This window comes from Panthera pardus, unplaced genomic scaffold (assembly GCF_024362965.1).
Source record: "Panthera pardus isolate Hobbes unplaced genomic scaffold, ASM2436296v1 HiC_scaffold_24, whole genome shotgun sequence".
Classification (NCBI taxonomy): Eukaryota; Metazoa; Chordata; class Mammalia; order Carnivora; family Felidae; genus Panthera; species Panthera pardus.
The window spans coordinates 120138087-120210175 of record NW_026526810.1 but is presented as its reverse complement, the minus strand read 5'-3'; positions in this window follow the sequence as shown (position 1 = coordinate 120210175).

The window sequence follows — 72089 nt, the reverse complement described above, 5'->3', positions numbered from 1 at the left end:
GGTGAATATCATAATTCACCGGGACTCCATTTTAGCCATGAAAAGTACACGTTCTTAGTTTTTCCTCCTTCTTAACATAAAATATCACGGTCCACTTACATGTCCTCTTCTATCACTTCCGTCCCTTGTGTTTTCCAACCACAGAATAGTAAAGACTACCATGGTGTACAATTGTCTACCACCGTTAAGAGTATGGGCTTTAAGTTAAGAACGATCTGAAACTAAGTACTGTTTCCATCAGTGACTAGTTATGCAGACGTAGACAAAGAATTTACATTTGCTATGTCTGAGTTGCTGCATCTCAAAATCCACAGATGATGTCTATTGGCAAGATTTAGAGTAAGGAAGAAATATAGTTTCTACAGTGCTTAGCATGCAGAAACTGTTCAAAATGTCAGTCGCCCCTTCCCCAATATCACCTACTACCTAACTGTGCAAACTATATTATATTCTGCTAAGTTCAGTGACCACATCACGTAGAGTAACACAGAATACAATTATTTGTATTCCTTGCAGCAACTAGAACACTGCCTTGAGCATCATTGGTACTGTCTAAATATTTGTAGATGGATTTACGGACCACAAGATTTCTTTTATGGTCAAAGAAGGCTATATAAATGAAAAATATTTTATCTGCCTTTTTCCTCTTCTGAGTGTTATTTTTTCACAAAGCTTATACTCATTAAAATTCTATTAATCAACACATTCTATCTAACTGACTTGCTGAAAGATTCTTCTATTTAATCAGGCTAATCAAACAAAGGACACAATTGTTGTTGCTTTTCTACGCAATGCAAATATCTTTACAAAGTGTGCACATAAATAATACCATATGCATTTCTTAAAGAAATAGAAACAGATAGATATGTTGGCTTTATGTAACGCCACCATCATGTTTTGACTAACTGTCAAAATTGTACAAAAATACACTAGGGGCTTTATTTCTTTGAGAATTGGTGCCATTTTCAAAAATATTTAAATGTGTCTCATATCATCAAGAGATTTTACCTCTATAGTAACTGAACAAAGAGTCACAATTGCATTAATATGAGGGATGCTATCTATGTGTTATTATTTGGACGCATATTCCCCTCTATGATAGCAGCAGTCATCATCTTCAGCCAGTTGTTAATGAATAGCATTTGGTAAAGAAATAACTTCTGTAATAGAACTGGCCTGTCCCTGAAGTCATTTTCTGACTGCTCCCAACACTCATTGGCTCTGCAACCCAGTGTGGACACAGACATTGGCTGTGGTGGAATTCTGGCTCATTGGCAGCCATTATTGTGATAGCCATTTATCATAGAAGCAGAATCATGTGTGAGGCCATTTTCTTCCCAAATGAATGGGGATGTTATTAAATGAACATGAACATTAGCTCCCACTCACTCTCTGCACCCTACACAATATCCCTAACATCCAATCAAGTGAACTATTAGATTTATTTGAAGAAAAGTAAAAGTTAATAAAAACCAATAACTCAAACCATGACTGATATGAATTTTATATGAATTTTACACTTATTTTGGATTTCAACTTACTGACATTGTTGATCCTGAATCCAATTTTGGTTCTATGGCTAATTATCTCTTATAATAATTTTAAGGCAATCCACAGATTAAATGAATCTAAGATATAATGACTTTATATTATCTAAGATTTTTTTTTTTGCTCAAACATTCTTCTAGATTTATGCACATAAAAATCACACAGTGACATTATAGCTATCATTTTCCAATCAAAGTTGAATGTAGTAATTTATTAGCAAGACAGCAAATACTTGTTGAACACCAACTACATGGAAACATTATGTTGAATATTTGTGAAAAGTAATTATGAATATGTTAAGATTCTTGGCTTTACTTGATTTTATTGTATTTCTTCTTTGACTATACTATCTATATTATTTTTAAAAAAGTAATAAAAATCAGATTCATTAAACATGTTATATGTACCAAGTAAGGATTTATGAAGACAAAATGGAATGATGCAGAATTCATGGGTGATGGGACCAAGTATTTTAGTTTAAATACTAACTCTGGAATTCCATACCCATGGTGGCCTAGTCAGTTACATTTTTGGGGTTTCATCTGCAAAAAAAAAAAAAAATTGTGATGAAAAATGGCTTTCACTGTTGTAAAGACTATAGATAATGTATGCAAAACAACTGGAGTACAATATACAATATAAATGGTTGTTTTTTTCATATCATTGTATATTCTCAGTATCGTTTACCTCTCAGTGGAAAGAGAAAAAAAATCTTAAAATATGGGTATTATCCTTGTTAACAGATGAGGAAACTAAGGCAGAATTAATTTAAATAATCTACCCCATTTATCAGCAAAATAAGGAGAAATTCTCGATTTACATGATTCTCACTCTAAACCCAATTACGTCTGTTCCAACATGCTGGTCTAAAAGTAACGAGTGCTAGGAGTTGCTTGTCCGGGTAATATGGCCAATCCAAGATCACTGAGGCTTAGCAAGTACAGCAGAGAAGACCATGGCCCCAAGCAAACAGTGCTAATGACCAAGGGCATACAAGCTGGTGTTTACATCAACAAGACCTCGGGAGCTGCTGAAGGCAAAATTGAGGGCATTGGTTCACAGAATGGTGGAACCGTGGCAGAAAGGCTTTTAAAGATCTTGGCCCAGTTGTGCTCAGAATTATAATTCTGAGTTAATGCAAGACATGCTACAGCAGAATCCAGCTTACAAGGAAAGTGCCAGTTATGTATGTTTGGGCATTTAGTGCTTGAAGACAGATGTCCTGGTTGGCCACATTCTTGTAAGGGAAAAACATGAAAACCAGGAATTTGGACAGGAAGCTTTAGCAGAAGTTTAAAAACATGCAGATGACTTAGGACAGCACATTTCAATAATGATGTGAAGAAATCTTGCAGAAGATAAGGGGATAGATTATGCCCCACCCAAACCCATTCAGACTTTTAAATCAAGGGGTAAAAGCCTAAATACAGTACAAAAACATTACAAACTAAACATATATCACCATGCCAGTTTCTGCCAGCTGGCTCACAAGAAATTAACCCTGGTGCCACGGTAAAGTTCTATATAGAAAGACTTGACAAGAAACCCACAGAGCATTAGATCTCAGAGGGCACAGGCTGGAAGCAGCAGACTCCGTCCAAAACATGAAGTATTCCCAAAGTATAATAGGTTTTATTTTTAACAGCTCAGGGCCTGATGCAGAGGGTACCCTGTGTGTGTATGGGTGCATTTGTGAGGGGTTAGGGAGGGAGACCTGAAATCCCTTAATTCCTATAACCTGCAACTGAGTCAAGCAAGGGAAGCCAGGACAGACATAGAAATAAGAGCTGGAATGGTGACTCATACGGATCCTCTCGATAGTCATTTTGGAATTATTATAATGAAAAAATATGTCATATACATGTACATTTTAGATATTGTATATGTTATATATACATGCACATATGTGGATATATATGTATGCATATGCTGTACATATATGGATATATATGTATGCATATGCACATGCACATATACATTTTACCAAATGAAACGGAAATATGGGGGCAATAACACAGATTCTGGAAGCCATTCATGCAAAAAATTAGATTGGGATTTTAGAAATTATTCCACAAATTTTAGCGCACACATGCAGTCTTCTGTAAATACATGAATAATAGCAATTTAAAAATATATTATATTGGGGTGCCTGGGTGCCTCAGTCAGTTAAGTGTCCAACTTCAACTTAGGTTATGATCTCCTGGTTTGTGAGTTCAAGCCCCACATCAGGCTCTGCCCTGACAATGCTGAGCTTGTTTGGGATTCTCTCTCTCCCTCTTTCTGCCCATCCCCCATTCTCTCTCTCTTTCTTTCAAAATAGATAAATAAGCTTTAAAAAAAGTTAATAAATAAAATAAAAATATATGATCTAAAAGAAAGACATTATAAGATAAATTTATTAATTAGGTACATACGGGTGTAATAGGATGTATACAAATCATGTATATTTCCCCAATGACCAAATTTTGGAAGACTGTTCAATGCAAGCCAACAAACTTGTAGATAGTATTTTATTGGTTATAACGTAAACCAAATAGGATATTCTTGAGCATTGAGGCATAAATATTCATATTTCTGCTTTATGACTTGTATAGTCATGTATGTAATTCCAAGGACATAGAATATTACACAGATTATGTCTTTATGTAATTCTAGTGTTCATGAAAGTTCCAATATATGATTTATTTATATACTTATGTTGACTACAAGTTTTTTGAGGGTAGCAGTGAGATTCCCGGGACTGCCAGGCTCACTGGAGTTTTCCTGGGGCACAAACAGATGAATGATATTGAAGGAATTTAGCATATGCATCCCAAAATATGCCACTTTGTCTTATTGATTATGTTGACTCAGAGGCACATGAAACATTGCAGATCCTCCAAAGGAGAGAAAATTCTCATGTGAAAGGTGACTCTCTTACCAGGAAGAAGAACCAACCATTCTCAGCACCAGAGATGGCCAGTCCAGGCTGAGAATGCCATTGCAAACAAAACTTGCTAAAATAACTCTTTGTTTCTGCTAGTCTCCTCCCTATAGTTTAATTACTTTTCCATAATTTCTCCTCTTTGTTCAAGCTAGTAAATAATCACTTAGGCCTAGTCACTTTTCTGGGTCTTCAATTTTCTTTTTTTCTTTTTTTTAATGTTTATTTATTTTTTGAGAGAGAGAGAGAGACAGAGAGAGACAGAGTGAAAGTGGGGGAGGGGCAGAGAGAGAGGGAGACACAGAATCTGAAGCGGGGTCTAGGCTCTGAGCTGTGAGCACAGAGCCCAAGGCTGGGCTTGAGCTAAAGAACCATAAAAGCATGACCTGAGCCAAAGTCGGATGCTTAACCAACTGAGCCACCCGGTGCACCTGGGTCTTAATTTTTTCTTGTGAGGGCTCCCACGTACATGTAAATAAAATTTGTATGTTTTTTTCCCCGTCAATCGGCCCTCTCAGTCTCAGCCAGAGACTATTGGAGGGGGAAGGGACGTTTTACTTTCCATGCAGTACAAACCAGAAAGTCCTGAAATACAGTCAAGGATATATGACAGCTTAATATATACTAAAGATGGAATCTCAAGGTAGGAGGGTTAAGGGATTTAAAAAATAAACGGTATTGTAGCAATGTGATTGGCTTGGAAAATCATGCAACTGGATTCAAATTTCATACAATATATCAGAATAAATTCCAATTGTACTGGGCACTTAAAATTAAACCAAACCAAAACAAATAACAAAACAAATGCTGGAAGAAAACATGAGTGCCTTATTTTATAACCTAGGAGTGTGGGACTCCCTGAATATGACACAAAGCAAAGAGCCAACTGAAAATCTTGATAGATTTTATGATACAAAGATAATCAAAATGTTACCTTTGCGTGGGGGAAATTTACCCAGAGAAACTGAACAAATCAACTGCACTAAGGAAATTTCGCTATAGAAAAGGCCTTATCTGATAGCAAAAAAAATATAGAGAGGAAAATTTGAATTCACAGAGCAGCTGCAAAACTTCTTTTGTCTTTCAAATGTGACTGTCCTTTCTTAGTTGTTTCAAAGTTCAGGGAAGTTCAGGAAAAGATAGAAAAGCATCATTTAAAGAAAAATTTTCTCATCAGACAGTTCAAAAACTAGTTTTCCTGAACAAAGATTGACTTCCCATTTGGTCAATTTTTATATTTGTACTCATAAAATAATTATAATATATTCTTTTAAAAATTTTTTAATGTTTTATTTATTTTTGAGACAGAGAGAGACAGAGCATGAGCGGGGGACGGGGAGAGAGAGAGAGAGAGAGAGAGAGAGAGAGAGAGAGAGAGAGAGACAGAATCCGAAACAGGCTCCAGGTTCTGAGCTGTCAGCGCAGAGTCCGATCCTGGGCTTTAACCCACGAACCATGAGATCATGACCTGAGCTGAAGTCAGACGCTTAACTGCCTGAGCCACCCAGGTGCCCCAAATTATAATACATTCTTAAATTTACTAAATTACAAACAACAGTAAAGGCTTGAGAAGAAACCTCATGTTTCTGGAAACGGTAGTTTCCATAGTACCAATGTTATATGCTACCCATTACTTATAATGGCCTTTTAATTTTTAATGCTAATTCCAACATTTAGATACAAAATAGAACCACTGGGATAGGATGATATTGTTATAAAGTAAGTCAACATTCCTGATAGAGAGAATAAGTAATGCAATATTTGCAATTTGCCTTGCAAAATCATCAGAAAAAGAGGAGTTACACAAATATTTACAAAAATGTTTAAGGTCCAGGAAAGTTATTGGACAGAGCTAAGCATAAAGGCACAGAGAGCCTGGACACACAAATGTCTTCTTCCAAGAAAAAAACTCATAGCTGCACTTATATATGCAATGTAAATAAAATAGTAGCCTATTTGAATTTGGTTTTGAAGGACCCTGCAGATGAACTCAGTACACAGATAAGGACAGGGTCCACTTGGCCTTTAATGAAAGAGATTCAATGTGCTCGTTCTCTTGAGACTGTGCTGGAGGGATCAGCTATGTCAACCTCATACTCAAAATGGTCTGCATGTTTATCAAGACTATTTTTTTTTCTTCCTCCCAGCAGCTAGACTGGGAGCTGGAGCCATATGGTCAGTGACTCACAAGGAAGGCAAAGAAAGAGAGATCTGTGATACAAGACTAGCATTGATCAAGCTAGACAAAAACACAACTGTGCAAAATTACAAAAAAACAAACAATTCTTTCACCATATTTGCAGTACAGCTACACTAATGGACATCCCCACGTCATACTAGACACTCTGTATTTATTTTTCTGATGGATTTCTCTATAATCTGTTTCAGATTATCTTGGCTTACAAAAATACGTTTTTTTGCCCAAGAGTGGAGACCACCAAGGAACTACATATGCACACATATAAAATGTCATTCCTTTAGTCCTGAATTTAGAATATTAACTCAGTTCTTTCTATCTAAAAACAAACAAACATCCACCTCCCTTACCCGTCCTCCTCCCCAAAACTTTTCTACGTAGTTTTGGGTCAAAATGATGAAATTTCCCTGAAGTATGGTTAATCTAGCACTTCTGAAACAAGTTGACATTTTGGCAATTCCTGCTGTGATTCCTGCCTGTCTGTATTACCCACAAGGCCACAGGACCTTCTGCCCCACATATTAATATTGAAAAGGCATTGTCTGTATTACAATGACCCAGAGCAAAGAGAGAAGCTGTCTGTTTTTCATGGATGATGCTGTTTGCAAATGTTTCTCATACCTCTAGTGACTGATACACTTGACAGCTTTCAGAGAACATTTGGTAGGGTTATTTCTGCTTATTTTGGTCCTAAATTGTGAGGAAGACAGTGGAAAAATAACCATTTTGAATACACTGTTTTTGCTACAAACTGTGCTAGGCACATATACACTTCAGCTTAATGAAATCTCATGAACATCCCCAAGTCAAGTAACTCTGGCTATGCAGAGTGTACCTGGCCCATCGCTTTGGATGCAGCTCTATGCCTACAAAGTCTACATACGAACTTTCTATTTTCCGAGAACAATTATTGGGGTTGTAGTTTTTTTTTTTTTAGGTTACGGGGTTTCAGAACTTTGATAATTGGTTCTTTTCTTCAAGTAAATTAAGTGAAGGCCTTTGAGCAACAGAATGATGGCATTTGATTTGAATCAGTGGTTAAGTCATGATTCTATCTTTACAACACCCTTCTCTGTTCATCCGTATACTTGATCAGAAATAAGTGTATGTTATTTACTATGTTGGTGTAAAATAATAGTAACATGAAGTTGTCATCTAATCAAAGTGTTGATAACTAAAAAGGAAAGAGAGTGGCTGTCCAAAAACAGCCTCTCAGCACAGACAGTTCAATACCCTACACCTGAATGGAGTAGCCGTGTACCTCGTTAGTGTAATTACTCTCCAACGCATGACAAAATGGACATGCTCCAAGCAATGGTGTGAAAACATATCGGCATGGCCGTAGAAATGCAATAGCTTTAAAATTGTATGAGGTTTTCATTTTTCAAAACAACCTATTTGGCTGTTACCAATTAAAGTGAAAACTCATAGAAAACCACACTTAAAAATTCTATTACTGGATTTGACTCAATGGCATCAGTACCCAAGGGAAACTTTGCATTTGTAAAGGGTTTCATCAGTAATCAAACAACTCAGAAACAGACCGGGAACCCAGGGAGACTCCGGGGATGAAAATGAGCCACTCCAGGACCCAGTCAATGCTTTCCCTTTACCGTATTCACTCTATCAGCCTGGATAACTTGACCCCGATAGAGAAAAAGAAAAAGAAATAAGGTTTAACACGGAAGGCAGCAACATCTTTCACTTCCTTCAAAACAGATAGGTTTACGATGAAACAGATTTTTGTGAGGGTTGCCAAATTTGGAAACAATTCACTGCAATATGTGCATAATCAGAAAAAAAAATATCTGCTAATAAAAATAGTATTACTGATGCTCTCGAGCCAGCTGTGTTTTCTGTGAATTTCACTCAGTTTCCACATGGAATTGCTTTAATGGTAAGGATAATGAAGGTATTTTCCTCCCGAAAGATACCCAAAGGATACTACCCATAGGAATCATTTCATTCAACAGTGAATTCAGCAATGGGAAGTAGCAGCTGTGAAAGTGTCGTCCAGCTGCTCTATGAAACCCAGTGTGGTAGAAGAAGATGATTTATCAAGACGTGACAGATTTTCTTATTAAGAATTTGGCCCACAGTGTTAAGCAAAGCAGCTAGACATAATCACCCTCTGAAGTTGCGAATGTGGTGAGTGTGAAAAAAAAAAAGTGCATTTAACAGACTCCAGAAAATGGGAAGGAACGTTGTGGATGTTGAGATGTAGATTGATAAGGACTGCGGTTTTCTAAATGATGTGTGTTTCTATCATTACGGTGACAGGGAAGCAGCTGATTGGAGGATCTCAGTCCCAAAGTTGCAGATTTGACCTTGTCCCCATAAACTATGGGCTCTCGGACACTGTCTAGTTTCACATTCTAACATTAATACATGCCTCAAATAAGTCTATTGGAGAAACAGTACAGCCCATGATTTGCAAATCCATAATGACATACTTCATGAGGATTTGGAAACACTTGACTTTCAGCCCCTACACTGTGAAATGAAACACAAGAGATAGTCTGGCCATAGACAGCTTAATCATGTACTCCAACTATAAGATGGCTTGGTAATTTAGAATCATGACTTTCAAATTAACCTAAGATGAAAATTGTATGGGTCATCAGAAATGTGGGATGAGCAGCTGAAAAAAAAAATGACAAGGGGGCCCATCATGGGTGATAACAGGGAAAGAGCCTCTGTGGTCAGTCCTAGAAGACAGAGCTTCCAATCAGCACAGTCTTTTGAACAACTTAAACACCTTGTCGAACGCCACCTAAACTCCTATCATTGAGAAAGACAAAAACGCTTCTCAGTTAGAAACATAACTGGACAACACGCAGAGTGACAGATAACAATTTTGTGAGTTAAGGTTTTCTTTTGGCCTCCATATCTCCCGACTTGGTCTGAAAGAGCCAACATCCCAAAGCATGGCAGGTGTGGACAGAAAATTCTCCAGCATGTCATTTCTTTTGTGGCAATGTCTACTCTTTCTAGCCATAAGACTAGGAAAGGGGCAGCCTAGCAAGGCAGGAGGTTTTAGACAAAAACTTCTCTACTCCAGTCAAAAACCACAGGAAAAAAAAAGTTGCAGCCCCAACCCCCACCCCAGCCTCCACCCCAGCCCCCACCACTAAGATCCAGTGGGGAACCTAGACTTTCACCCCTCCAGGCTCTGTAATTCATTCCCTGCTTCGACTGGGTCTCTGCTGAATTCTTATTTTCCTCTTACCGCTATCCTTTCACTTTGTTCATTTTTTTTTTCCCTTCAGAACTTATCACGCTTTACCATTAAATGAGAAGATGAATTTATTCTTTAAGTCTATTTTCTTCTCCCCTATGAGTACTTTAGTTATATGAGGGCAGGGCACCGTGTCTGTCTTCGTCATCGCTGTGTCCCCAGCACAAGAATAGTGCCAGGCATATAATGAGCACTCGATCAATATCAAAGGAATTAACGTGTAGAAGGAAAACATCTTTTATTCAACAATAATGACAATAATATTACTAGTGAAAAAGCAACAATGGTTTGTTAGGTTACATGATGTTCTACTATGAATCAACAAATACTCTTTTCCAGAGCCTGGGTGGCTCATTTGGTTAAGCTTCTGAATCTTAACATGGAGCCTGCTTCAGATTCTCTAGCCCCCTCTCTCTGCCCTTCCCCTGCTTTCTCTCAAAACAAATCAATAAACGTAAAAAATACTTTTCCCCTCAGTATGGACGGTACATATGTCATGAACTAAACAAGACAATATATAAAAGCTTTGAGCATAAACGATGTTATTTCTAGATGAGGATGCCAACGTACGAAATTTAACTGTCATGAGATCACACCTCTTGAGTGCCGAGTGGAACTTCAGCTTGTGTGACTGACGGCTGGCATTGTGTGTCTACTGCGTGTCTGCCAAGTGGGAATTCACAGATCAGTGCTTATCCATTGCTTCAAATGATATGAAGATCCTTTTTTAATTTTTTTTAAGTTTATTAATTTATTTTCAGAGAGGAGGAGTGCAAGGAGGGGAATGGTAGGGGGGGGAGGAGAATCCCAAGTAGGCTCCATGCTGTCAGCACAGAGCCCTACACGGGGCTCATTTCCATGAACCAGGAGATCATGACTGAAATCAAGAATCAGATGCTCAACTGACTGAGCCACCCAGGTGCTGCATATGGAGATCTTTTTAATGATGCAGCTCCCTGGACTCTTCACGTAAATAATTAAAATTTGGGGGTAAATTTCAAGGTGATATTTTAGCTTTTTCGGTGATTCTGATATAAAGTTAAGTCAGTGTATGAGTCAGCATTTGGCAAAGAAACAAAACACATCTGTGCGTGCGTGTGTGTGTGTGTGTGTGTGTGTGTGTGTGTATTAAGAGATTTATAATAGATAATTGTCTCACATGATTATAGAGGCTAAGAAGGCCCAAGATTTGCAGTTGGCATGTTGGGGAACCAGGAGAGCTGATGTGTAGTTCAAAGGCCTGGGAGCCAATGGTATATTTCCAGTCCAAGTCTGAAGGCCTGAGAACCAGGAGAGCCAATGATGTAAAGTCCAGTCTGAAAGCCAGCAAGCTGGAGACTGAAAAAGAGCTGACTTTTTAGTAGAGTTAAAAGGCAGAAAAAGACCAATGTGTAGCTCAACAGTCAGGCCTGAGGTATTCCTTCTTACTCAAGACTTTTTGTTTTATTCAGGTTTTCAATTGATTGGGTGAGGCCTACCCACATTAAGGAGGTCAGTCTACTTTACTCAACAGACTGATTGAAATGTTAATCTCATCCAGATACATGCTTGGAGCATTTGGGTGCCTCAGTCGGTTAAGCATCCACCAAGGCTTTGGTTATGATCTTGCAGTTCGTGGGTTCGAGCCCCTCATCAGGCTCTGTGCTGACAGCTTGCTCAGTGCCTGCAGCCTGCTTCTTTTCAGATTCTGTGTTTCCCTCTCTCTCTGCCCCTCCCCACTCTCACTCTGTCTCTCTGTCTCTGTCTGTCTCTCAAAAATAAACATTAGCAAAATTAAATCTTTATCCAGAAATACCCTTGTAGACACACCCAGTATAGCGTTTGGCCAAATGTGTGGGCACCCTGTGGCCAGTCAAGTTGACACATAAAATTAACCATCACAGTCAGGAAAATATAAAAACTATGTTTTACCATTATTATACAATTAGTATTTTCCAGACATTTTGATAAATATTTTATATAGATCTTCTTCCAGAATAATTCTGCAAGCTAAATATTATTCCTCTCCAGATTGTACAGGTGAGAAACTGAAGTCATAGAAGAAAACAATTAACTTAATTTTAATGGCCAGTGAAAGACACAACAAATTTTGAGGGTACACAATTAATCTTTATGCTATATCACTTTATGACACCATCAGGCTGCTTCCAAAATTCATACGCATTTCTGGGGTAGACATGTAGCTGATTATCATTTTCCTTTGGGTTATGAGTAAATATATAATCATAATTCTAGTCGAACACAACTCATACGCTAAAACTAAGCAAGAGGATAGGTTAATGTCTGTTATAAGGGAAACAGTCAGAGACAGTATGATACCACAGCTAGTAACAGAATGTTTCTATTTCCAGGGTCAGAGGAGTTAAGCAGTTGAGGGCTATTGGAAATGAAGAAAGCTGTGTGGAGGAGTTGGTCTGACTATAACTTTATCCTCTGGCAAAGGAAAGAACCAGGAATAGTGACCTGCAGGGAGCAGGTGAGGGAAGGACATAGCAAGCTCTTACCTCATTCCCTTCCTCTGATCTTCCCTTGGTGCTCTTCTGTGTGACCTGAATTCAAGAGGAAAGCAGAGGGCAGGGGAATCCATTGGTGAAGTCCACACAGACCAGCCTCCTAGGATACAGAGCAGGTTGGAAAAGGGCAGACAAGGGATCCAGAAGAGGAACAAGGGATCTTAGAAAAGAAAGGTAACACTTCCATCAAAAACTAGCCTGGCATAAGTGAGGTGGAGAAGAAATCAGATGGAATCAGAGATGCTCTGGGAGTACAACTATAAATACCTAGGGGTTAGGTGACCGGACGCTTACCCAGGGGAAAGGAAGGCTTAGGCTGCACACAGATTCAGTTAGCTGAATCCTCATGGCAGTCAAGCTGAAGGTCAATGCTAAGTGTTTTGTGCATGGCTTCTATAAAATGGGGCGCAAATGTCCTGCTTCCTAATCCTGATCCATTCCTCTGGGAGCAACAAGTAAAACGACATGGCCATGGTGAATTCTTACCTGGACTGACCATTTATTACTTGGCAGCTTTGTTTCTCAGCAGACTCTTTGGAGTAAATATAGAACCTCATTTAAACAAAATCCAATCTTTCTTGAAATAGTATCTAATTTTATATAAACAAATACAGTATGTAAACGTATAGATATGCCCCATAAATTTTCCTATGATTATTCTACTTGGAGAGTCTTCTAATAATAGGCAAATTTAAAAACATAGTTAAATATATTTTTTCAGCTGGAGGTTATGCTAGTTATGAAGCTTTTAAATGAGAGGATACTTAAAATGACAATAACTCACATTAGGGTAGCATCTTAAGTTTGATAGTTTGAGTTAACAACAGTGTTATTTTATCATTTATCCAATGTCAGCTGAATATCTGTAGGCACTGAGCACTATTGTGGGAACTGGGAAAATAGCAGTTTACATCCCAGAGACAAACAGAAAAGACTGACGTGAAGAAATGCATTCAGGAGATAGCAGGGTGGCCAGAGTGACCACTACGTAGTTAATAAGGGTCAGAATCTTAAGGATGCGGTTGAGGTAGGCAAAAGCCAGGTCCTAGCAGGATCCCAGGACTCTCATTAGGACTTTGGTCCTAGAGGGATAAGAAGACACATGAGGCGTCTGAGCAGGTAAGTGGTGTGGCCAGGGTTACATTTTAAAGCATCACTCCAGCTACTGTGTAGACAATAGCTCCTCCAACGACAAGAGAAGGAGCAGGAAAGCCGAAGAAGGATCTGGAAAACCAATTAATCAGGAAGTTTCCTGATTAATTAGAAGCCAGGATCAGAACCCAGCTATACTTACTTAGAAAGATGTCCCCCTATCATTATTCTCAATGCCTTCCCACACTACAGGGTGTGAGCCATTCTTTGGTTTCCTGAACAAACCAAATATTTGCCTGCCATCAGACCAAGTGTAAACACAAACCTCTTCATTAGAAGCATCTGTTCTGTAAACACTTTTGAGGAAAAAAAAAATGATGATTTTCTTTCCTTCTTAAAAGGACAAATGTAGCTGTCCACACCTCCACAGGGTTACAGAAACAGAGACAGCTGTTTGGGATCTCTAAGTGTCTACACAGAGGCTAAGATTACAGAGGTAGTTTTGTCTATAAATCACCATGTGGCTGTAGACACGCCATGAAATTATTTATAACTGTGCTCACGGCCTTTAGGGACAGGAGTTAACTGCGTGTGTGGACCTGAGTACACGTATCTAGTATAGAACACAAAATCGGGGAAGAAACATGTGAAGTGGATGGTTCCTAAATAAACTAGATGTGCATTCTATCCTTAGCTGTTGTCATGGACTGAATGCTTGTATTCAAAATTTGACTCCAAAATTTGTGTGTCAAAGCCATAACTCCCAGTGTGGCTATAGTTACAGATAAGGCTTCTCAAGTAGTAATTAAAGTTAAATGAGATCATAATTGTGTGTGTGTGGTGGTGGTGGTGGGGCTCTAATACAAGAGGATTAGTGTCCTTATAAGGAGACACATCGAAGACCTTGCCCCTCAGTGTTCTTTAAAGAGGTCATGTGAATACACAGCAAGAAGGCAGCCATCCACAGACCAAGGAGAGAAACTTCGCCAGCCCCCAACTGTGCTAGCCTCTTGATCTTGGACTTCCCGTCTCCATAGCTGTGAGAAAATAAATTTCTGTTGTGTAAGCCACCTAGTTGATGATATTTTGTTATGACAGCTGAAGCAGACTAATACAGCTGTTGAAAAACAGAGGTTTCTTGTTTTTTGTTTGTTTGTTTGTTATTTTGTCCTGGGTACGGAGACCAAAGCCAAAAGGCAATGTCACTTCATTACGGGAAACGAAATCTAACTCTTGCATCAGAAAGTACATAATTTCATGCATCCGACTTTTTAGAAAATCTTATTTTAACCCAAGACCAGAATTTCATAGCCTATCACAATATTACATTTGGGAGGACATAGAAGCCCTTACGTTTTGGAAAATCAGAAAACGAGTTACTTTTAACAAATGAGTACTTAGCGTCTACTTTCCATTTTTGGCACTGAAGTGATTATATTCTCATTTTAATCTCATTTTACACCCAAATGGGTTGAAATGTCGTGATGACTCATTTCAAACCTCGAATTATCATTTGTGATTAATCCCACCTACACTGGAAAGTTTTTGCTTGATCTCTCTACTGAGGGGTGGGTTCCATGTTTCAGTATCCTATTGCTGTATAATGTGAACTGTCAACCATTCTATTTGGGGGTGGAAGTAGGCAATATAGGGATGGAAAATTAGCTGTCAAGTTTCCTTTTCCTGAAAGATGAAGCATTGGGAAAACTCCAGTGAAAAGAAAAAAAAATCTCACCAAGGAAATAATCATCCACAAGCCATGTTTTACTGCCTCAAAACAAAGGGAAACAGTTTATCTCAAGGTACATGTTGATGTTGAAAATGATTCAGCTTCGTCATATCGCAGGGAGAACCGTCTGAAGCATATACCCGGGAGAACCAAAGTCTCTTGGGAGAACGTTCAAGGTCAGAGTTTTCAAACATTAGACATTGCAGATCCAGCCAAATCTAATCCCCCCATGAACTTTTCTTTATACATAGTAAACCATTAAAAAGAGACAGAGCAGGGATTTCTAAATATTTCTCCCATTAAATATCATTATATTTTATAATACACTTCCCCATCTTTAAAACGGACTAAGATCTGATTTATCAAATTAGTTTGAAGTTGAAAATTTTAACAATGGAGTAGATCAATCTTCCCCAGAAGAGACTTCTAAACATTGTTCCCAGAGCTCTTGTTGTTTTAAACATGTCAGAGTTGGCGGAAATGTTGAGGCGAGAGCACTAACAGAGGAGTTATTTATTATATCATGATTTAGACTACACAAAAGATAATTAACCTCTTTAAGCCTCAGGTTCTCCAATCGGAAAATGTACAGGATAACATAAATGTCACGGAGGGGTGCCGAGGCTTGAACGGAGCATTGGATGCAGAGTACCTGGCATATTGTAGGTGCCAAATAAATAGTGGCTCCCGAAGAGCATCTTCCTAATGGTTACCAAAATCTTCATCTTCGACATTGTGAGTTGTCACTCAAATAGGGCTCTCTAGAGAGTAGGAAAGAGACCATTGTGGCTATGGACTGGCTCAAACAGAATGTAAGGATTATAGAGTTATTGCAAAATACTTTTTGAATTTAAGAAAGTTCTTTGGACTGAATTATGTCCCTGCCCCTGTCGAATTCATATGTCGGAGCCCTAACCCCCAAGGTGATTATCATTGCAGACAAGGCCTGTGAGCAGGTGACAGATTGAATGAGTTCATATGGTTGAGACCCTATTCTGATAGGGGTGGTGCCCCTAAAAAAAGGAAGAGATACCAGGGCTCATTCTTTTTGCCATGCGAAGATATAACGAGAAGGTAGCCAGGAAGAGAGACCTCACTAGGAATCAAATTAGCTGACATCTTGAGCTTGGACTTTAGAACTCAGAAAATATTTCTGTTTAAATAACCTAGTCTACTGCATTTTGTCTGACAGAGCGGACTAAGGCAGGAAACATTAAGGGGTAATTGCTTTATTTGTTTGTTTGTTTGTTTGTTTGTTTTAGCTTAAGCAACTATAGAAAGAAACAAATATAGACATAAATCACATTACCCAAAAAATAGTATGAAGATTCATTATACCTTTAGATTCTTGAAACAGAGATGTCCAGCACTGGCCTATGTGATCAGCTGTGTTTCAATAGGTGAGCATTTCCAGCTTAGAAATCATAAAATTGTTCAATTTTAATGTGTGTCATACTTCCATGATTAAAACATATGTCATAGAAGTTTGTTCTGATCAAGATTATTTTTATATGCATAAAAATTCATTAGAAATGCATGGAGTGGGGCACCTGGGTGGCTCAGTAGGTTGGGCGTCTGACTTCGACTCAGGTCATGATCTCACAGTTTGTGGGTTCAAGCCCTGCATTGGGCTCTGTGCTGACAGCTCGGAGCCTGGAGCCTGCTTTGGATTCTCTGTCTCCCTCCCTCTCTCTCTCTCTCTGCCCCTCCCCTGCTCCTGCTCTGTCTCTCTCTCCCAAGAAAATAAAATAAACATTAAAAATTTTCAAAAAATGCACGGGCTGATAGCAATTTGTATGTTATTTGTACAAAGTGATATAGTGAGAACAAATGACTATGTCTGAAAGCAGTTGGCTGTCAGATCCATATTAAAGAAAACACAAAAAAATTAATTTATTCAATATTTTTATGCTTCATTAGGCTTTTGATTTAGTCTTTAATGTTGCCAGGAGGCAGGACAGTTCCATTGAATTTTTTTCTGAAATTATATGTAAAAGATTATTATACCCAAAAGAGCATTTTGCTCTTAATATCTATTACTGCTTGGAAATATGGTCCCTACACACAGTTCATATGCATATGCACATATGCACATTTGTATGCATGTGTGCATGTTTATTTGTATTTTGGCAAAACAAATATGAGTACGATAGAAAATACTCCTTTTTTGGTATAGAGTCAACATTATTGATTCATTTTTATGGAATAAATTTGTAATATGAAAAAGAATGGCACACATTTGTCTGAATACACGCATCAGAAAAAATGTTCAAGGCAAAAAACAAAGCGAGTTTTTTCTTTTCTTTTTTTTTTTTTTGCAAGTTCAGCTTATTTTACAAGGAAGATATGGGTTAAGAATGAATTTAAAAGCTCATAATGCCATTTCTCTTCATCTAATTTAACTTGAATTGAGTGCAGGAGCAGTTTTCAATCTCAATACTAGGCTTACTATGCCAATAGGTTGAGGGAAAAATTCCACTGTCTCACTACCTCGGGGGCCACAAATAGAAATTCCAACCCAGACTGGCCATGCAAAATCCTATTATTTTTCCCTCCAGTAACACCCTTGAGTTGTTTTTGTTGTTGCCGCACATTTGAAATTAAGCCATCTATTTTTTGAATGCCAATTATGCATCTGAAATATGCTCTTCATATGTCGAAAACATTTGAACACGTGTCAACTATAGAACTCTACCAGATTTGGGAATTAGGTCCCTGCCTTCCCAAAAGACCATGGGACCCTCTAGTGTTTGTGGTCTGATCATGTTTGAATTCCCAGAGTGCAGCAGAATACACAAAAGAGGGATTTGACAAAATATATTGCATTGAATTAAAAGAATCAGTCACACAGAAAAAAAGAAAAAAATTCTATCCCTTTTTTGAGAGCCTACGTTGACAAAACATCTATAAAGCAATAGATGTCTAGCTATCTCTGGGACTGCAGTTAAACTCTGAGAATGATTGTCTAAAACATCCGTGAATGAAATTTGCTGAGAATGTTGCTCGATAGGGTGTCCGTGTATTTTTCTAATGTTTTAAAGTTCTACTGATATTTTTAATTGTGTAAAGATATAGAAATTAGCTAAGATGTTAATGTGAGTCAATGGGAAACCCTCTTGGGCATGGCTTCAAGACTTAGCCTCTTATCTCGTTCCAGCTATTGTTGTCGCGGACAGTCTGACACTGACTGTCGTGGACAGTCTCTGCTTCGAGCAGCTTGCCACAAGTGTTGTTTGACAGAGGCATCGCAAGGCACAGTAGGTCTTCTGACTTTCTGCCCAGAGATCCTCTGACACTGAGTACGTGCGCCCCGTGGATGGTTTGGCAATCATACATGCAAAGTGCTTATGTGTTGGAAGGTGGACCAACACATAAATAACTTCCCTTTTTACCCCTGTGCTGGTTGGTTTGAAACACGCCAGAAGCCTTCTTAGAGCTCCTTTGGACCAAGTAAATAATATTCTCTTGAGGTAGCCACTTCAATAACATATTTTTTGGATGAGTTTTTACTCTTTATTCTATCTGGCTCCCTAAAATGACATTTCTGAATAAACCATTCATAGATTAACCTTTGTCTCAGAGTTGGCTTGGGGAAAGCCCAGGCTAAGACACTGAATCTCCTTGTTATTTAAAATATTCTTGGTTGCCAAATCGTTCTGTCAAGTCACAGGGCGTTAAAAATGATAATAACAAAGTAATTTAAAAAGCAGACTTGTTAAACTACTGATACGATCCCGGAAAGTCATTGAAAATATGACTTCATAGCATATTTGAATTAATCCCCAAGAATCTGAATAGGAAAAAGTGATGGGAAGATTGCATTATCCCCAGTGCTGTGTAGTAAATACGAAACAAATTCAAGAGTCCGTCTAACTACCGCCGTTAGTACCGTACTCATATGGACCGCAATTTAAATTCTGCAGAATAGGATCCTCCCTTGAATTAATGTCGTTAATTTGAAATGCATTGGCCTTGTAGGTCAGCTTGTAGTTAGTGTTTATACGTGTCTTTGCTTTTTGGTTATATGGGAACTATAAGCATGAGGAATTTAAAACTACATCCACGTCTGCATTTGTTTATAGAACAGTATATTAAAATATTTTGAGTCAACACTAGAGGTTTATGAGTGGATTCTCCCCAGATGAATCCATATATTACTCAGCTTTTGGAAATCGTTCAAAGGTGAGGACCCGAACTGACTACCCTTGGGATTATTTATCACTATTAACAGAAATTCAGGAACCAGGTTCACCAGAGAATGTAATCAAGGACTGTCATTTTATATTATTACATTATAGCATTTATTTTTATGAAAAATACAATAAATTATTCCCCACAGCTTTCTCCAAGTTCGTTTAATTTCAAAGAGTCAGATGACAATGCCCATGAAATCTACAGTCCATCCACCTGAAAGCCTGTCTGTGTTCACTCAAGATCGGCGTAACCCAACAGATGTTTCTGCTTTAAAGGTCATAGAGAATTTATAAACAGTTTCTTCTTTCCTGTTTTCCTGAAGTTTAAATAGTTCTAAAGTCAAAAAAATGTAATATAAGTCTCACGATCAAATCCAAAGATAATAAATATCTAGAGAATGTAGTCTTTTACAGAAGGCCTTTCCACAAACACCCGCAACCACTGAACTGTGGTCGGTTTTGTAGTCACACAGACCTGGGTTCAAATCCTCTTTTTGCCACTTCCTGTTTCTATGACAATTACGGGCTTAGAAAAACGATATGCCATTTTTGAGTCTAAGTTTATTGATCTGGAGAGTAAGGTGAAATAATATCAATGTAAGTGATGTGTGCCAATATGCTTTTTATGCAGTGTCCTCAATGTATAGAACATCAAAAGCACTGAAATAGACAAATACACACATGGATGCATATTTATGTATCATCAATATGATTTGCACCTTATGTGCCTTTAACTCATTCTTTAGTTAACACGACACAGTTTTCCTGTTCTCTTTCCCTAAAAAAAATGAACACATATAAAGTAAGAAAAAGGTTTTAAAGCCAAGCTATACAGCCTTAAAGGTTTTGTGAAAACCAAAGGAAACAATGTATGGAAATGGCTGATCACAATGCCTGGCAGAGTAAATACATATTTACTTTGAAGTTTTGTTTCTGAAATACAAGAAGAAATGAAGATATTCTCACCTAAAAATAATACTAAAAATAAAACAAGAAATGAGTTTAAAACGAAGTAAGTGACTAAATAAAAGGAAACATCAAGTGATGTATTGGAAAAATAAATGATTAAGAGTAAGTGTTTTCAAGCAATAGAAATTGCCCTATGACCTGTTGAATGTGTGGGTGAACTGGGGAAATTAAAGTAAACTGGGTTCAGAATGGATAGAAACCGGGGCCAGCATGGTCTGACCCCTATTTAGTGGATACTGGTGAGGGACATCAAGTCACTATAGGATCCAGGCTCTTCCAGGATGACTAGCATCTCCTGTTTCTTTTGAAATGTTTATTTATTTATTTTGAGAGAGAGAGAGCAGGGGAGGGGCAGACAGGGAGAGAGAGAATCCCAAGCATCCTCCACTTTGTCAACATTGAGTCTGACATGGGGCTGGACCCCATAAACCATGAGATCATGACCTGCGTGGAAACCAAGAGTCAGGCATTCAAGCAACTGAGCCACCCAGGCACCCCTAGCACCTCCTGTTTTTACTTTTATTCCTGGATTTTCCTCATCTCAGTTCCAGTCTCCATTTTCCCATGTTATTCCAGCAGAATTTCATCTGTCTTGTTTGAGTCACAAACTTGAGGAGGGGAGGGGGATAGTTGGATTTTTTCTTTTTAGTTGCCAAATCTATTGGGTCTGCACACAAAGGACATATAGGAAAGTCTCCCAAAGGAAAGCTGGGTTCTTCTTACCAGATGAAGGGAGAATACCTGGCAAGACTAAAATTATAAATGTTTACTATGACTCTAGTTATTGTCACAACTGTCATGAATTCAAAACTAAAAAGTAAGTCAGAGATCAGGCTGAGGAAATACGATGGGTAAATGAGTGATGTCCTATAGTCATGGCGGCTACTCTTGGGATATTAAGAATTAGATGTGTGACTTCTGTGTCTATCCACTACAGTATTTTCCTGATGGAGCACAGCATCGGGGTCCCCTTTAACCCCCAATAAAGCATACGGACATTCTTCATTCATTGGGCAGCCTCATTAACCTAGTAACTGATCCTGGGAAGAGCAGATGCCTCTGGGTTCATTTTCACCATTGATAAACTTCAATATTTTCTCAGATTTAATTTCTACTATTGAAATCTCTTTGGTAAGTATATTTGAAAGTGTGACTTTTCTTTCGTCCTTTTTCTTCTTTTTCTATAGGCAGAAGTCGAAGAGAGCCATGAAATTCAATTATTCTGATTCTGCGTGGGCCAGCTATAGGAAACAGGCCATACAGTTGAAACACAGAAACATCATTACATTCTCAGTTGTGTGGCATCAAACAATACTTTGTGGAATCAGTATCAGGGGGATCACACAACTGTCTCACTTGCTCTTGTCACGTGTGCCAGGACAAAAATGCACAGGTGGAAAACTCACTTCCCCTGTGTGTCTGAAATTTTCTAGCACCATTATCTGAAATCACTAAGGTCAGGCACACAGGCCATCCGAGTCAACTCTTCTACTGGATTCTGTTAGCTCAAGCCATATGGTTAAGTGGCCAATTCAAGATGGATGTTGAAAATTTTGGATTGCTGATAACAGATATTTAAGCACTAAGAGAATGATGGCTTTAAAACTCAGTTTCCTTGGATGAAGACCTCAGTATCGTATAATAGTTTTGACAAGAGTAAAATACTTTAGACAATTAGATGAACTTTCAACCAGAGTTTATCACTGTACATGAAGTCTTCCAGAATTTTATTTTTAAAATATGCCCTATTTTTTTTATTCCTTTTCTCAGGGTGGGAACCTTTTAAGTTTGAATTCTCCCAAAGAGGAAATTCTAGAGTTTATTCGAGAGATAATTCAAAGGAATCACCAGTAGAGGGTTGGGGAAATGGGTCACAGGATGGTATGAAACCAATTAAGGAAGTGTTAGCGGGTACATTACCGCTATAGACAACTGGAACTTAATCCCAGTGGGGACTCAGAGTCAACTGTGCTCCAGGTATTCCTCCTGAGAGATAGGGAGCCAGACTATTTTCCACAAACTCCTTCTGTGTCACTGGGTAATGACTTATCCTGGGAGTTCTAATTCCCAGCCTTTTCCAGTCAACACTGCCCTGAGCAGAGCTGGCTCTGGTGGCCAAAGGAAACCTTAGGCAGAAAATAGCATAGATTTGGGAAGTTGGCAGTCAGATCACTATGCCAGGGGAACATAGGCAGGACACTGTGAGTGTCTCCTGCAGAGGTATGTCAACATTTCTTTTTTATATATATAGAAATCATGGTAAAAATTGTATGCAGTTTTTTATTTCAAGAATACAAAGAAGTCTACTGCGCTAATTGGCATGCATATTAAAATAAAAACAATGAATTAAACTAATCTATTTTGGTGTGCGTCCCTAATCCCTAAGACAACAAGATGTCTACTCCATTCCATTTCCAAGAATGATAAGTCATGCATTGGACCACTTCCATTGGAAGTGATACATAAGGAGCATTTCATAATTTCAAATTAGTGTTTGGTAGCAGAGAGAATCATACCTACCTCATGTTTCTGGTGGTAACTTTTCTAACTTTACAGATGAGTTCACCTCAACTCAGACCAAACATATAATTTAACTCCAGGTGAAGTGTATATATTCATGTACATTGATTCTGCTAGTACTTATTGAGTGCTAACGATCTAAAATGTGAATGTGGCCTTTTCTTTATCAATTTAGGGAAATTAAATTGAGAAGGAAAAGTTGATCTCTATAATAAAACTAGTAACCTACATAGAAATTTATTAGTAAAACAAAGTTTTATCAATCATTGTTGATCGATCCAGTTTTTAGAGTGGTTTTTCACAATGCACTATCACTTTTTCTTTATGTCTGTGGTATAATCCCATGTTTATTCACTTTTCCAGACACTTGCATAAAACCTTTCAAATACACAGTTAAATTGGAAGTATACGGTACAGACCCTACACCCATGATCTGTGTTGTATATTTAACACTTGCCTATATTTTCTTTATTGCACGTACCTACTAGTTTCCTACTAGTGCTGTAATAAATTACCACAAATTCAGTGGCTTAAGACAATTCAAATTTATTATCTTATAAACCTGGAGGTCAGAAAGCTAAAACATGTTTCATAAAGCTAAGAATGAAGGTGTTGGCAGGCTGTGTTCTCACCAGATGACTTTCTGGAGGCTCCAGGGAAAACCCATTCTCTTCTTGTCTTTGGCAGCTACTAGTGGCCACCTGCATTCTTTGGCTCATGGCTCCCTTTCTCTACCTTCAAGTTCAGAAGCAAGGGATCCTCAAGCCTTCTTCTGAATCCCATCCCTGTTTCTCTTGTTACATCTCCCTCTCTGACTCTTCTGCTTAATTGTTCCACCTTTTAAGGAAACTTCTAATAATATTGGACCCAGGAAAACCCAAGGTCATCTTCCTATTTTAAGATCCTTAAATTAATGACATCTGCAAAAACCCTTTCCCATGTAATGTAACATTCACACCTTCACATTATTCTCCCAATTACATCATCTATCCACCCCTGTTCTATTCTCCCCTATTCTCCCCTCCCCTTTTTTATCCACCAATCTGTCTTTGTGCGTGTGTGTGTGCGTGTGTGTGTGTGTGTGTGTGTATTTCAAGGTAAATCACAGGATGCTTATTCTTAAGGGCCACTCTCTATTGAGTTCTCAATAAAGGCAAGTTATTCTGTGTCTTTAAATTTTATTTAAAGCAACACATATTTTATGAATTCCCCATATTTTTCCAGGAGTTTGTCTATGTGAACGTTTACACAGTTTTGCTATTCTATGCATGTATTTTTACTAATTTCCTTAGTATGTTAACACAGGGTGCAGATTTCTGGATATTTTTAATGTTTGTTTTGACACTTATTTTCTCTTTGCTGCCTTATATAAATATTTTGCTCTCAAGAAGTTCATATTGAACCCTTCTCACAATACTGGTTGATGAATAGAGAAAGAAATTTCATGTTCTAGTAGGGTGTTTTATCTCTGTGGGCTGAGTTTAGCAGCAGTGAAGATCATGGAATCTATCTATATCCAAAATCATATATGTCATCCTTTAATTAAGCAAAGATTTTCTCTTTGGTGAACATGTTGCTATAGAAATATGAAATGCTGAATTATTCAGTTATTATTTAGATTTGTCTCTATAATATGGTATTAACTTTGAATTTATAAATTCATATTATAGCATCTATTGAACTATAATTCACCATCCTCTCACCTAAAAAAAGTAATAAAGTCATAACAGTAATAATATTGACATATATTGAATGTTGAATTTGTGCCAGACACTGAATTATTTAATATTATCACCCTTATTTTATAGGTAAAAAAGGAAAAGTAGAGACAGATGGAGTGACATGTTCATATAGCTAATGCATATGTAAATGATATAGAAGTAATCCTTCTGAGCAGCGGGCTTGGGACTCAGAGAGAGGTAAAAACCAAGGAAGACATCTTATTCAGCCTAGCGGGAATAAAGAGAAGTTTTCCAAGGGAGGTAACTTTTCCCCTTGTTTTTTTTTTTTTTTAATTTATTACACAACACATTGTCATCAACTGCAGTCACCATGTTTTACATTAGATCTTCAAGCCTATTGATGTTCTAGCTAAAAGTTTGTACCCTTTTACTAAACCTTCTCTATTCCTCCCCCCAATAACCCCTGCTCCCGGAAACCACTTTTCTAGTCTCTGCTTCTATGAGATTGACCTCTTTGTTTTTTCCTTCTTTCCTTCTTCCCTTCCTTCCTCCTATTCTTCCTTCCTTCCTTCTTTCCTTCCTTCCTCCCTTCCTTCCTTCCTTCCTTCCTTCCTTCCTTCCTTCCTTCCATCCTTCATTCCTTTCTTCCTTCATTTTCTTTCTCATATAAGTGATACTATGCAAACTTTGTCTGGCTTATTTCACTTAGTGTAACACCCTGAAGTTCTATCCATGTTGTCACAAATGACAGGATTTGTCTCTTTCTCATAGCTGAATAATATTCCTTTGTGAATATATACCATATTTTCTTTATCCATTCATCTGTTGATGGGTACTTAAATTACTTTGGCTATTGTGAATAATCGGAAATCTTTTAATTTTCCTTGGATATATACCCCAAAGTAGGGATTTCTGGATTTTATGGTATTTCCATTTTAAATTTTCTGAGGGCACTCCATACGATTTTCCATAGTAACTACACCCAGTGGAGGCAACTTCTAATGAACACGTTGGAGTCAGTCAATTGTAGAAATCAGATTAGGGTTTTCCAGGCCAAGAAAATAGAATGAATAGAACGGTGTTTGTTAAGGGCGGGGTGGGGGGTGATTTTGCTCCTCAAAGGGTATTTGGTAACATCTGGAGACACTGCCACACTATGTGGGGTTGTTGATGACATCTGGTGGGTCGAAGCCAGGAATGCTGTTTTCCATCCTCCAATGCACAGCAAATCCACAACAAAAATTATCTGGCCCAAAACGCCAGTAGTGCCGAGGTTGACAAAGTATAATTTAGAGCATACACGGATGCCTGTAAGATGGCATGTGCAAGAAATAAGTAGTTGCAATGGCTAGAACAGAGGAATAAGGTGTGCAGCAAGAAACAAGAGAGTGGTAAGGCAGCCATGAATGGTTTTGTAAGGTAGGCGAAGGACTCTGGACTTTTTCCTTCCAGGTATAGGGGACAAAGGAAGAATTTTCAAGAGTGGGATCATTTGACAAATCTGTATATCTTGGGAGGAGGATTGGTTTATGAGAACAAAATAAGATTATGCATATTAAAGCAGTTTATAAAATTCTGTATCAGTTTTAAGCATTATTATTTCATACGAGTCAGGTCTCATCATTAAAATAGGTTGTATCAAGTCAGATTTATTACAGCAATAAAAAAAAACCACGCCATCACTTGACAAGATCATCTACCAAACTCGCATGACCTAATGCATTGTTACCGTCCCCCTAAATAAGCTCAGTCATATGCTTTTTGATTTCTCTGAAAGTGCCACTTTTTGTTCTCTTCACAGCTATTTGTATTTCTGACTCTTATTATGCATTCACATTACAAATCTGTCAGTCTACTAAGACAGCTCTGTTCCAGCACCCTCTCTCAGGAGTTTATATTGCTTTGTCATCCACAGTAGTACCCATCCATTGCTGAGTCAGATAGACACAATTGCATGACAAAAAGTGAAGTGCGTAGAAATCAATGTGTTTTTTTTTTCCAAATTCTCTTTTCTCTCCCTACACTTTCTCTTCATCTTCTTTTTCTTCCTTGTTCTTCTCCCTATCTTTTCTCCAGAATCTGGTTAATGGTGATAGGAAAAGCTAACAAGAAAGAAACCCTTACCAGAGTCTAGCAGTGACATCTGATTGTGTTACTTGTGAAGGGTAATCATAAATGACTTTAAAAATGATCCCTGGCAGGTATCCTCTAAGATAGCTCCCAATGATCTTGCCTCTTGATATTTACAGCTTTGTGTAATAATCTCCCGCTGAATAATTTGTGACTAATCAATACAATATGGCAATACTGAGGGAATGTCACTTCTGTAATTAGGTTACAAGGGATGGTGACTTCTGTCTTGCTGACAGACTCTGTGTGTCTCTCTCTCCCAGCTGCAGGTTTGATAGAGCAAGCTGCCACATGGGAGAGTCTATGTGCCAAGGACTGGGGGGCAGACTCCAGACGTCAGCCAGAAAAGATCTAAAGCCCTGCTTCTGACAACCCTGGAGAAACTGAGGAAATGCCAATAGCCACATGAGTTACCTTGGAAGTGGGTCCTTGTATAATTGAGCCTTTGGAAGAGACCCCAGTCTCAGCAGACACTTTGATTGTTGGTTTCTGAGAGGCTGTGATAGAAGACCAGCTAAGCCATGCGTAACTTCTGGACTCGCAGAAACTATGAGATAGTAAGCCTGTGTTGTTTCAAGCTACTGCTGTCGCAACTAATCTGTTACACAACAATTGGCAAGTCATAGGACTCTTAGTCTAGATTCTTTCTGAAAATAAATTATCTTCCTCATCACCTGAGAGGGGCTGAGGATACAGACATGAAAAATGTGTGGACTTCAAATTATAAAATCCCATACAGCTTTGTTTCATTGTGACATAAATGAACTTAATGAGGGTGAGACACTTTATACAGAATACACAGTTATTTCTGACATTCTGAAATTTAAGTGAAAAGAAAATTATTTTTTTCTTCCCTACTATGGACATTAACCTTTGGATCTTTAACTGTAGCGCGGAATGACAAACTAATAGCATTTTTGGACCTACGTGTTGACACAATCTGTATTAGTTGGCGTAATAGTAACTACTGTAATAAATCAAACCAAAAAAGTAGCATATCTAGTAGTCATTTATCTCATTCACATTAGGGTCAAAATGCATGTTTCTGATCTAAGAAATCCCGGGTTTTTCAGTCTTAGGTTCTGCCATTTTTAATTCATTTCCAATCTTTCCACGGAAGGGGTAAATGGATAGAATATTGTTCATAAAAAACAATTATGAGCATTGTCGGGAATTGGCTGACATAATTTCTACCAACATGTCTTTGGCCATAAAGTAATGTCATCATGCCTAATGCAAGGGAGACTGGAGAATACGGCCCAGCTGTTCCCCGTAGAAATTATAAATGGATATGGTGACCAGCAAAGCAGCCTCTACCACACATTCTGACTCTTCCACTTTACAAATGAGAAAATGGAGATTTAAGGAGCGATTCAATGCACTTGATGATGTCGACACCATGAAACCGATTTCAGACATAGGACTAGAACAAGTTCTTGTAACCTTTGTTTGCTACATTTTCTGTGAGTTAATCTATTTGTTAAAAAGGAAAATAAATAAGTATTTTTATAGAGCTTTCAAAGACTAAAGTTATTAAAAATTTTGGTAAACTATTATTAAAAGCCATTTGCAAAGATTCAAATATATGATTAATCAACATGTAATTACTTAGGATGCCAGTTTAAAAGAAGTAAACCATGGGTCTCTGTGTCGAAAGGGCAAATAAAATATAGCATTTCTCTAACCTCATATTAATGAAAATTAATTAATGGAAGTGTAGTTCAATTGCAAGAAAACATTTGGGGCATATGTAGGTTTACTAGGTGCATTGCTTTAATTAGAAATATGTAATTCCATTACCATTTATTTTAACTAAATTTAAATTTCATGCCATTAGATCAGCAGTGTCTGAAAGAAAAATAAATGATATTGCATCTCAAATGAGTTGTATAGATCTTAACATTCATCAACCTTTTATTTAAATGAGCTATTTCAGAGAGGTCTAGGTGACCATGGGATTGGGAAATTTAGTTAGCCTGAACTTTCCAAATGGAATTGTGCTGCTTCTGACTCCTAGACACCCAATTCTGCTTTCAGGGTAGACTGGTCAGTTCTCAAAGCCTTAGTTAAGTTAGTTCATGAAACAGATATATTTTTTCCCTTTATACTCACCTAAACACACACACACACACACACACACACACACATTTTTCTTTAAGTTTATTTATTTATTTAGAGACAGCATGTGAGTGGGCAAGGGGCAGAGAGAGAGAGAATACCAAGCAGGCTCCATTCTCAGCCTGGAGCCCAACGTGGGGTTGGATCTCATAACCATGAGGTCTTTACCTGAGCTGAAACCAAGAGTGGGATGCTTAATTGGCTAAGCCACCCAGGTGCCCTCAACACTGATATATTTTTAATCAGATTTTTTTCTTAACTATGACATTAAACATAATTATCTTGCTTACTAGTTTTCTAACTGGAATGAGGTTTTTATCTCTTTTTAAAAAAAAGGCTCATCAAAGCATAAGAGACTCTTAAAAACTGAGAACAAACTGAGGGTTGATGGGGGGGGTGGGAGGGAGGGAAGGGTAGGTGATGGTCATTGAAGAGGGCATCTTTTGGGATGAGCACTGGGTGTTGCATGGAAACCAATTTGACAATAAATTTCATATATTAAAAAAAAGGCTGATAATAATTTTGAAATCGAAATCACTTTTATTTGTGATTTAAAAAAAACTTTTATTTGTGATTTTAAACAACTGCTTTTAACCACAGAAAATAAAATACAATGTACTTACCATTCAGCATTCCACAGGACACAAATGTGGCCGTGTATTGTTGATAAGTTAAAGATGCTACATTTAGACGTCCAGATACCTTGCCTCTACTCTGCTAGCACTCCATAGCTATGTAAAATTGAGCCTTGGTAGTTTGGGTAGTGTAGTTATGCATCTCGAGTTAATAAAGCTGATAATGTATGATAGGCCGAGATTTTAAGGGGTCCCATCTAGTATGGCAAAGTCCTGCAGGCATTTGCCGGTAAAGCCACTACATTGAGGAATTGGGTGGAAAGTTTAGTGAAGGACAAGGATTGGTCTAAGAGAGAGGTATGAAAGAATAATGGAATTCATTCTGCTTTAGGAAATGGACAGGATAAATGAGAGATATGTTGTGAATTGGTCTTATTTTAAACTGATGGTGTACAGGAGAAATCATATATTCATTTTAAAGTCGATAACCTAAAGATCAGAACTGGAGACCAAAAATTTCTTATATAAATAATTCACATACACATACACACATCAAAAAGTATTGGCTGAGCGATGTTGTTTTTAACTTCCGTAGGGCACTTCATTTTTAATGGCTATTTGTAAGGCCCTGTGATGAATTGACTCATACATATAAAATGTTTTGACCTCCTTGGTACGAGCCACTGCTTCAAATCACATGATTATTGTCAGTGGGGGTGAGCACTGAATGAGTAGAAGACAATTTGTATCAGTTTATGAGGGAATAACTGCCGAAAACTTTTTACAAAATGGAATTCATCTTTTTTTCCCCTCATGTTTCAATGTTAACAGCAGAGAAAAATTCAAGGAATCTGAAACATCAAATATCTGGCCCTGCAAATTTGAGTTAAATCATTAGTCTTGTGTGATTATTGTTTAGGAAAATTACAAATAACCTTATTCTCGCCCCATGGTTATTCTTTCTCAGAGCACCCTGGACCTATTTTCAGGAACATACATTCTAAGTTCGAATTTGGCTATTGTGTGTATGTGGACATACCAGAGGCATTTGTCTCTGTTTGCATATCTGGTACAAGTTCAACCGTCTTTGAAGACCAGCATTTCATCACCACATTCCTAAACAGTTCTTTGATCCCTGGGATTAAGTGCCACATCTCCTAGCTTGATACACTTGCCTTTGTTACAGTAGGTTTCCTTTCTTTATTCTTTGGAAGTTTAATTCGGTCAACTTGCCAGCTCTTTTGGCCTTTTAACTTGGCCTCACCATTGTAGAAGCCTTACATCACATGACTGGTGACATAAGAGACAAAGTTATCAACTCACATTTGATTAGTTAAAGGAAAAAATCCAAAATTCCAGAAATTTAGTGAAATTGAACCAATTTCTGGACATTTAAAGTTCTTGGGTGTGTTCTTTTTATCTCCTTCATGTTTTGTCTAATTACAGTAAGCTTCATGTTGTCATCAGAGTTTATTCCTCTTTTTAATTTTTTTTAATTTTAATTTTTTTAATTTTATTTAAGTAATCTCTAAGCCTAACATGGGGCTCAAACTCACAACCCTGAGATCAAGAGTAGCATGCTCTGCTGATTGAGCCAGCCAGACACCCCATGGTTATTTCCTTTTAAAATCAGTATATGGGGCGCCTGGCTGACTCAGTCGATTAAGTGTCTGACTCAATTTTCGGTTCAGGTCATGATTTTGCGGTGGTGGGATCAAACCCTGTGTCCAGCTCAGCACAGTGTGAGGAGTCTGCTTGGGATTAACCCTTTCTCCCTCTTTCTCTGCGCCTTCCCCGCTCCTGCTCTCTCTCTCAAAATACGTAAATAAACTAAAAATAAAATAAAACAAAGTAAAATAAAATAAAATCAGTATATGCTATAATCGTGTATCATTGTAAACCTGAAAGGTTATATAAAATTAGGGAGCCCTTTGTATTTCATTATAATTATAAACAGAATACAGGGGGCAGGCATAGTGAATTATAAGGGTTTTAAGGAAATGTTAATAAATTAAATGCATATTAAAGACACAATATTTAAAGGGTTAAAATGACAAAATAAAAAAGAAGACACATTAAAAAGGTAACAGTTAAGGGAAATAATAACAACAGTAAACCAGGGGAGAATTCTAAAGCCTCTATTATTTTACAAACAGACAAGCCCTACAGAACAAATGTGAGATCAGTTGACGGTAATATGGGAGCTTTCTGGAGCCCACATTTCTAAACTCCCCTTGTGTGTATGGCTTAGCAGTTTGTTTTTTTTTTTTTTTTTTTTTTTTTTGATATTTAACACATTATTTTTATTTTTATTTTTTTTTTTTTATTATTTTATGGCTTAGCAGTTTGAATGAATCTTTCTCAGTGTTCAAAAGAAGAAAATATACTGGAAATAGGTGATAGAAAAAGGTTTGAAATGCTGGAAAATCTCCCTGGGTTGAGTAACCCAGTAAGTTTGTCTGGGAATATGAAAAAAACCATCATGTTTACCTCATGTTCACCCTCAAATTTGGTGCGTTTCTTCTAAATGCCATGATTTGGGTGATTTCCCAACTAGCTCAACTATCTGAGTGTGAAACTATATTAATGTTAAAATGATAGACGTGAGAAAATGAAAAGGGAGACTAGCCTGTTGCCCTGAAGGGGGAGGAACACAAGGCTCAGAGTGAACCATCAACTAATATTTGTAGAATTGCATAGACTTAAATTAACATATTTTGAATCATGTTAGGTTTTTTAAAAAATTTTTTAATGTATTGATCATTGGTCACTGCATGGTTTAGGGTGTGCCACAGTAACAAAGTCAAAATTTCAGAAGCTTAAAGTAAAAATGTTGAAAACTATCAAGAAAAAAAAGGTTAAAAATTCTCTATCTTAACAAGCGTTCATCTCAAGTTGACAAGGGACTCTGATTCATGTCTTATCCAAAGATTTACTAGTAAAGCCTGTACCGTGTCACTGGTTGAACTGCCGTTGGTTGCTGTGGTAGGGGTAAAAGGGTAAAGGCACGTGAAGGATCATACTTGCTCAATAGTTTCTGTTCTTAAATAATACACATTTTTACTGACCAAAACAAAGCACATGGACATTTGAAGAGAACAGAAAAGCCTAATTGTGCCCAGTGTCCAGAAGGAGGAAAAACAGGAACATCAGGGATGGCCTGGAATAACCACCCATTGGATCTGATGGTTTGCACTGATAAACATGTGACAGATGTTATTGAAAGAAGTGTTATCAATATTTAAAAAATACATATTTGTATGTAATATATACTCATGTCTATATATGTATGTATATATATGTCAATTATAATTACCACTTATGCTAATGATAATCAATAATATATTTTATAAAATCAAAAAAGAACAAAGTAGGGGAAACACAGAAAAATGCAAATTTTAGTTTCTTGGTCTACAAGGTCCTTGTAATTTATTGAAGGAGGATGTTTTTAAAAAAGTAAAGTAATTAATTTATAATACATAAAGCATTTTAGTATCCCTTACTCCTGATCCACAATCAGAATATTCCTCTTTTTAAAAAATTTTTAAGGTTTATTTACTTTTGACACAGAGAGATACACAGTGCAAGAGGGGGAGGGGCAGAGAGAGAGGGAGACACAGAATCCGAAGCAGGCTCCAGGCTCTGGGCCATCAGCACAGAGCCAGATGAAGGGCTCGAACCCACGAACCCTGAGATCATGACCCAAGCCAAAGTCGGACACTCAACCGACTAGGCCACCCACGTGCCCCTAGGATATTTCTTAAGTAAGATTAAAGTAATTTTTTTAAATACAATTGAACAAAACTTAGAAAAGAAAACCAAAATAGATGTATATTGTTTATAAACGGTGTCACTTCACCATTAAAAGGGAATTCTCAGGCCCTCTTTGAGTTGAGTAAAATGATGCTAAATTGTTATACATTGGTTTTCTTTGAGAAGAACATATGGACCCAAGGATAAAAGCACAGAGCTATCTTACATGATTTATGATGTTCTCTGCTTACCCAAGGCTCATTCTTGTTCTCTCATTCCCCTTTAGTAATATAACTTGGTCATTTCCCAAGTATTTTAAGATGATATTCACTTTATTCCTATCCCAGTAAATTTACAAAAATTCTTCATGTTCTTTCAAAGAATCTGTTCAAATCACAGATTTATTGCTCCCTACCTGGCCGAATTCCAAGCAGAACTCTGTCAGTAATGATAATGGCAGCATGTATGGAGTGGAATAAGAAAAGTAAAACAGGAAATAAAATAATTCCTCTTTTCTGCCTTTGAGGTTTTCCTAAGGCACCTTTATAGGCACAAGTAAGGTAAACAAACTCACAAACAGTGAAATGCTGGTAGTAAATTTTTAAAAGTTGAAAAATGACTACCTTTCGATGACTTTAGCTTATGAATCAAATGGGGAAATCAGATTTCTCAATTTAGTATAGGAAACAATCATCAGCCAAGGTCAGGGAACGTGAGTTGCGGGGCCAACTGCTTCAAAGCGGAATAACACTTTATTCAGAAACTTTAAAGTTTATGTTAATACAACTGTATTGTGAGTTGGTTAAACCAAAAACCAATGCTTTTAAAGTGCAATTTCCTATAATTTTTAAATGTATATTGTACATAGTATTTATTCTAAGTTTGTTTTATTTTCTTGTGCTGAAAAAGCCAATTAGCCCTTGGAAAAACTGTTATGAATATACCTTATATTTGTTGAGATAAATGTTTCAATATCTTCAAGTGTCTTTGTTTCTGCTGAATGACGTTGTGTAAATAACCATTTACAGGGATGGAAACTAATTATCACTTTGACTTCCCTTTCTATTGAGAATATATAACTTTGTATAAAACAATAAATGTTTTCTGTACAATTGTGAAATCTAGGCTTTTTAATTCTTCTGATACCAAATGCAAAACCACACACACACACACACACACACACACACACACACACAGACACATACACCTGCTACCTTTATGACTATTACACCATCTGGAGACAAAACTCCAGAGGTGGCTATACCAGGAGAAGCTCCACCATTGCTACATAAACTAATACCGGAGGGTATGATCATCAGTGTAAGAATGGGAGAATGAATCTTTTATTGTTGAAATGGTGTTCACGTTATGCTGACTAGTGAAAAATATTTTACATGCTTCTCTGACCTTGCCTGAAAGTATTTAAGAAGCTGGTGAGCAGAGCGATACAGTGGAGCTCTAGTCTTAGAATCTCGTTGATTTCAGAGCCTGCCTCTACATACAGGTTTGTGTTGCTTGATCTACTGAGAAGTTTAGCTTCATTACGCCCCTCGGAGCCTACTCAATTCACCGCCATGAAACATAAACAAACAAACAAACAAACAACCTGTTGAGTACTTAGGACAGAATGTTGGGGTATTGCCCAGTCCACGAGAATAGACAGTACAGGGGTAAACTTAGCATTTGCTCATTTTGTTGGACTTCCATTGAATGATTAGCTGGACCATTCTGTATGTCCTAACCATTTGAAGTCTTTCTGGGATCCTCAGGTTGGTCTTAGACAAAGTACCTTGTCTTTTTTTTTTCATAGTCCCTGTTAGAGATTCTAGCAGAGATCAAACTTTCCTCCTTCTTAAATCAGAGTTTCTGTTAATTTTCCACATTACGCTAACTCCCCACTATTAGACTCATTTGTTGCATAAATAAGTGAATATATTGAATGCTAGCCTATCCTTATATGGCCTAGAATTTTGTTTAGAGATAACGAGAAGGAACTCTCCTCACACAACATCATCTACTATACGAAGACAAGGAAAACAACAAAATCATGGCACCTGGAAACTTCTGTTTTTCTCTCCTGTGCTCTTGCTCATGCCTAATGCTGTCTTTCTGGTTCTGTCTACTGGAAACTGTTCTTCAAATTCACCAGTATAAAAGAATACTAGTAGCTTACTAGTACTAGAATACTAGTAGTGTATTCTTTCTTAAGGTACTCCTCTTAAGATGATACAAAAATATGTTAGAGAAAATCAAAGCCTTTAATAAGCACATTAATTTGTCAAAGTTAGATCTTCAGAATCTACCTTTGGGTCATCATTTTGAAAAAGACCTGACCGTTCTCGTCTTCCTGAAATCCTTCCCTCCCAGTGAATGCCTACTTTCCCCAACACATCAGGACAGAGTCCCAGAAAGTATGATTCTAGCACAGACTTGGCTAAAATATACAACCACCATTTGCATTGCTAACAATGTCTTTTTCAAACTGCAGAAATTATTCCAAGTCTTCAGTCAGAAGCATGAGCCATGGTGCTGGGGTTTTCTGTTTTCCGTTATGTCTTGTTTTCCTCTCTGTGAATGTTAGACCAACATGGCCCCATGATTCCTCTTCCTGGTGTCCTGTGTAACATCTCCTTGTTGCTGGGTGGAGCTGGTGACTTACTTCCAACTAACAGAACATGTCAAAGGTGATGGGGTATCATTCCATTGATGATCTAGACTCTGTCTTGCTAGCAGATTGCTCTAGTCTTTTTCTCTTTCTTTCCCCCATAGGCTTTGAGGAAGAAGCATTATGAATCCTGCCACTACACCACTAAGAGAAAATAAGTTCTGCAAACAACCTGAAAGAGATTAGAAGCAGAACCTTATTGAGCTGAACCTTACTGAAAACCCAGCCCTGACTGTCACCTTCACTGCTGCCTGTGACATCCTAAGCAGGCGACACATTTAACCTGTGCCTGGGCTCCTGACTCACGGAAACAGTGAGATGAAAAGCACGTATTGTCATAAACTTCTAAGTTGATGGTAATTTGCTCTGCAACAGAGACAACCAATAAACTCACTCCCTGATTCCAGATTATTCTCAAGATCTAAAACTTCCTACAATTTTCTTGCAACTAGAGAATATTAAGTAGTTAATATTGCTTTTATGTCATAGAATCAGACTAGCTGATTCATGAAATATTGGGAACTACTAAGGGAAAACATTGTACACACAAACACATACATACGATGTTACAAAAACGTTCCTTTTGTTGCTTATGTCTGCTGTATCTGTATCCACCTAATAGTAAATGGACTCATAGTAAATGGACCTACCTTGTAATATTGTTTCAGGGACAAAATTGAAAGTGTAATATAAGTATTATGCACAAATTCCCTTATGTGGGGCTCTACTACTCCCATTTATGTGTTTGTCATGGTTTAATTGAATACATTAGTAGAAATACTTTCCAAAGAAGACCGTATAACTAGGAAGCACAAGGAAAGTTTGCATAAAATGCTTAAGGGGCACATATTGACATGCACAATTTTCCTCCTTGCTGAATTTTATTTAAACTTTACATTTTTTTTCTAGCACATTTTCTCCCTCTCTCATTGCACTTTTACAGATAAGTAGCTGCACAGCACTTCAAGGCAGTTGTGATATGGTGTCCTCGCCATGAAATTTTTGTTTTCCAAGTCTCTGTGCAGTTCTATGCCCTCAGTGACTTAACTAGAGTTCCTTCTTAGAATTCTTTTCCTCCATGCTGTGTTCCCTCCCCCAACGGATTATTTATATTCCCCTAAAGGGTTTACCAAGTTCTGGAAAGTACAGGCAGTACTATATTTAGAGTCACTAATATTTTATTTTCTCACAAGAAGTTCAGTTTCATTGGGCATATGTTTCACACCTTGACATCTTACCCAAGTGTAATCAAATAATGTTGTTAGCACCTCTTAGTTTTCATTGACTACAGCTCAGTATTGAAAAGAAAACTTGTTAATATAGTTACCTGATAGGCTGAATAATTCCCCCTTCCCACCTCTGCCTCCTTGCCAAAGATGACCATACCCTAATCTTGGTAACCTTTGAATATGTTACTTTACATGGTAAAGGGGATTTTGCAGATGTGATTAAGTTAAAGGTCTTGAGAGGTGGAGATGATCCTGGATTATGTAGGAGGACCCAATGTAATCCCAAGAAGGAACAGATGGTCAGAGTCTTAGAGAAGGGCAGAGGTCAGAGAAAAGAAAAGTTGCTGGGCTTTGAAGGTGGAGAAGGGGTGCCAGGAACCAAGGAAAAGAGTCATCCTCTGCAAGGTAGAAAATGTGAGGGAAGGGATTCTCCCCTGGCTCCTCTAAAAGGGATGCAGCCCTGGTGGGCCATTTTAGACCTCTGACCTCCAGCACTGTAAGAGAATAGATGTGTGCTATTGTAATCCACTAAGTTTGGGATAATTTGTTACAGCAGCAATAGGAAACTAATGCAGTTTATAAAAGCATCCTAAACAGTGTAGAAAGTTTAGAAACCAAAGAATCTAAAGACTTCCACAGTCTGAGAAACCCAAGGTGGCCAGATATTTTTCTCACGAAGAGGGTTTGTACTTTTGTCTTTATATAGAGTTAATGACCCACTTTCTTTCTTGGAGGAAGAAGCATCTTATTTGTGAGTCAGTACAGCCTACACTTGGAATGAGCTCATCACCAGGATGTTAAGGTGTGCAGACCTCTGCCCAGGACAAATTTCTTTATGTTTGTGTAGTTGTGGAATTGAAAGATGATTGGGATCTGAAGAGGTAGACATTGAAAATTTTGCCAGAAGCCTAGACCAAAACCCCATGGAGACTGTCATTTTGGTTTTGTGTGGAGACCTCCCAATTACAAATGATGTTCTGTAGAGACGAACTTGTAAAACCAAAGTCTCGTCCAGTCAAAGCTCTCTTACCTTCCTCAGCAAACCAGGGACATTACTCCCCATTGATTAACAGCAACAGCAAGAACCACCACAGAATTCAAGTTTGAGTTCTAACCTAAGGAGGCCAATTCATAGAAACTTTGCAGATACTTCCTTCATAGACACACTTCTTACCTAAGTACGTGCACAGAGGCAATGTGCTTTGTTTAAGGGTAGCAGACAAGAGTGTCTTGATCCCATCTGTTTCTCCTGAGAAGGGAAAATAAATTGCAGTAAGAAGTTAAAAGGGTCTTAGGATTTAACTTTAATTACTTGATTTCTCTTAACAACAATTCCAGCAAATATGTGATTTTTCCGGCCCCTGAATGAGCATCTCTATGTATGACGATATGTCCATAGACAACCTTGCCTTTGATGGAATGCCAGAAAGTTCCCAATTAGAGCTGAGGTCTTCCTCCCCATAACCCATATTAAAGAGGCCGCCTTTGTCAACATGCCCACAAAAATTCACAAATGCAAAAGTCCCTATGTGTACGTGTATCAGGGCACAGCTCACCCTAAAGCCTTCTCATCTCAGTTTTGCACTGATTTTTCCATCAGAATCAAAGTTGAGTTCAGTGCTAAAACCTCAGTTATATGTTGCCTTTCCAATGTTTACCAGGGAGAGGTAATCTAAGAATAGAATAAATGTATTAGGTGGCAGAATCCTATTTCAAGAATCAATAAATTTTATTAAGACATGACCCCATGTGCATGATCATCCAAAATTGTTGTTTCTCCAACTCGCTGTGAAAAATTGCTTAGCAGGGAGTAATTTTTATTACCTATTAAAGTATGTTTTGAAGGATTTTCATATACGCTTTGACTAAAAAGCATGTTCACTCTTGTAATAGAAAGCAAAAAAAAAAATCATGCAAATATTAAGGAAGAACAGGTTTATTGTCTAGATACGTAACGTAGAGAAAATATCAAGGTTGGTGTCTCAAGGCCATAATCCCTGGAATATTTTAGCTGTTGATTCATAAATGGAAAAGGTAAGTGCCACCGTTTTCTGATCCTGGCCCTGTCAGAATTCTAATTAACTACTGTAATGTATGTAACCCTCTCTTTCTATCTTTTAATAAAAGGGAACACAAAGAGGTTGCCTCTGAAAGGACCGCAATATTAAGGATCTCTTATTCTACTGAAAAAGAAAAACCTTCCCATCTCATTCGTGACATGCTTGTATCATTATTGGGTTGTTTCTGCATCTGAAACATACACAGATTCACTTGGCATTTCTGGTCTGTGTAGTTTTATATTTAGTAACTGTTTCTACCTCTTTCTACCCCCCCCCTCTCCCACCAAATAAAATGAAATCTGGAATGGAGTAAAGTCAGGCGTCACATGCCACACTTCTAGATTCATCTTGAGTGTTTTATCATATTTCATTATTTGAAAAGAATAAATATACAAGAACACTTTGGGTGCCATTCAGCAAATAAACTCAATTCTGAATCATCCCAAAAGTGTTACCAATGGACAACTGTCCGCGGTTGTGGACAGTAATGAAAACAACCCATTTAATTTGAGCTGAGTTTTGTTCACCCAAGACTGGTGTATATATATATATTTAATGAATTGCATGGTTACCCTTTAGGCAGAAATCTTGCCTTATAAGTTCCAGTAAACTAACTTACCTGACCCAGTGTAAGTTTAGTTTGGTGTAAAACCAATATGTCAGTACAATTTTAGTAGCTTTTAACTGATTATTAGTATTATTAAAAGAAAACCATGAGCCCACACCTGTATGTTCAATTTTTTTAAGTTTATTTCTGTTATTGAGAGAGAGGGAAAGAGAGTGTGTGTGAGAGGAGAGAGAGAATCTCAAGCAGGCTCACAGAGCCTAATTCAGGCTCAAACTTTACGAACCATGATATCAGGACCTGAACCAAAATCAAGAGTTGGACACTTTAACCAACTGAGACAATTAGTTTTTGACAAATGAGCAAAAGCAACCAGGTGGAGGGATTATGGTCTTTCCACCAGTTGGTGCCGGATCAAATGAATATCTTTAGGGAGGAAAAATAAATTAACTTCCAGACTTTCGGTTTCCAATTCTACATGTAAGGAAAGTTACAACTCCCACCAAACGAACTGACTAACTAAATAAATAAAAACACGATATGATAGACATATCTGTATATACTACCTAGTCAGCTTACCAGGTAGCATGTTTCCAGAAATAATCTAACATACAATAAACAAACTAAAGAGCAGACAAATGTTAGAAAAGCAATTTGAGGCTTGAAGGATCTAACATCTCACTAACGTTTATTTTGTCTCCCAGCTAACAAAGTGCTTTTGATGTCAGTGTGTTCTGTGTTTGGATGTTAAGTGGAGAGTGAATAAATATGTGAATTTATTGTGAAAGTGGGAGTATATTAATAAAATACAATTGAAATTAGAATGAGTCATGATCCTTGCTCGTAACATACTCTCATAACAGGCCTGGAGTGGCTTTCTCTCTCTCTCATAAACACCTGTGAGTCCACACTGATCCATGAGAACTTCAACATTTGCAAATTGCTTAGATCGACCTCTGTGTTTCCATCCTATCGCCCTACCTTTCCCCATGGATACATTTTTTTTATTATGTTCATAATTCTTCTTTTGTTTAATATAGTTTTTACATGAATATATTACTCAGATAGACTCATGAATGGTTCAGTTTTGCTTACTGTTTTGATTAATGCATTATAAATAATCTTTGGGTGCATAATTGCACCATTCCACATTACATTGTCATGATTCATCCATATCATGGTATGTAGGTATAGTTCATTGTTGTTTGCTTATTGTCTTGTCTGTAGATTTCATCGCTTTAACACAAGGTTTCTCAACGTTGGCAGAACAGTTGATATTTTGGACTGGATACTTCTTTGTCATGGGGGGAGGCTGTTCTGTGGGATGGTAGGATGTTTATAAGTATCCCAAGCCTTTGCTCACTAGATGCTAGTAGCATTCCCCCCCTCCCCCCGTTATGACAACCAAAAAATGTCTCCATATGTTACCAAATGTCCCTTGGAGTACAAAATCGCTAGAGGTTGAAAACCATCACTTTGATATATCACAGTTTGTATATTCATTATATTACCAATGGCTTGTGTGCTATGTTCATATTTTGTACTATTTTTTTAACTTTCTTGAATGAGTATCTTGATAAGCACCTTGCATAAGTTTCTCTCAGTTTGATGCTAGTTTGTAAAGCATGTGATTATACAACTTTACATGTCAAATACTTTTCCAAAACCAGGTGGACTGATTTATGCTTCTCCTTGCTGTCTGAAGAGAGTCTGTTGATATCCATTTTCTCCAAACCTCATATTGTCAGATTTAATATTTGCTAATGTCAGTTGAGTGATTATAAAATAATAGCTTACTGTGATCTTGATTTTCATTTTTCTGATTACTCGCAAGATCGAACAAATCATCATACTTCTATTGGCCACTTGTGTTTTCTCCTCTGTGAAATGTATGTTCATACTTTTGCCCATTTTTTTTTCTCTGTTGTGTTAACTTTTCTGCAATAGTTTGCTGGATATTTCTTCTCGATATTGATCTTTTGTTAGTTGTATATGCTATATAAATATTTTCTATCAGTTTATAGCATATATTTTTAGTTATTTTAAGTGCTTTTTGATGGACATGAGGTTTATGCTTTAATATAGTCAAGTTTGTCTCTTCTCTTGTGTATTAGTGCTTTTGTGTTAAGATCGTTTTCCTTACCCCAAAGCTAGAAAGATATTTATCTTTATTTTCCTAAATGTTAAAACATTTTGCTTTTGACATTTCACTGGTAATATATTTGCAGTTGATGTGTGTATATGTGTTAAGATAGGAATCATTTTTGTTTGGATTTTCATACAGATGTCTTGTTAGCTCCAATTGGAGACTAGATTTCCTTTTTTCCCCCACTGATCTGACATTGTCTCTTCCCACATAAATCAATGTTCCATAAATGTGCCAGTTTGTTTCTGGGCTCTTAATCCTATTATTATAGTCACTGCTTTGTCTATCCCTGTGTCTGTAATTGCTTATAATAAATAGACTAAAGATAGGATGGATACTTCTTTTTATTCTTTTTTATAATCCCCTCCAGATGTAACTGGGCTATACTTAGCCCTTGAGACTTTCATGTAAATTTTACATTAATTTTGAAAAATTCTATGAATTTGAGATTACTATTAAAATTACATTGAAATTTGAGATAATTGTGAAGGCATTTGATGTTTCTAGTCAGTGTGCTCTTTACTAAATTGATTCTATTAATTCTTCCCATACATGAGCACTGTATGTCTTTTTAGCTTTTGAACCTTATTATCACTCTGCTGTGAAACATCTGGATGGGCTTTCTGTCTGTGGGGAGATTTTTAATTATGGCTTCAATTTTTTTATATATAGTTACTGTTGACCCATCCTATTTTTCAGTCACTTTTGGTCAATTATATCGTTCTATATTTTTTATTCTTTCATATAAGTTTTCAAAATTGTTGAGATAACCTTCTATATAGAATACCTATTATATTTTAATCTTTGCTATCTTTAATTATGTCTCTTTTTAAATCTTTGCCTCATCTATAATTAGATGCATAAGGCTTTTATTATAACATCACATTTATATAAAATTTTGGCTGAATATAAACATCTAGGGTCAATTTGTCATCATTTCCAATTTTTTGTCTATGATCATATTTATTGCATTTCTGTGATCAACCTTTTTGGAAGTTTATAGATTTTGTTACTCTTTTCAAATAACGTGCAGTTTTTATTTCCTCTTTAATTTTGTTTACTATATCTTTGTTTTCTGTTTTATAGATTAACATATCCCGTTGTTACCTATTATTTATTTTTAGAATGAGATTTTTTTATTTGTAGAGCTATAAATACTAAGAAAAGTTATTGACATAAAATAATAGATCAAAATTGAATGTGTTTTGTTACAGCAATGCCAATCAACTTTTTGAATTTTTCCAAGTTATAAGCTAAAATGAGTGTGATTTATCATCAGAACTCTTTATTTTGATCTATCAAGAGACAATTGATGAGATTCTTCTTTAATAGTTTTGAAAGAAAATTTAAAACTGTGTTATTTGCAAAATCATCTGTTACCAAGCTAGTAATGCCATTTCTTTTCCAAGATTCTGCGAATCCTAATAAAAATGCTAAACAAGATCTTGTCAAATGACTACTTAGCTACATCTGTGCCTTTTTTTTTTTTTTAACTCTGGGGCACCTCATTTACGCATATAGTGAGAAAGGGTTTAAAACCCTAAGCAGTTATTTTAATATACTTTTATCCTCATGATAGGTTTTGACAAAATACTTTTATCTTATCACAGGTTTCAAATACATTTCTGTCAATACTTTGAAGTTCCAGGTTTAAGTTATTTCATGTATGAGAATAATTGTTGCATTAACGCTATGTCTAAGGAAACCTTTATTGTTAAGCTGATCAGATGAATCAGATTCACATTCTATTAGAGAGCAACTTATTTCAGATTTATTTGAAATGAACATATTAAGAAACATTTTTAAATACACAGAATATACTGTATAAAATAGATTATTTAAAGAATCAAATTCAAGTTATAAAAGAATTAAAATTAACTTTGTATTGTCTAAAAAACTACTAAATGTATGCTTATTTTTGATTATCTGATTTGTAATAAATCACTGCAAATATGACTTTAAGTATAAGTTGTTTATAAAATGAAGACTGTGGGGCAAAGCTTAATATGACTTCAGTGAATGTATAGCTTATGTATGTTGGGCATTTGGGGATTAATTGTACACATGATTGCACAAATATGTGCACATATGTATGTATATGCAAATATACATATACATGTGCATGTATGTATATTCACACAATGCATATATGTGCACACATATGTATGCATATGCAAGTGTGAATATAGGTATATATGCGCATTTGCAAACACATGTATATATATGTACATGTCTACATGTGTGCTGATAGGTATGGGTACGTGAGTACATTATATGTGTATATGTACATAGGTATTTTATTAACATCATTAGATCTCATAATCAAATTTTTCTACATGTTTAATAAAAGATAGAAGCATGTAGTGATCTGGCATCTAACATATTTAGCATAATGTTAATTCTTGTAAGGGAAGGTTGAAAGTTGAAAGTATTTTATAAGATGAAAAGTGAAGGCTGAATATTGTTGCAATAAATATATCATGTTATGTTTAGAAAAAATAAGATTTAACAGCCTTATTTATCCTCCCTTCCACCCCCCACCCTGACGGGTACAAGAGATCATATAACCTTTTTTTTGTCTATGAATTTTATCCCATAAATCTTGAAGTACTTGGAAGTCCAAAAAATATTCAAGATATATTTAAAGGATAAAGCTTGATTATATCCTTCTTTTTTGAAGCACTTCCTCGTGATGATTCCTAATGATAAGTATTATGGAAAACAGTTTAAAAACCACTTAAAACATTTGAGACAAAAAGTTATTTTTAGCATTCAAAGGTTAATTTGGAACTGAGTATATTTAAGGTTTATATCTCATTATAAACTAGGGCAATGTGTTTTTTTTTTAAACCTACTCTGCTTAACAAAATTGTAGTTAACGTTTACGCATTTTGATAGGACTGGACATGCTTGGATTAGGTCTGGGGACTTCTGCTGTCATATTTCCTTTTTAGTTGTTTCAGTATAGGCAGAACTAGATTGCTGAGAATAGCACTAAGCCCAGTGATTGGCTTGTATGCAGGAAATTCATTTTTCTTGAAGATCCTCATACAAATAAAATGACTTTGCATCATCCTTGGGGAGAGGGTGAAATCGATATACCTACTGTATGTTTCTTTTATTTTCAGCTCATATTAGTAATGATAACTTTCATGAAGGACCTTTCATGTAAATTAATGACTGGCTGGTGTTAATGGACCACAGAGTAACCCCTCCCAGGCAGTCATTAATCTCCAGAAATGCCTTATGCTGCAATTGCAATTGCTTAAATAAAAGCTTGCAAGAGAATTCAAAGAGAAATGCTAGACTTGTACCTGTCACCACAGAACAAATGGCAGTTTCGATCCCCGATAAATCTCCAGAGGAACAAATAACTTGTGTTTCAACTGTTCTGTTTCCTAAAATGCTGTGCAGCGTTTACAACTTTTCAAGGTGCCAATGCAGATTGTATTTCTTCAGGATTCAGTGCTGGATGGAATTGTCCTACAGAGTAATTTCACTATACGTAGAAGAAAATAGACAGCACTTGAAGGAACTAATTTGCAATATTAGTTTTTTGAACCTATAAATAACTTCAGAAGGCCCTTGGACCCAATGAGTTGTAACGTAAGAAACATCTGCATTAATGAAGTGTACCTAAAATGCCTTTATTGATGAAACAATGGATTCTGCATTACTTATCGTGTTTAGATCTCAGTCATAGTAAACAAGTTTGGCATTTGCTCTTCAAAACACTAACATCAATTGCTTTCATGTTGTTTAGATGTCTTCCTCTCTCTGCCAATTCCAACCCTCTTTCCCGACTTTCATTTTGTTCCTTTCACTTTATCTTAATATCGATGGCACTTTGGGAACGTGTTCAACCTTTTTCTCTTTTCACTCTTCAGTCCCAACTTTCACTTACCTTCTATGGAGTCATGTCTGGCCCCATTGTGCATGAACGGATACCTCTTTTAAAGATTTCAATCTTAGAAGATGAGCATCATCAACTTCCATTCCAGGTAGGTCATTTGCAAAGTTCTTTTTACTTTACTAAGCTCCCTCATTTCTACTTTCAGAACAACATCTCACGTCCGCACACTATTTTTCAGTTATGTGGCCACGCCCTAATCTGATGTGATTCTGCCTTTTACAAAGATTGATGGGCAGCATAACTGGTTTTTCTACCAGTCTTGTCCCCTCCAACTGCTTTCTTCAGATAGTAATCAGCAATCCTCCAAAAAGGCAGAGCCATGTTGACACCTTGGTATTCAGAACCTTCAATGGAATGTCATTGTCTTTTTAACATAGTTCATGATCTTTCCTGTGATTTACAAGGTTATCAATAATCTGGGCTTCCCTCATCAATAAAAAAGAAATATGGTGAGTATTCTTTAACTCTTTAGATATCCTACCTTTTCGCTGTGGTGGAGGGACTTTGGCTTCCTGGTATTCTTGTATAATCCCTTCCCCTTGAGTGTGGGCAAGATCTGTGACTTGCTTCTTACCATTAGAATATGGTAAAAGTGACTGGATGTATGAGGTTAGGTATACATGATTATGTTACATAATACTAACATCTGTCTTGCTAAAAGATGCTCTCCATTTCCGCCTTTCAAGAAGCAACCTGTCACATTATGAGCTACCTTATAGATAGGACCAGGTGGCAAGGGGCTGAGGGTGGCTTCTGGCCCACAGCCAGAAAGAAATTTAGGCCCTCAATCCAGCAGCCTATAAAAAATTGAGTTCTGCCAACAATCACATGAATTTGGAAGCAGATTATTCCCACATGATCTAGGAAAGCCTTAGATGAGAATCCAGTCTTGGCAGACACCTTGATTGCAGCCTTGCAAGGAACCCAGCCAAACTATGCCTGGATTTCTGACTCACAGAGATGGTAAGACAATATATATGTGTTGTTTTATGCTACTAGATTTTTGGTAATTTATCATGCATCGATAGAAAACTAATACACTCACCATACTTCATAATGAATCTACCAGTGTTTTAACAGTTCAGAAGAAAGAGTTTGAGTAAATTTGTGTAATTGGGTGTCAAAAATATAAAGCAGAAGGACATTTCTTATAGTCGAACACACATATACACGAACATGCTTATAGAGAGCAAGGATTTGATGTTTAATTTTAAAATGCTTTAGATAATAACAGAGAAAAGCATTAGCTAAAAAAATCAAAAATAAATTTGGTGATAGAATAGTGCTTCAAGGAGAAAAAAAAGGAGTATTAGGATGAAAAGAAAATTTCTCAAGCAGAGGGTAGCTGGGGACCCCAAGGATATTTGAAAAAAAAAAGGAGCTCTCACCCCAAGTGAGGGTAAAATAACACAGAGTGATAATTCAAATTTTATGGCTATTACTTCAGATGTCAAAATGTTCACAGTTGAGGGTGTGGAAAATCTGTTCTTTTGCAGCCTGGGAATTAGAGCTGAAATTTAACCGTAAATAGTGTTACTCGCTTTTTTACAAGTGAGGAAACTGAGGCCAAAGCTAAGTTGATTTTTCCAAAATTACAACAAGGCTTACAGTTGGCAGGGCTAGCAATCAAAATCAGATTGGACTTACATCATATACTACAGGTCTACTGCCTGATTTGTTTTGAATTTTAGAATAGTGGCTTCCAGGATTTGATAGACCTATCAAAGCAACTCCTCATTCTAGGCAAAATACTTCTGTATAAATAGACCAGTTTCTGTTTTAAAAATCAAAATTCACATATTTGCATTTGGAGTTACCTTTTTTTCAGCATTTTGAATCCTTCTGACCTTTCAAAAGAACTTCTTAAAGATGGACAAAGTGTTAAACCTCGAACTGATAAGAACATTAATTTTCAGGCCCCTCTATGTCCTACAGCAAGGCTTAGGTCAAAAAGTTGGCAGCTTTTTACCTCAGACATGAGGTTAACACGCAATTATCTCCTCATTGTGAAGAAAGAGAAGGTTATCATGACAATCAATGGAAGAAGCCAACTCAAAGAATACATCCTGTGAAATGCAACAGTTAGAGGAGACACTCAACATTTTCTAGGGGCTGAGACAGCCTAAAGGCTAATTTAGATAATCATCTAAACTATTAAAGTCCGTAAGTGTCAGCTGAGAGTTAAGTAGCTCACGTCAGTGGCACTGGAAGACCCAACTCTAAACAGCAGCGAAGGAGAAAGGAAAGTGAAAATGGGAAAATAAAAATAATGCGTTGGGTTTCTACAGCATCTGTCGATTATGAACAAACTCCTGAGGTATGTTTCATCACTGGCATCATGATCCAGCTATGGATGCTGAGACTACCCAGAGAACACCACACAAGCTAATTTATTTGTTTAAGGTCAAATATAGAGTTGATCATTAGAGACCTGCTTTTGTTTTCAGCCACATTATCTTGTGGTAAAGGGAAAAGAAAGAGGCATATTGAATAAAAAGATAGATAAATAAGAAAATAAGTAAGTGTGTATTATGGTGGCTGATTGCTAGATGCACACTCCAGCATGCCCTGAGATCTCCACCGAATTATTTAAGCTTCATCAAAACATAGCTGGGAGTTAATAGAAATCAGAGGTGTTGATTACTACTTCTGACAAAGGCACTCAATAATTGCATGACCCCTCAATAATTGTTAACTTTGCATCACATTGTGATGCAAATTGTGAAATTGTACTTCCTCACATTGTGAAATTGTACTTCCAGGAAAATAAGCAGAATCAAGTGACATAATGAGTATAACAATGCCTGGTATGCAAATGTTACATAACAAATAATCTTAATAAATGTTAAATAACCTGATTCTGTTGCAAATTCATGAAAGTAAACCCTTTATTGTGTCATATTTCATATAAATACCTTGGGATGATTAAAGAAAACTCATAATGTTTGGCCATGACTGACATTTCCTTTAGAGTCCATTAATAAAGACTCATACTTCCTGAATGAACAAATATTACTGAAGAACAAAAATAATATTACATGTGCTTCAGTGCCTTCTAGGAGCTTATGGTCTAACTGGGAAAAACACAATGGTATTGTTAGCAGTACTGTTCTAAGTGTAAATCTTCAGACAAATGGAAGATTAAAGTCCACCAAGATAGCTTCCATGGTGCTTCCAGAATTTGGCTGAAAGACACTAGCTAAGCAGAAAAGAGAAGGCAAGGCACTCTAAGGGCCATGAAGTCGTTACAGCGAAAGCATCAAGGTAGAAAATGTAGATGTCAGAGAGAACATTAGCATTCACTGAGGGCCTGATGCGTATCAAACAGACCACATACAGAAAATACGGGAACTACTTTCCACGTAACCCCTTTCAAACCATAAACAGTATATATGCTTTTATTACTCAAAAAGCTTTTGTGATAGATACTGCTCACAACATGTTATGTCTAATCCAAATGTAAACTGGCACCTCTCTGATCCTTTGGATAGCAATAGGATTACCTCACGGATCTGATTCCATAGTGCTCTTGGTAAGCCTTCTGTCTTCTTCAGATTTCTGTATTTCCTTTAAAGTTCCCCTTGTTCCTCTATCTCTGAGCTCTCACATGCTGATCCTTCCCTACATTACCACAACTGTGAGCTCTTCATTCACCAGTTTTTACTACAAATCCAATCACACAGGCATTGTCATTTTATTTGTTCTGTTGAAACTCAGATTGCAGAAGAGTTGGTGAGGGTGCACACTGAGCATTGTGACATTCTCCATTCACGTTCTACCTCATGCACTCTGTTTCAGAAGATAGATACGGCCCTTCCCCTATCTCCTGCAAAGTGGCCTCACTGCCTTCTCTAGAGCCTTGATAGCCTCTGACATCCCACGTCCCACAGAAAGTCAACTAATAGTTTACCAAAACAATTTTCTGGGTCACCTGGGTGGCTCATTCAGTTGGGTGTTGGACTCTTGATTTCAGCTCACGTCATGATCTCATGGTTTGTGAGTTCGAGCCACTTTGGGTTCTGCGCTGACAGAGCAGAGTCTGGGATTCTCTCTCTCCCTCTCTCTCTGTCTCTGTCTCTGTCTCTCTGTCTCTCTCTCTCTCAAAGTAAATAAATAAACTTAAAAAAAAAAAAACTTTTCCAAGATGTGTTATTCAAGTATCAGGACATACTGTAAAAAATTTTGAAATGGGCAAAACCATCAAGGAATGTTCTATCTGGTCAAGCTTTCCATATAGTATATTTTATCTTTCGTTGTCCTTGAGCTATTTGCAACTCTGCAAGTTGTAGAAACCTAATAATAATGCAAATAATTCTAGTCCCTAGAAATGCAAGATTTCCTCCTGATGGAATGTAGTTGATTATTGTTCTATAGATATTGACTAATTGTGGATATAGTCATAAATTCATTGTCACAAATTCTGACTGCCTAGCTAATTGTGTTCTTTGGGTTCCCCTCTGAAGCAGCGAGGCTATCCTAGTGTTTCTCTCATTAATTAATCACTTAATAAAATCTCTGGCCCAGGTTTTTAAAATATTTTTTATGAAAGTCATGATGTCAGCTTTCTAAAAGTCTGCTCAGTAAAAACTTAGCTTCCCATAAAATACTTTACACTCAACTATAAGGAAGGCATCTTCAAATGTCTTTAAGTTCTAGAAAATATCTGTAAAGACCTAAAGCCAAGTTTAGGGACTTTTAAAGAATTTATTTCTTAAACCACATTCAAGAAAATCTTAACTTCCTTCATTAGTTCATAGAATATAAGTATAATAGATTCTTAAACATACTGTAAATGCTGCCCATTAGAAATGACACAAGATAAGTGACATATTGGGGCGCCTGGGTGGCTCAGTCGGTTAAGGGTCCGACTTCGGCTCAGGTCATGATCTCGCGGTCTGTGAGTTTGAGCCCCGCATCGGGCTCTGTGCTGACAGCTCAGAGCCTGGAGCCTGTTTCAGATTCTGTGTCTCCCTCTCTCTCTGGCCCTCCCCCATTCATGCTCTGTCTCTCTCTGTCTCAATAAAAAAAAAAAAAACACGTTAAAAAAAAGATAAGTGACATATCACTTAAATTTGGGTAGCATAATCTGATACATATTCTCAGATACAATCATTTTATGTTCACTATTAACTTGGAATTCTAATTGCACATATCACTTTGGATTTTATGTCCTAAATTTATTATGTTTGAAAAGATATTTATGCAATGAATCAAAATCATAGAAGTTTTTATGTCTTTTTTTTTCGAGAAGCTGGACAGGACACGACATTAAACTTGTAACAGTTTTTCTGTACAGGGTTGCAAAACAGGCATGCGTGCATACACACACACACACACACACACACACACATGCACAGAACCACTCCAGTATCAATGATTAAGATGCACATTAATCAATTCATTTTACTAATTACCTGCCAAAAGTTTCAGGTAAGCTTTTATGGGCTTTATAAATGTTAATTATATGTGGCTAAACACATGTATACTTAGCAGAAAAATAAAGGAACAGTGTTGGAGTTCTTCTCCAACGGTTGTATTTCATAGAACATATTATTTCAGTTGACTTTTCCCATCAAATGTCATGATAACCTTTCCACTTTTCACAATAAGAAGATAATTATGTGTTAACCTGATGTCAAAGGTAAAAAACTGCTCACCTCTAGAGGAAACCTTGAAATAGGATTCATAGGGGAAGTGGATATAGATGGTCTTATCTTTTTGAGGTTTTACTTTGGAAATCGCTAAATTTACTGTTAAAGACCTGAATTTAGGGAAAAAAACACATTCATTTGTTCATTCATTCATTCATCCATTCATTCAGTCGCTCAAGATTAATTAATTATTACGTGCGATGGATTGTACTTGGAGTTGAGAATAAACAGATAAATAGAACAGTTTATTTAGTTCTGACAGAGCTCTAAGTGGATGAGTAAATACAAACAGCTAGCTAGTAAGCAGTTTAAATCCTGTGTTTGCATATTACAAACTTCCGGGTCTTGAGCTCTTTACATAATTTAACACTCAGTCCTTAATCTGTAAAATGAGGCCCTTTATCTCAACTTCTTAGGACTTTTCTGAAGATTAAATGTTGAGCAAGTGCCTGACATGCAGAAGTTGCCTAACATGCCTTGTGGTTTCCCAGTGTGATACAGCAGCCCAGCAAACAGTGCTGTCAGGAACTGGGTGGAAAGAGACTTAGTATCAAGTAGAATCATAGATGTCTTTGTCAAGGTCATGACACTTAGTACAGTTTTTCACAAACAAGTAGCATTTAAAAAAGAGGTTTATTTATTTATTTGAGAGAGAGAGAGAGAGAGAGGGAGAGAGAGAATAGGAGAAAGAGAGAACAAGTAGGCTCCATACTTAGCATAGAGCCTGACTTGGGGCTCAATTCTAAGATTGTGAGACCACGACCTTAGCTGAAATTGAGAGTTGGACACTCGACTGACTGAGCCCCCCCAGGTGCCCCCAAAAGTAGGCATTTTTTAAGCAGTGCGATTGTATACCTCAAGACATAGGGGTGAGATTTCAACATTTCAAGTTTTAGCCTTTAAAAACAAAGCAAAAAAGGAAAATAAACACAGTACTCTAAATCCAGGGTAATTACAAAATTAAAATTCTGGGAAGTTAAAATCCGGTATTGAATTTGTTAAACTTAGAATAAATTATGAATATAATTTCCCGACCTAACACGTATTTCTTAATATGTACTTTTTCCCCCGATGTCAATATGGTGAAATATACTTTGATTTTTTTTATGGTTGTATCTACTCCCATTTTTAAACCAAAGAACAGTAGCAAACATACGCTTTCTGAAATTAGAAGAGAGCTTTTGAGTTTCTTTTATAAGAAAGGAACCGGAGTAAGCCAATCATTATTAGGAAGTTGACTTGAGACAATGTTCTTTAAATTTTTAATAGGCTCCCATCGAATAGACGGAACTACTCCATAATTTCTGGATGGCACTCACTTTTGCTATTCCCACAGAATTCATGGTTCTAAATTATTTTGAAGGAAGCAGTAGGGGTGGAAGGACCATGAGGATATCAGGGAGCAATGGGAAGAGGGCTTTCAAGGAAAGTCAAGAATTCTACCTGTGACAATGATCTCTAAGTGTGTGAGTCTTGAAAACACCAAAAATACTTTTGGGCAGCTTTACTTTGAAAGCTTACCTTAACATAAGCATAGACAGAGGTAATATTCTTCATAATGTACATAGAAAAAAGCCCAGCAATTTAGGCTTCTTTGGTTGTGGTCTCAGCTGACCAATGTCGATGTCTCCTTAAATCTGAAGAATCAACTTTCAGTTGCCTTTCTGAGAGAAAAAGAAACAGCTTAGATAATATTCCAACCCTTGAAGAACTCCTAAAAATGAAAGGTGAGTAAAATTGTATAGTTTAAAAAGCATTTTTACATACTGAGTCATTTAGCTAATCCCATTCTGTCCCTATTAAGACCCCTTATATGAATGGTTCTTTCGAGTGGTAATTATCCAAGCCCTAGTCTTCGTGCAAAGATTGGTGCAAATTGATAAAGAGAGGAATCACAGTGATGAGAGCACAACATCAGCTAAGGCTAGACTGGGGAACATTGCTTAACCAAGGCAATTTTCAACTTGGTGCTTTCTAATTATCATAGCCCCTACTTACCCATGGTTTCACTTTCTTCAACAGCCATCTGGAAGCAGATGATCCTCCTTCTGACGATACGTCAAAAGGACAAGAGTAGGCTAACACTGTGTCACAATGTGTACCATCATGCACCTCACTTCATCTCATCACGCAGGCATTTTCACTCACATCTTCGCAAGAAGGGTAAGTAGAGTACCCTAAGGTATTTTGAGAGAGAAAAATTACATTCACATAACTTTTATTACAGTATAAGGCTGTAATTACTCTATTTTATTATTAATTACTGTTGTTAATCTCTTACTCCATCCATTTATAAATTAAACTTTATCATAGGTATGTATGTGTGGGAACAGGACATATGGGGTTTGGCACTATCTGTGCTTTTAGGCATCCACTGGGGTTCTTGGATGTGTCATCCATGGATAAGGGGCGACTAGTGTAGACCTCTCAAGTCATGCAGACTATTGAATGAAACCCATATTTAGGAATCACAGGTAAACCAATATGTGATGGTTAATATTATGCACAAACTTGGCGAGGCTATCATACCCAGGTTTTTGGTCAAACAATGGTCTAGATGCTGCTGTGAAAGTAATTGTAGATGTGATTAGATTTACAATCAGGGAACTTACAGTAAGGCAGAATACCCTCTATAATGTGGGTGGATCTCATCCAGTCAGTTGAAGATCTTAGGGGCAAAAATTAAGGTTTCCAGATGAAGAAGCAATTCTGTTTCAAGACTGCAAAAGGCGCACCCTGCCTGAGTTTCCACGCTGCTGGCTTGCTCTATAGATTTCAGAGTCAAGGCTGCAATATCAACTCTCATCTCAGCTTCCAACCTTCAGGTCTGCCCTACGAATTTCAGACTTGCCAGCCCCTACAATCATGTCAGCCAGTTTCTTAAAACAAACCTCTCCATATAGACATCAATGTCTACATATCCATATCTATATATCCTATTGGTCCTGTTCCTTTGCAAAATAGAACCATAATACACAATGCAATATACAAAACAAGTAGATCAATTTCAATTTCCAGACCTTGAAATCAGGCTAGTCTTGACAGGTATCTTCTAGAGTAACTGAATTCCTTAAGAAGGTGTATTGAGTAAGAAAAAGTATACCATGCAGAGAGTCACAATTCAGCACTCTTATATCATATGTTGCCAACTGGCCATGTGACTTTCTCTCATCTCCACCTAAATGTATTCATCTGTAAAATGACAAAATTAGATTAGCTCATCTCCACAGACTCTTCCTGCTCTAACCTTATGTAATCTCTGTGATCTATCATTTGCACTGAGTATCTTCAGAAGGACCAATATCTACAGAGACCTCCTTCCAATAACATATGGGTGACATAGGCGGGAAATAATTGCTAAAGATATTATCTAAAGGTAAAGTAAGGAATGGATTGGCCAGGAAATTGATGTCTGTATGTGTGAGGAGTGCATAGGTATCTGAAACAGATTTGATTGGTTGATTAAGGTGAAAAAAGCCATAGAAACCCTGGTATCCATCTGCCCAGATGAAGGTTTGTGTCGTTGTTTCATTTGGGTGGTTCATGGGTCAGTTCTAACTTGCTCCATGATTCTGTTGCTGTCAGGACTATAACGATTTATGACTCCACATTCCTGCTCTAAATTCCCATTAAGCCTTGCCCTTTGGGATTATTTGTACCTCTAGTTCCACAAAGACTTTGTTCAGGAAATTGGGATTTCTTTCTAAATGTGGTTTTAAGAACTGCAATAAAAGCTTGTTGTACCCAACATTGGGGTTTTCAATAGTATCTTTGGATTTGGGTTTGAGGATGAGTCTTACTTGATCCAGTGACCCTGAGATTTAGGCATTTAGGTACAGGTGCTGGAACACCAACACTAAGTTACCTTCTAGAACCTAATAAAAAAATGTTGCCTTGTTTGTTCCTCATGATGGTAGAGATATAATACCAGTAATAATAGTCAATGAAAAGCGGGAGGATAAAGTATATAGATCCCATCAATGTCAGTGACATTTAGACAGAAAGATGGAAACTGGGTTCTAGCAAAGAATACATTCTCTGGTGTTAAACTGGTTTCTGGGGAAATTACAAAATCTGATGTGCTAATGAAGGAACCATAAATACACTTTGTTTTTCATCTGGATTCATGTTTGTAGAGTGAATCAATTGAGACTTTACATTCTGACTAAACTGGCCCGGTCTTTCTGTATTATACTCCTCAATATTACTGTTTTACTAGTGCTAATAGATCTATGGTCCACACTATGGTCCCCGGCCCAGCAATATCAGCATCACCTGGGAACCTGTTAGAAACATAAATTCTTGGGTACTCCGCGGTAATCCTTGTTTTCACAGGCCCTTCAGGAGATTCTGACCATGCCAAAATTCAAAAATCAGTGCTATAGGCTGGCACTCTGATTCACGCCTAAATCCACGTGTCCAACAAAAACTCTTCTATTTTTTTAAAAAAATGTTTGTTTATTTATTTATTTTTGAGAAGGAGAGAGAGAAAGAAAGAGAGGCAGAGAGAGAGAGGGAGAGAGAAAGAATCCCAAGCAGGCTCCTTGCTGTCAGTGCAGAGCCTGACATGGGGCTTGAACTCACAAACTGTGAGATCATAATCTGAGCTAAAATCAGTAGTCGGATGCTCATCCAACTGAGCCACCCAGGCATTCCCCAAAACTCTCCTATTAAACATCAACAGAGAAACGTACTTTCCTCTTCTCCATAAGCATCTCAAAATAGGACCTAACAAAACAGAACAAAGCCAACAATCCAACAGATAAACACAAATAAGTACATAGAGAGATTCCAAAATGTGAATTTAGAAAGCAATCGTTCTTTTACTTCTGTTAGCTGCAAATTGTGTTTACAGAAAGAGACATGCGGCCAAATTGAGGCTCCTTTGCCTATATCTTAGACCATGATTTAAGTTTATATTTATTCATCTTCTATTTCCACCAGCAGCTACAGCAAAATCAAAGCATTGCAAACATCTTTAGACACTGCAGACCTAATATATGTAATTCCAGTGTTCCTCTCTCCTCTTTATCTTTATATATCTTCATTACCCACCCACTAGTTCAAACGCTTAGCTGTAGGGGTTGAGAAGAAGGCATTTATTAAATCCAAATTCAAACAAATGTTAGGTAGTTAGAATCAGTGCTGGGGAATAAAAATAGACATAAAAGACCACTTGGTATCTTGATGAAAATTAACCAGAAATAATGGAACGTCTAGAGGAAGAAATAGTATAAACACATAATACTAATCCCCTATATCCAAATGACGTAACAATTTGACTCCACTTGTCATTGATTTGCTATTTTAGGCATGGGAGACAATTTTGGTATGATCAGAACGATTACACATACCAAAGATAATGGTTTAAGCCCTTGATTCAAAATCTTTAATGTTTTCAAACAATACATAATTAAAAGTCCACCTACCTTCAATTCTAGAAATCATTTCAGAATGCAAACTTAATTGGCTGTTATTAGCAGAACCAGATTAAGTAGCTTGTTATGACCATGATGAGTTTATCTATTATGCTCATAATTAGGACTCCCACAGCCAACAAACCCAGAGGGGCTCAAAGTTCACAGCCAATCCCTGTTGCCAACAGCCACTTACACATTCTTAAGTCATCAAGTTGCTATCCTGCCAGCAACCCCTACTTTTCTTTTTATATTTCTAATCTACCATGTGGACTAATTTACTTTCTGGGAACCTCAAGGGCTAAAGGCTTTATGCATGGGTATGTTTACTTTTCTCAGACGAATGCCAATTGCTAGGAGAATTTGGAGCTGGGAACGGGGGACTGGGGCAAGTATGACTGCAGTATCATCCTCAGACACTGGGAAACAAGGGAAGCTTCTGAAGCGTTGGTCTTTGGGGATATGACTTCTCAATTTATTATTGTTATTGTTATTATTACTGTACTTTTAAGCAACTTTTTTTTTGTATCTCCATGTATGTTATAACTTCCCTCTTTCTTTTTGACCCTCTTCTGAGAATAGATAAAACCTACCTTTCCAGGTCTGTATTCCAGTGAGAAGCTGGGATAGATGTCTGTTCAAAGTAATGTATTTTTAGGAGTAGTTCATATATACTAGCTAGAAAAGCAGTAGGTTCAATGTGAATGTTGTTCAGACACCAGCAAAGACCACTCTAAATGGCTGGTTTAAGGTTTAGCCAACCTAAATGCTGCACATAGTGACAGTGGATTTTTTTTTGTCTTTGTTTTCCCAGCAATTAGGGAGGTTTACAATATCCTGACACCCAGGCCATAGCCCGGGTAGACTCAATCAGGGAATCTGGCAGGGAATCCAGGCATCAGTACTTTTTAAAGCTTCCCAGGAGTTCCCAAAGACAGCCAAGATTGAGAATCATTACAGAGGGAGTCCACATTAGTTCTTTAAGACAAATAGCACAGAAGATCTGATTGGATGTTTTTAGCTTCTACAACCTATTTTATTTCCATAGAGAGATTTCTTGGATCGTGATTTAAAAATTTATATATATTTTTACGTACTTATTGGGATTGGGGCTAATCAATCAAATGGAGAGATATATGTCATCTTAATTCAGGGTCCTTCTGTAGATTTTTGTCACTCTCGTCCCATTTTATACAGGGTCAGAATGTTTTCTTCACCTGGGACAATATCTTGTAGAAGTTCTGTCACTTATTTTCTATATGATTTCTGCATTATCTTGTAGCTACACTGCCACTTATTATCTATATGATTAGGTAAGTATCTTAATCAATAAAATGAGGGTAATATTACTGCATGTTTCACAGTGTTAGTGGGTTAAAGGAGATAACTCTTATAAAGCAATTAGCACAGAAAAGCTGGCATAAAAAGTGAACTTGGTAAATACTAGCAATGGTTATCAGCATGATAAAAAGCTAGAGATTTTGAATGTTGAAACAAATACAAATGTGTTTTAAGTGTTGCATCTAGCTACTGAATTACTATTATTTTCAATTTAACTTGTCAGAAAAATACATTAGAACATTTTATTGTTAGGTATACAGGGTATAAAGTAAGTTTAACGATGGCTCTGGAAACATACTCAGTTACTTTTTGTTCCAGATATTGATATTTCAATTACATCTTTTTGGGTTGATTCCCTCCATACCCTTAAATAATCTTGCCAAGAATAGATCTGGTGTTTTCTAAACAGAATTTGCTGTGAGGGACAAGATGGAGACTTGTGACTTGCCTTTGGTTTATTTCATCTTAATAGGATTTGAGTAAGAAAGGCTAATGTTTGTACATATACCTTTTAAAAAGTAAAGTAAAACAGTACAACAGTGCTTCGTCAAGGCAATTCTAAAAATTACTCATCCTAGATTTAATTATTCATCAGAGTACTTCCCTTTTGTAAACATGAAATAAAAATGTTCCAGTGTCACCACATTAAATATGATAATCCACAAGAAAAAAAGGGTAAAATTATTAAAAAAACATGAAAAAGGGCTCATCAGGAAACATTTGAGCAGCCAATTAAGCTGCAATATGAAACAGGTGAATCCACTGTAAAAATGTATACACATTGTATTTTTATTTTCATCAGAGATCAATTTATCACTTGAGAAGACTCACATCTGACATATCTATATTCAAACATTTTACAAATTATTTCATTCAAAAAATTTCAAACTATGGCTGCCAAATAAAATATAGGATGTTGGGTCTAATTTAGATTTTAGATAGGCAACAGAGAATTTTTTTTAGTGTAGGTCCCACAAATATTGCAGAACACATACTTAAACTAAACAAAATTTGTTGTTTATCTGAAATTTAAATTTGACCACACATCCCATATTTTTATTTCTTAATCTGTCAACTCTAACTTAAACCATATTTTATGTTTTTGATAAAAATTTGCAAGGGCTTCTAACACTTGATGGATAATGCTTTTCATTTGGCCTTAATATTTAAGAGTGAATTCTTCTGGAACTGGAAAGTATACCCATTTTGAGATAAAGTAGACACATTTTCAGTGCTAAAAAATTCTTGTAATGAGTCAAGGGCAAAAGTTCATAGTAAGGTATTCTGAATGATGCTTTGTTTTCTTTTATTTGTTTGCCAGAATTAGAGATGATAGATTTACATTCTGAGCTGTTTTGTTTGCTTTGTTTCATTTATGGAGCCCAATCTGGATTTTTGTTTTTTAATCCACTGTAAATAATCCAGCTTATGTTTAGGAGAAAAATATGTAGTTGATATTCAACATAGATGTTCTACAATTATTTTTTAATATGAATAAGTGTCCATGTTGCAAAAGTCATTAAGTAAAACTTTTGAAAAAATTAGGAAAGTAGCTTATACACTGAACCAAACTGTGGTGTGCCTTGAAGCAACGTATGCCAAGTGTGGGTTTTAGAGAGTCAGCTCTTGCCCTTCCAGCATTAATCTGTATTTGCCTCAGTTTCCTTATCAGTAATAAGGGATAATAAAAATCCATAAACATAGGGTATTTGCTAGAATTGAATTCCCAGGAAGCATAAAGTTTGGCACAAAGCCCACTTCAGAAAGTATTAGGTGTTGTCTCAACTACTAACAATTTCTGGAGTATACCCTGAGACAGTAGTTAGGATGTAGTTCCCAGCATCAGGAAGCCCAATTCCTGATATTATGACCATTTCTATGCCACAGGACCGGAAGTCTACAAAGAAAAGGGCATAGGTAATTGTGGTCAACAGCTGAAAGTCTCCATGAAGAGCACAATATGTAATAAGTACGTGATAAGCCTAAACGAGTATTATCTGAGGATCGTTTCAAGTATATTCTACCTTCGGTAGCCAGCTGGCTCTTGTCTCTAATAGTCAGGAAGAACTATACCATCAGATGTACACCTCTGAAATTGGTCGGAAGGGTTTTGTTCTGTTTTAGTTTTTGACACAGAATGGCTCACATAACTAAAAAATGGTAAAAAAAAAAAATTAATTAAACAAACAATCAAATAAATAAATAAATAAATAAATAAATAAATAAAGGAATCCACATCAAGGAATGACTACCACAGAGTTCTTTTGTGATTGTTACATACTATCATAACCACAGTTTTACATAAAACCCAAGCACGTCAAACTATTCTGACAATAATTCCAAATTTATTTCTTATGAAATAATACATATATTTTTTAAACTTGCTGGTTTGACTCTCTTGTTTTCCTCTGTTCAATCTCTGATATCCTTTTCTGGCTCCTACTCTTTGTCTCCCACTCTGCTGTTCTTGAATGTCACATCTTTGTATCAGAGCCCTGATTACTTTTTTTTAGAAAAGAGAAAAAAAAAAGAAAAAAAGCCCTTGCTTACATATTAATTAAAATTTCCTTCTATGTACCATATTTTTGTCATTAATATAGTTAAGGAGGAATTGCTTCTCTCTTACATACTCTGGAAACTGATGGCACTATTTACTTTTTAAGCTAGAATTTTTATTTTCCACCCACCTTCCTTCCTTCCTTCCTTCCTTCCTCTCTCTTTCCCACCCTCCCTTCTTTCCTCCTTTCCCTGTTATGACTGCTCAGTCCAAAAGCCATAAATTTCATATGATCTGCAGTTCACTGTAGGAATCATCTTGCTATCCCTTTGTGATATGCATTTTCTCTTTAATCTGAACACTTTATATTCTCTGATCATGACTTTCATCTTCTTAGCTTTTTCTTACCTAAGATATAATAATTTCTATTTGTGTGTGTGTGCATACGTCTTTGTGTGTGTGTGTGTGTGTGTGTGTGTGTGTGTGTGTGTGTAGAGGAAAAAAAATTGTAGCCACGGGAGAAAACTTCATTTCTGTTGAAAGTCATGGTTTTCGGCATTGCTGGAATTTTAACTCCTTAAATATTTGGTGCTCATTGTCATGTGGGCAACAGTGTCTGGCCAAGCTGTCTCCTTCCCTTCAACATCCCCCCCACCCCTTTTTTTCTGGTCAACCAGTGAAACATTAGGTAACAGAGAAACAAGCAGTATTTGTCATCTCTCAGACAAGTGCATTCATTCTAAAATTACTTAGCAACATGTAGCGTTTAATAATGACCATGGGAATAATAATGGGTAAATAATTAATACACAAAGTATTATATCAAATTATGTTTATCTATCAGCTTATTTGATCTACAAATCATGTCCATGGGATGAGGACATTTTCCACCCTTTATAGACTTATTGAAGTTAAAACATCTGTCTAACAAATGGGAAAGTCAAGATTTGTTTTTTTTTTTTAATTTTTTTTTAACGTTTATTTATTTTTGAGACAGAGAGAGAGACAGAGCATGAACGGGGGAGGGTCAGAGAGAGGGAGACACAGAATCTGAAACAAGCTCCAGGCTCTGAGCTGTCAGCACAGAGCCCGATGCGGGGCTCGAACTCACTGACCGTGAGATCATGACCCGAGCCGAAGTCGGCCGCTCAACCGACTGAGCCACCCAGGCGCCCCGGGAAAGTCAAGATTTGAACTCAAGCAGTGTGACCCCAAAGCCTGAGCTCTTTATAACAATGATATGCCATCTTCTCATTTGGACATTTAATCTCTTTGTACATGTCTTCTCAGAGTTCCCCTTCTTTTTCCATACAATCAACGGGGAAAATAATAGGAGTTGTTGTACTTGAATAACTGGAATAAAATCCCATTTTCTGTATTACCTTTTGTATTTGAAAAAGCTTACTTACACAAGTTGTCATTTGTTCATTCGTTCATCTATTCATTTATTGCTATATTCAATAAAGATTTATTGTGGACTTCCTGTGGCAGTAATGGTTGGTTTCTCTAGCTACCTTAAATATTTCAGATGTCATTACTTTTTTTTTCCCTGCTAGGATTAAACTCTTGAACTTCTGATTGGGTAAACCATTTCCATAAGAACATGCTAAATAGTGTAGAGTAACATGACGATTGTGGTCCTTTAACTTGGGTCCAGCTGTTCTGCATGTATTTGCTGGTCATCAGATCCCCTGTCCTGGATAGTGCCATTCCTTTGCATTATGGGGGATATCAGCTTTTTATTTTGCTCCTGGTATGTTTTCCCGGTTGATTCTTTTTTCTCTCTATTGTTTTTTTTTTTTTTTTTTTCCAAAAATATGGCCACAGGTACAGTAAAGCTAATATAAGTGCCCAGGGAAAGTCTTGCTTGAATCATGAGTTTTCTATGCGTGATAGGAAGGTAATTACTGTTATAACTACAGGGTCTTTTCTTTGCAGGGGCCAGTGTCAGGGCTGGAAGATTGGCAGTGTTATAGTCTGTAGTGTGATCTTGGGTGTCATAAAGAAAAATGGACTTTTGTGCATTTGGAGACCAGAAAACTGCAGCAAGTTCATGGCAGAAGGACCAGCCTCCAGAGTGCCACATAAGGCAAAGCGCACTGTGAGCATGTAAGCGTGTACTCTTTGCCAAGTTTTTTTTTTTTTTTTTATTAGCAGGACTTTCCACCTTAGTTGGTCCTGGAATCAGAGTGAGACTGCACTCTAGTGACACCACTGTTGTGACAAGACAAAGAAAAAGAATTCCTCATAACGGACAACCATCACCATTCACTTCTGTTTAGATTTGGCCAAGACGTGTTTTACCACAACAAGAAACGTATTCTCAGCTTTGTCCGCTGGTTGCTTCTCTACCCAGAGAGAAACCCCATCTTCTCTCAGAACTTCCTGTTGTTCCCTGTAGCCTATGTGTTTGCGTGTTCTGCTTATTTCCAACTGTCATCGGATGTCTCAGAGCGGCGCTTTTCAACTTCACTTTTCATAAGAATTACCAGGAGAACTCGTTAAAACCCACCCCTCCACCCCACCCAGAGATTCTGATTCAGTAAGTGTGAAATGGGTTGGAAGAATTTGCAACTTATGTTGGTGCTGCTCGTTCTGGAACCACCTATCAACTAGCATTGTCTTAGAGTCTTTGAAGATTTTGAATTGGAAGGGATCTTACAGATTATAGACCAAAGATAAGAAGTGACTTGTCAAAGGTCACACGGTTACTCTGTTTAAACGTTGTAATGTTTTCTACGATGTGACTCAGACTTTTTAAGTAGGTTTAGTTTTATTACTCCAGAATCAGCAGAGTGCATTTCTCTAAATGGCTTCCTTGGCACATATAAACCATTACCACTGTAGACAGGGTCAGAATGAAATAGACCTTTATCCAATTCACACTGCTCTCTCTTATTCTGGCCTTCTTAAATTTAAAACTATCTTTACCATCAGCAAAAATAAGCAGATTGGGGAGTGCGTGCATTCTCCTTTCTCCTAACATTAGCCCTTCAATGTGTGTGTCACTTCTCGCATCCTTGCTAAGCTTTAATAAATCCCATTTCTTTTGACTCTCCTGTGTCTTTCCTTTGTCTTACATAAAGTGATTAACACTGATTCCAGCTACCTGGTTATGTTTCTCTTTAATGGAACAGGACAAGTTTCCATGAGAAGGGTTTTGTGAACCCTCTACCGGTTGAAAAGTAGCTACACTCCCAAGTCTACACAGGAGAAGAAAGTAACCACAGGAGAAAAACAAACAAACAAACAAAAAAACCCATGTATCGTTTTTGTCTAGTACGTGGTTCTGCACTAAAACAGGCAGAATGAGGACTCCTTGGCTGGAACAAGTCCGCGCGTCATATCTTATCATGTCTTCTCTGGCAAAGTCTCCAAGTTACAGCAAATACATAAGTCTCTGCCTCTTTCTCTTGGAACTTATAGTTTTTGTGCCTGAATGATATGTTAAGTCTTCATGACAATTTATACATTTTGTTTTGCTTTCTGATGTTGATAAATGCAAGCTTTTGACTATTTTTTTTTTAGGAAGACCACGGAAGGGAAGCCTTCCTACTAATAAAATCAGTATAATGAGAAATGCAAGGATGTCCATGCTTTCTACAAATCTATATATAGCTACTCTGATGATGCATAAAATAATCCAAGAACTTCTAGTCAGCTTCAAGGAAGCTAATAGGAAAGGATGGGAAGAAAATGAGGGGGTTAATTTCAACGTCTCTCTGAGAATGAAGCTAAAATATTGCTCAAACTTAAGAAAAATCTAATTAAAGGACCAATATGGACCTGGTGACAGATGAAAAGGATTTAAAAGCAGGAGACACTCGAAATTCTGAAAGACAAATTACTGTCAAGGAAGGATAATTCTGTCTGACAGGTACTACTAAAACACTGTGATATGATATTATCTTAGGAAAAGCCTGTCAACACAAACGTGGTAAGTCACAAAACTCTTGAGCAAGAGATAACCTCCCTGCAACCAGGCATATACCAGTTTGTCTGGCAATTAGTATCCCTGAATACAGACGGTATGGCATTATCATTTTCTGGATAAAAGCATGTGAATGCGTCCATAATAGGTACAGTTTGAGTTTACATTTCTTGCTACATTAAGAAACTATAACCCAAACATAAAAATCTGTAATAAATGACACAAAACCCATAATTTTATGCATTATTTGAGGACTCTAAAAAAGAGACATAAAAGAAAGGTAAAATTAAACTTATAAAATGTAAATTCAGTAAATACACATTTAAGAGCACAGCCAGAAGTTTGATCAGACATTCAAATGTCTTCAAATTCAGACGAAATGTCTCATTTTTGGATCATTTTGGATATACAGGGCATATAATACCCATTTCGGTGTATCAATGCAATATGCCTCGTTGACTCTCAAATGTCAAACACATTAATAGACTTAAGAGAAGCTAGAAAAAAAAAGAGAAAATGATCAAAGTGCTACCTACCCAGTTCTTGAAATGGTTGCCCAGATGAGTTTTTTCGAACTTTTCAGAAATGGATATGTCCAATATATTTGTTTGTTTGTTTTACTGTTTCAGTGCTTAGTAAAAGAATTGCTACAACATGGATAAAAACCTAAAAGAATAACACAAAAATAAAATTCAAATAGAATATTATAAAGTAAACATCCATGACCCCACAGTAAGATATATATATATTTAAACAAATACATGAGAGAGAAAGAATAAATTATCCTTACAAAAGAATTCCACACAGTATATCTAATCTCCCCTCAGAGAAGTGAGCTTAATTCTGTTGCTCTTGAATGTGGGCCGGTTTATTGAATTGTTTCCAAAGAATGGAGAGAAAAAAAATAATAACTTTACAGTGAAGAAACATGTCATATTGATATCATGGACCCCTGATGTGATGGGATGAGAAGGGAACTTTATCTCTGTGCTATTCTTCCCCAAAACTCAAACCCCAGTCTAATTATGAGAATCTATCCGATAGACTCAAGGTGAAGGATATTCTGCACAATGCCTGACCAGTGCTCTCCAAAACTGTTAAGATCAAGAAAAACAAGAAACAACTGAGAAATATTGGAGGAGGGCATAATAAGGAGATGTCATGAATGCATACTACGTGGTATTCCTAAATGAATCCCGGAATAGAAAAAGGACGATAATAGTGTCAGTGAGACATCAAACCTTGTTTTAGGTCGCCGTGATTTGCATTTGTTGGCTACTCAGCATAATTAACCCAACTTTACAGCTATAGTAGGAAAAAGAGCATTACATTAAACGGTGTAAGAGTAAATGGCCATCCTTTTCACAAAATATATGGTTATTTGGGAAAAAATATTATTGGATTCTACCTTAAGTGCTCATATAAAAATAAATGATAGATCAAAGATGTAATCACTTAAAAAAGGAGACCCTACAAGTTTTAAATTAAAATATATGGATATATATCTATATAACTATATCTATATAGATGTACAGCTATCTTCAATAGAAACCAAAGGAAAATAGGATGAACTTAGATATATAAAATATTAAAAATAATTTTGGCTAGAAATTCCATGGACAACAATACTGCTGTCACTACAACAACTACAACTACCACGAAAACACTGAAAATAGAGGAAAACCCAGGGCACAGAGGCAAGGAGCCCTTACATATAAATAGGAATAACCATAAGAGAAACAAATATAGCAGAGTATTAAAATATTTCACTAAAAAGAAAAAAAAGGTAAATTCATGAACAGCCATTTAATTTCATTCTTCCTTTAGAAAATACAAAATACAAATTAAATATTAAAGTAAGTCATTATTATTTATCAATTCTACTTCACATCTGTTCCATAGGAAAAACCTTCCATATTTTTTTTTTTTGGTAAATCAAATCTCTAAGGAATGATCACCCCAAGGTTATACAGATTGTTAAGTAGAGAAATTGGAAGTCGCAAATTCAATATGGTGAATATTATGCCAAAACTGGACAAGCACAGTATGAAAACAGAAATTTAAAGCCAAGTCTCATTTAAGAATATAGTTATCAAAAATCATATTTATAATTGGTAACCAGCAATATTTGCAAATAATTATACATTATGATAAATTAGAATTATCCCAAGAAGGTGATATATAAAGATGATTAAAACTGAGGAAGTCTATTTAACCCAATTATTTACATTATTATTACAAAAGATGAAAATGTATGGCTATAAATAAAAAAGTAATGATGAACGTTTAATTCACATTTATCATAACCATTTAGAACCAGCTAGTAAAAGGGTTTTGTTTACTTAGCATATTATATAAAAGTTACATATCATTTTAATGACGACAAAGTTGGAATTATTTCCACTATGGTAGAAGAAGGTAAGAATACTTGTCTTTTCATTTCTTTTCCATTTCTTTCTCATTTTCATTGGATGTCCTAGCCCATGCAAAAAAGAGACAGAGGCAGAGGCCGAGAAGGAGAGAGAGACAGAGAGGAAGTGAGAGAGAGAGAGAAAGGAACTATAGATTGAAAAGAGAAAAACATATTTATAATCGATCTAAGGAAACAAATAGTACAAATACAAGGATTTATTGGATGAGAAAACATATTCCGTCTTTCTCTCAATTCTCCTCTCAGATACTATTCCACATCCTCCACCTTCCCCACAAGAACACTGATAATTTAATAACAACCGATTAAAAGCATAAAAATAAGTTATTTAAGAAAAAATGTGAAAAACTTAAGATCTTTTTGTATTTGTATTGAAAGGTGTGAAAGAAGAGCCAGATGAATATTTTACGAGGTATGGAAATACGTTGTTTCAACTCAAATAAATTAAGAAACTCAACGTAATTTTAGTGAAAACACCGTATTTTCACAAAAAATTTTGAAAAGTTGATCTTAAAATTTGGATGACAAAATAATGATGAGGAAAAGAGGGAAAAAAGTAATTAAAGAAATTGCAATAAAAGGATGAGGCTTTTCCTTCCAACCGTCAAGACTTACTACACATATACACTGATATAAAAACGTACATGCCGATTAAAAATGCACAAATATACTAGTCGAACAGGGCTGAGAAATGGAGGAAGAAATACAGAGGACTTTCAGGATATTTAACAACTGATAACATGAATTACTAAAGAAGAGTGGATTTTTAAAATAAATGATGTCGAGGAAATTGACCATATCAAAAAAGAATAATATCTGATTATCTCACACAATGCACAAAATAAATTTAATTTTACTAGTGACATAAATGTAGAAACCAGAACTTGCAATGTGTTAGAGGTAAAGACAGAATAGTGTCTTCATAATATGGCTGCGGGGAAGAAAAATTTAGGATACAGAAATGCAATAATAATAAGTAATAACTTAAAATTGAAAAATAATGTTTGCCATTAAGTGCTTGAAATATACATGAGCACATTTATATCCAGAACATATAAAGAGTTACTAAAATATATGAACAAGAAAACAAGCAGCATGGGGAAAAGGTATGAGTAGACAATTCACAGATCAGAAAATCAAGTGGCCGGTCAAATAAGAAAAGATCCTGAACATCATCTACAATAGGAAGGTAAAAGAATTAAAATGAGATAAAATTCATAACCCTCAGACTGGAAAACAGGAGCTCAAGATACTGTTTCTGCTTACTGCCTTTGCAGTAATAACAGCCAGAAGAGGGCTTTCAAACTCACGTCCGTCTTCGAATTTCGTACGCATGCATCGGATTCATGACACCTAATTTGTATACTAAAACCTCAGTACGAGGGATTGTGCAAAATATAGACATTGGTTTTTCAACCTCTTTAATTAGGAAAGTGGAGGGGAAGATAGAAAATTTCATCCAAAATATTCATGAGAGTGTATACAGTGTGTTCTGTGTATTCCAATTTTTATTAAAAAAAAAACAAAAGGATAAACATTTACACACACACACACACACACACACACACCTACATGTGAACCAAGGGCAATAAATAAGGAAAAGGAGGAAAATAATTATTTTGACCTTGAGTGGTCTTGAAACTAGAGTGTAGCTCGAACATGGCCATTCCAGTTCTCCTTCTGTAATGTTCTATTTACCATTTCTTTTTTGTTTAATTTTTTTGACATGTATTTATTTTTTGAGAGACAGAGAGAGAGCATGAGCAGGGGAGGGGCAGAGAGAGAGAAGGAGACACAGAATGGGAAGCAGGCTGCAGGCTCTGAGCAAGTTGTCAGCACAGAGCAGGGCTCGAACCCACAAACTGTGAGATCATGACCTGAGTTGAAGTCAGAAGCTCAACCGACTGAGCCACCCAGGTGCCCCTCTATTTACCATTTCTAATCCTTTCTTCTAGTGCAAAATGGAAATGATCTCTAAGTGACATTACAGTCATGGAGTAAAAGGAGCTCTGTACCACTTTTGTAACCTAATGTTAGTGTAAAATTACTTCAAAAGGAAAGGTTAAAGAAGAATACTGTAGGTTTTTTAACCGCAAAGATCATTTTTTGCTAACTACTGAAAAATGGTATTTATCTTTGGTTCTAGGCACTCCTCAGGGAATAAACGTGATGAGCACATTGTTATGGGCTCTAAATGCATGCCAGACTGCCACTAGATGACCAGAAAACCATCTCATTTCTCTGCAAATCAGCTTTTTGTCAATAGTGCATAACATTATTATTCATGCATCCAATTGAAATATATATATATATATATATATGTATGTATATATACACATACACACACACATATGTATTCATGCATTCAGTAAAAATATATATATATAAACACACATATGTAAACACACACACACACACACACATATATAGAATAAGCACAGAATTAAAACTGTATTATCTTTTCTCTCATTTATTTCCCTCACACATTATATTTATTTAAGCAAATGGCCTAAAGATTTAGTCTGTGGAGGTGTCCTCACTGCTACCATCTTAGTGTAAGTTCTCATCGGCCCCTTTGCTGAATAAATTTAAGAGCTTTTTAATTAATCTGTGTGCCTTCAGTCTCCTTTCCTTCTGAACCTACTTGTTGGCTGCTCCAAGTTTTCCTTTGTTCACCTTTTTTCTTTCCTTTTCCTTCCTTTCCTTTCCTTCCTTCCTTCCTTCCTCCCTTCCTTCCTTCCTTCCTTTCTTCCTTCCTTCTTCCCTGCCTCCCTCCCTCTCTCCCGTTCTTCTTTTCTTCCCTCTTATATATTAGAAATGCACTATAAATATATGTATACTATACATATGTATATTTTGCAGTTATATACACCATATGTATAGTATATGTATGTATAGGGCATATTCACACATTGCATATATGTCACTTACATGCACACATATGTTTTTTTCAACGTTCCCTGCTTACTCAAGAATATAAAATAATTCTTCGCTACCAAGGATTGTAGATTTAATACTAAGTCTGTCTTTCAAGATCCTACAAAACAGAAAACCCAGCTGCCCAAGTTCACCGTTCACTTCTCTGAATTAACTATTCCTTCATGTATATGGCCCCTTCTACTCCTTCGCCATTGCTCTCACATCCTCTTGAAACACTGCTGACCTTCTCATTCTCTTGTGCCAATCAAAATTTGATTTATCCCTTAAAGTCCCTCTTGAGGCCTCACAGCTATCTTAATATTTTTCATGAGTACCTGAATTTTAATAACTCTTCTTTCTCTCACGTTTTGCTGCACTCGTCATACACACTGTACAACATGATATTTATGTTTTTTCTCTGTTATTTCTTGCTCTATTTCTCGTGTTGCCTCCTTACAAAGATGGTCAGGTCTTGGTGCCACTGCCAGGGAATGGCTTTATAGTTCTTTAAAGGTCTGATTGTACCTGACTCAATAGCTCTTAATATATTTTTTATTTTCACATTGTATGTCAGGTCTCCATTGAAATAGAGGCATCTATAATTTCTGAGGCCCTCTTTGGCTCCCGAGTTAAGAAAGTACCAGTTTCTATCCAATTAACATTTCCCCAAACACTCGACAAATAGCAGACTCAAGATGCTTGTGTTTTAGCGCAGGATTCCAGTCACTGACAGGACAATAAACCATATTTACCTCCCACTAAGATATGATACTTTAGAAATCTCCTAGGCAAATAAGTACCCAATTCCAAGAACAAATATCTCTAGTACAAACAATTCAAGCTTCTATTGATTTAAATCTGGGTTTACGTAACCACTCAAGGGTGGCCTGTTGGGGCAACAAGACCCGCCTGAATTAAGCTAATCCATCATAACACTGACTAAAGCTCTTAATCATGTTCTACAGAAGCAGGAAAGAAGTTTCAGAAAGATCGTAGGCAAAGGTGTCTTCATATTTTATTTGAAATTATTTTGTTTCCCTTTTCCCGGAGAGGACATAATTCTCTAGCATTTATCTTAGTGCTGTAGATGATTAAAAAAATAAAAAAGAAGAAGAAGAATCTAAGCAGAGCTTTGGAACTTTCCAGTTGTTAAGATCTATGATTTATGATTTCAAGTTCAAGTGTTCCCAAATCCAGTGTCAGACCCGGGAAATTGTCCTAGGTGGAATTATCCACATACTACATAGTTTTCCTTTTATTCTCTGTGGTGCACAGAGTTTACTTTGAAATTAATGGCGATTTGAAACCTGCATCCATTCTGTGGCCGTCGATGCTAATCCAGACATGAGTCCCAGAGAGAAAGGTCATCATTGTATTTCTTGGATATTGGATTTTTGATTACTAGATGATTCAGGAGAATTAAGGGATTCGTTGCTTTGAATCTGCTTTAAATTCAGTAAGTGAATTTAATTTAATAATAAAATTATTAAACCAAAGTGAAATTGGACTTATTTTTATTCCCGGGGAAACATCATACTTTCATCACCATTTATTTAGCAGAGTTACCAATTTCTTCGGTGAAGTCTTTAAACAAAGAGCCTTAGGGGATAGAAGAACAGATAAACACAAAAAGAAAAGAAAACCAAATATGCGTCAAATAACAAATGTAAAAAAGTTGTAGGGCGACATTTGCTAAGACACTATGTTTGTTTGTTTGTTTTTTCTCTTTTATGTAGATGGCAGCTGTACTCCCAAAACATTTTTTTTTTTCTCTCTCCGTAGTACAAGCATCAGGATTCATTATTGCTAGTGCACAAGTGCGCACACCAGATCAAGCAGTAAATGTTGAATCGAAGGCTTCCTCTACCACAGCTCCCGCATGGAAAGACAAAAATAACATTATGGAAGGAGAAAAATGCTACACTCAAAGAAGTGGAGGCGGCAATAGTTCTATTCAAGTTACCTGGGTTTTCTGTTCTTGCCTCTGCCCCACCCAAGCTCACTAACAAATCCTTCATGGAAGGCGATTTTCCCGGTCCCATGAAGAACTCTTGCACTCAAACGTTGTCTCCTGTACTGCCTTTGCCATGTAGTCATTTATTATCAGTTACCTCTGCATAAGTTGTTCGATATCTTGAGTTTCA